At 39.5% G+C, this 72,089-nt stretch overlaps 1 protein-coding gene across 1 annotated transcript; it reads left to right on the forward strand.

Annotated features, from left to right (window-relative positions):
* Positions 1-6,587: 6,587 nt before the first annotated feature.
* Positions 6,588-46,309, forward strand: LOC131221213 (transmembrane E3 ubiquitin-protein ligase FLY2-like). Its single transcript, XM_058216396.1, is given in 14 exon segments — positions 6,588-7,127; positions 7,938-8,013; positions 14,254-14,381; positions 15,338-15,453; positions 19,465-19,525; positions 34,644-34,710; positions 34,796-34,882; positions 38,332-38,489; positions 38,584-38,643; positions 38,800-38,893; positions 43,073-43,240; positions 44,401-44,729; positions 45,558-45,674; positions 45,778-46,309. Coding segments are annotated over 14 exon segments (1,734 nt in total). The 5' UTR covers positions 6,588-6,956; the 3' UTR covers positions 45,880-46,309.
* The last annotated feature ends 25,780 nt before the right edge of the window (positions 46,310-72,089 follow it).

The raw sequence follows: 72,089 nt of genomic DNA on the forward strand, positions 1-72,089 counted from the left end.
ACCGTGAAGTGAAGGGAATTGACCGTGAAATGCATGGAAGTGAAGGGAATTGACCGTGAAATGTTTTAAATTGACCGTGAAGTGAAGGGGAATCGCCAGATTGACTGTGAAATGCATGGAATTGACCGTGAAATGAAGGGAGTTGACTGTGAAATACATAGAATTGACCGTGAAGTGAAGCGGAATCGCCAGAATTGACCGTGAAATGCATGAAAATGACCGTCAAGTGAAGGGAATTGATCGTGAAATGAAGGGAATTGACCGTGAAATATATAGAATTGACCGTGAAGTGAAAGGGAATCGCCGGAATTGACTGTAAAATGCATTGAAATGACCGTGAAGTGAAGCGAATTGACCATGAAATGAATGGAAATGACCGTGATGTGAAGGGGAATCGCCGGAATTGACCGTGAAATGCATGGAATTGACCGTGAAATTAAGGGAGTTGACCATGAAATATATAAAATTGACCATGAAGTGAAGCAGAATCGCCGAAATTGACCCTGAAATGCATGGAATTGACCGTGAAGTGAAGGGAATTGACCATGAAATGCATGGAATTGACCGTGAAGTGAAGGGAATTGACCGTGAAATACATGAAATTGATCGTGAAGTGAAGAGGAATCATTGGAATTGACCGTGAAATACATGGAATTGACTGTGAAATGAAGGGAGTTAACCGTGAAATACAAAGAATTAACCGTGAAGTGAAGCGAAATCGCCGAAATTGACTATAAAATGCATGGAAATGACTGTGAAGTGAAGGGAATTGACCATGAAATGAAGGGAATTGACCGTGAAATGCACAGAATTGACTGTGAAGTGAAGGGAATTGACCGTGAAATGCATGGAAATGACGTGAAGTGAAGGGAATTGACCGTGAAATGAATGGAAATGACTGTGAAGCGAAGTGGAATCACCAGAATTGACCATGAAATGCATGGAATTGACCGTGAAATGAAGGAAATTAACTGTGAAATGCACGGAATTGACCGTGAAGTGAAGGGAATTGACCATGAAATACATGAAATTGACCGTGAAGAAAAGGGGAATCGTCGGGATTGACCGTGAAATGCATGGAATTAACCGTGAAATGAAGGGAATTAACCATGAAGTGAAGAGAGTTGACCGTGAAATGCATTGAATTGACCGTGAAGTGAAAGGGAATCGCCGGGATTGACCGTGAAATGAATGGAAATGATCGTGAAGTGAAGGGAATCGACCATGAAATGCACGGAACTGACCGTGAAGTGAAGGGAATTGACCGTGAAATGCATTAAATTGACCGTGAAGTAAAGGGGAATCCCCGGAATTGACCATGAAATGCATGAAATTGAGTGTGAAATGAAGGTAATTGACCATGAAATGCACGGAATTGACTGTGAAATGCATTGAATTGACCGTGAAGTGAAAGGGAATCGTCGGGATTGACCATGAAATGAATGGAAATGACCGTGAAGTGAAGGGAATCGACCATGAAATGCATGGAATTGACCGTGAAGTGAAGGTAATTGATCGTGAAATGCATGGAATTGACTGTGAAGGGAATTCGCCGGGATTGAATCGTGAAATGAATGGAAATGACCATGAAGTGAAGGGGATTGACCGCGAAATGAATTGAATTGACCGTGAAGTGAAGGGGAATCGCCAAAATTGACCGTGAAATGCATGAAATTGACCGTGAAATGAAGGAAATTGACTGTGAAATGCACAGAATTGACCATGAAGTGAAGGGAATTGACCGTGAAATGAATTGAATTTACTGTGAAGTGAAGGGGAATCACCGAAATTGACCATGAAATGAAGGGAATTGACTGTGATATGCACAGAATTGACCATGAAGTGAAGGGAATTGATCGTGAAATGAATTGAATTTACTGTGAAGTGAAGGGGAATCGCCGTGAAGTGAAGGGAATTGACTGTGAAATGAATTGAATTGACGGTCATTCCCTTCACTTCACGGTTAATTCCGTGCATTTCACGGTTGATTCCCTTCACTTCACGGTCATTTCCATTCATTTCACGGTCAATCTCGGCAATTCCCTTTCACTTCACGATCAATTCAATGTATTTCACGGTCAATTCCCTTCACTTCACAGTCAATTCCCTTCATTTCACGGTTAATTCCATGCATTTCACGGTCAATCCCAACGATTCCCCTTCTCTTCACGGTCAATTCCATGCATTTCATGGTTAATTCCCTTCACTTCACGGTCAATTCCGTGCATTTCACGGTCAATTCCAGGCATTTCACGATCAATCCCGACGATTCCTTTTCTCTTCACGGTCAATTCCATGCATTTCACGGTCAATTCCCTTTACTTCACGGTCAATTCTGTGCATTTCACGGTCAATTCCCTTCATTTCACGGTCAATTCCTTTCATTTCATGGTCAATTCCATGCATTTCACGGTCAATCCCGGCGATTCCCCTTCACTTCACGGTCAATTCAATGCATTTCATGGTCAATTCCCTTCACTTTACAGTCAATTTCAAGTATTTTACGGTCAATTTCGGCGATTCCTCTTTACTTCATGGTCAATTCAATGCATTTCACGGTCAATTTCCTTCACTTCACGGTCAATTCTATGCATTTCACGGTCAATTCCCTTCATTTCACGGTCAATTTCATGCATTTCACGGTCAATTCCTTCGACTCCCCTTTACTTCACGGTCAATTCCCTTCACTTCACGGTCAATTCTGTGCATTTCACGGTCAATTCCCTTCATTTCACGGTCAATTTCATGCATTTCACGGTCAATTCCGGCGATTCCCCTTCACTTCACGGTCAATTCAATTCATTTCACGGTCAATCCCCTTCACGTCACTGTCAATTCCATTCATTTCACAGTCAATCCTAGTGATTCCCATTCACTTCACGATCAATTCAATTCATTTCATGATTAATCCCCTTCACTTCATGGCCATTTCCATTCATTTCACGGTCAATCTCGGCGCTTCCCTTTCACTTCATGGTCATTTCAATGCATTTCACGGTCGATTCCCTTCACTTCATGGTCAGTTTCGTGCATTTCACGGTCGATTCCCTTCACTTCATGGTCATTTCCATTCATTTCACGGTCAATCCTGGTGATTGCCTTTCACTTCACTGTCAATTCCATGCATTTCACTGTCAATCACCGAAAATTGACCGTGAAATGCATTGAATTGACCGTGAAATGCATGGAATTGACTGTGAAGTGAAGGGAAATAATCGTGAAATGCACGGAATTGACTGTGAAGTGAAGGGAATTGATCGTGAAATGCATGGAATTGACTGTGAAGTGAAGGGAATTGATCGTGAAATGCATGGAATTGACTGTGAAGTGAAGGGAATTGACCTTGAAATGCATGGAATTGACCGTGAAGTGAAAGGGAATTCACCAGAATTCATCCCGAAATGTATGGAATTGATCTCGAAGTTAATGAAATTTACTGCGAACTAATTGAAAATGAACATGAAGTGAATGAAATTGACCGTGAACTGACTGAAACTGACAGTGAAGTGAATGAAATGAATTTTCGACCATCAACCCAATGGAATCTTGGAAAATAACTATGTTGGTTGGCTAAATTAGTTTCTCCTACCCCAAAATCATATGTGGTACGTTAAGTAACTCATTCTAGTTTAGGAGATATGCTTGTTAAATAAATAGACAAAGAAATGAATTAAAAGATAGAAATACACACACACACACACATTTACATAATTATGTATTAGAGAAAAATGTAAGGGGAAAAAGTTCTCCTCTTGTTAAAAAAAAAAGAAAAAAAAATTCTGCAAGACTAGGGCGGCACTACCGCCGTACCGGCAGTCTAGCTTTTTTTTTTTTTTTTCCTTCTGTGGAATCTTCGTTGCTTTTGTGGGTCCCATCATGAGGTCTGTGTTATATCCAAACTGTCCATCTATTTGGCGAGCTCATATTAAGACTTGAGATGAAAAATAAGACAGATCTAACTATCAAGTGGACCACATTGTAAAAGGCAGTAGGGAATTGAACATCTACCATTGAAACCCTATTAGGGGTTACAAAAGTTTTGGATCATTATGAAATTTGGTTTTCCTCTTCAACCGGGTCCTTGTGACCTTATGAATAGATTGGATGGAAAATAAATGTTATGGTGGGTCCTACAAAATTTTTAACGGTGAAAATCAATTTTCCTGTTGCTGTTTGTGGTGTGGTCCAGTTGATTTTTGGATATGATTTTTTTTTTTTTTTTTGGATAATGCTCCGAAATGATCTCGAAATATGGATGAACGTTGTGGATATAATAAATACATAACTGTGGGGCCCATGTAACGTTGATTTCTTTTTAACCGTTCGTACAACTCAGAGTTTGAGGAGTGTTAGCGCTTGTCTTCGAGCACCAGCTGATCGGAAACGGATTGGCTACGCCCCCGGACACCAGCCAATGGTTGGTGGTTGGTGCTATGTGGGCCCCACCATGATGTATGTGTTTCATCCATGCCATCCATCTATTTTTACAGATCATTTTACGGTATCAGTCAAAAAATGAGGTATATCCAAATCTCAATTGGACCACATTACAGGAAACAGTGTCGAATGAGGGTCAACCATTAAAAACATTTTGGGGGTCATAAAAGTTTCGGATCAAGCTGATCTTTGTTTTTCTCTTCATTTGGGCCTGTATAACCTAATCAATAGATTGGATGTCAAATAAACAGTATAGTAGGCCTTAGGATGATTTTAATGGTTGATATTCAATCACTATTGTTTTCATGTAGTGTGGTCCACCTGATATTTATATCCCTACCGTAATTTGGGATCAATCCATAAAATGATATGTAAAAATGGATGAACGGAATGGATGAAACACATATATCATGGTGGGGCCCACATAGCATCGACCACCAGCCCTGGGGCTGGTGGCAAGGGGAGTAGCCAATCCGTTCCCCAGCCGATCCGCTTGAAGGTAAAAAGCAGGGTGCATTTTCTACCTTTGGCAAGTCGTCCGTACAGCTGGGCCTTATTCTTGTGAGGTAAAAAGGAGTGGGCGTAGTGGGTAAATGGGCCATGAATGGGTCGTAAAGTGGTAAATTTCTCTTGGGTTGTTGCACAATCACATATGTTTTATTTAGGCCGTTGGCCTATTTTTCTACATCATTTTGAAACACAGGGCAAAAAATAAAATAGATTCAAATCCCTGCTTAAAAAACAATAGTGATTGACCACGTAAGGCTATAAGTTTTGCACAAGTTGATAATTGTTTTTTTCGTTTCATCCAAGCCTGTCTAACCTAATCAACAGGCCCGATGGCAAATAATTTTACAGTGGGCCGTTTTCAATGGTGGGAGTTTAGATATCACTTTTTCCTATAGTGTGGTCCACCTGATATTTGGATCCCAGTTTTTGGATGATGCCCTGAAATGAGATGGAAAAATGTACGGATGACACGGATAAAAAAATACACCCTGTTGGCCTTATGAAGCACGACCGGCCGTAGGAGCACCATACCTTGAAGGTCCGTTTCCGCTGTGAGTAGGGCTGTTCACGGCGGACGCGGATTGCGTACTACCACCGCCCGACCCTAGTCCGAATGGGCAGGTCTGTGGGTGGGCCCACCGTGATGTATCTGTACATCCAAGCCGTCAATCCCTTTTCTCAGATTATTTTAAGTATCAAAACAAAAATGAGACAGATCCAACGATCAAGTAGACCACACCGAATAATAAGCTTGGTTGCATTAAAATGCACAAAGCATTAAATGTCAGTTGCATTAAATGCAAGAGTAATCTGTGGTGTGGTCCATTTGATCGATGGATCTGCCTCATTTGTTTTGATGCATGAAAATAATCTGAGAAAAGGGATAGACTGCTTGGATGTACAGATACATCACGGTGGGCCCGCCCACAGACCTGTCCGTTCGGAGCTAGGGACGGGCGGGGTAGTACGCAATCCGCGTCCGTCACGGCCGGGCCTGAGGCAGGTCTCAGCCAGGATTTTAAACTGTTTTGGGCGGAGTCGTCGGGCCGTCTCTATTCAAAATACTGTTTTTCAGGCCCGAGCCAGGCATATTGACACCCTGTGAGAGGCGAGCGGATTGCGTCTGACTAGAGGTATACCTGTGCCCGGGGCTTTCTGGGCTCCAAGGAGATATCTGTGACAAATCCACTCCGTCCATGTGTTTTGAAAGGCCACGATAGGATAGGAATTGAAAAATAAAAAATATTATAAACTCAGGTAGAACACACCAAATGAAACTGTAGGAACTGAAAAATCCATCGTTAAAACCTTCCAGGAGCTGACCATGATATTTACGTGCCATCCAAACCGTTCATAGGATTATTACCAATCATATAAACTGTAGGCACAAATACCACCCTGATACAAAATTTCTTTCACCCCAGGCATTCAATCCCCACTGTTTCTAGTGGTATGGCCCACATGAGTTTTGGACTTCTGTCATATTATGGTGTTGAAAAACAGATGGACGGAGTGTATTTGTCACGGACATCTCTGTGGGCCCCACGCGGCACTGGGCACAGGAATATCGCTGTGCCCGGGTCGCAGGTAATCAGCTTCCGTCCGAGCGGCGGAGCATTTCTCATATTTAATTTTAATTAATTGTTAGACGGAAGCGTGATTTTGGTGAGGAGTTGGTCGTGCCTATTCGTTCGTTAAGCTCTCCCTTTCTTCTTCCCCCATTTCCCCATCCCTTCTCTCTCTCTCTCTCTCTCTCTCTCTCACATCCATCCTCGTCGGTTGTTATTGCCATTGCTGTTGGTGCTGCTGCTGTTGTTGTTAGGTTGTTGACTCAAGTTGAAGCAACCGTTTTCTTCAATTTCCCTAACAACAACAACACCTTGATGGCTTCTTCATCTTATCTTTGCTTGAGATTTCTCCCTCGTAATCAGCTCAAACCTACATGCTTGCCTCCGCTCTGAATTTTTTGTTGTCGTCGTCTGGTGGACAACGGTTGTCGTGACCTCAACATGTCCAGGAATTCGGATTATCAGCTGCCTCTGCCGTCAAAGAGAAAGGGCCGGGGCCTCTTCCCACCAGATGCCCTTCTTCTTTTCATCTGTTTCATTTTCAGCGTATTCCGGTCTTCCATGGCTCTAAGGCCTCTCAAAGAAAGGTCTACTGCTTCGTGGGGCGATGAGGTCTGCTTCTCTGTTCTGCCCTAATTTGATGCTTTCTCAATTCTCAGTATTTCTTTTTCGTGGGTTTTTTTAATACTAATTTCTCGGTCCTCGGTGAGCATGCTCTGGTGATTGAGGGTGTGTTTGGATGCACTAACAGAATGAATTGCAATTCTTAGTCTAATGGAGTTTAGATGACCAAATTGCAATTCAAGTGAAACATAGCTGCAATTTGAAGGCTACTTCCTGTTTGTGAATACTTGGAAATCTTAATATTGATGGCCCTTCATTCCTTTCCAATTAAATGAATGCCCACAATTTTATGCAGTCATGCATGAAAATGCAGTCTCTGTTTTTCCTTATAAGTCATAACTGGCCTCATGTTATTTGTGAAGTGCTACCAGTTATTTTACCTGAATTGTGTGTTAAGTATGCTGTTTTATGTCAGTGGTTGCTTCCTTTTTTGAATTCAGCTATATCACACGTCCTAAACTTCCCCTGCGTATCAATTTCAAATTTCTGCCATTAGCTGCAGAGGAGGAAAATGAGGATCGATATGAATGTTTTAACATATATTATTTTTTCTTTTTTTTGATCAGTTTTTACGTCATATCCTCATAGAAGGATTCTCAGTTCACAGTCCTTAGCACTTAGGATCACATATATTAGCTACACACTTAGAACTGAATATGTTAAAAACTATGTTCAATGTAGCCATTAGAAAATCATTTTTGTGCCTGAAGTTTAAATGACAATATTACATAATAATGCCTAGAAATATTCACTCACGTGCATGTACCGGCTTCTGTTTATTGGTACTGGTTCTTGCAGCGGCTATTTATTCGAAGAGATGAAAGCGAGTTGGGTCCCTATTCTGCTTGGAACATAACGGGTACCTATAGATTTGGTGAAGGTGAAGAAGGTGGCCATTCCTTGACTCAAAACAATCTTCCATGATACATGGTTTTGCATTTGTATGTTTTTACTCCATTTTCAATTGAAAATTTAAATTGCAAACATATTAATTATTAAATAATATCCAAATATTATAGTATGTACTTTTATGGTATGTTCTTACGCTAAGTTATTAGAGAATCAGTCCCATCCTTGGACACCTGGATATCAGAATTGAGGCATTTGTTGATTTCAGTTATCTACTTCTTCACAGTTGATATGAATGATGAGGAATTTTCTTACTCGTAAACAAAAGCTCATTTTGATACAATGTCTCTTCCATGTAGTTGTCAATGTCAACGTTACTTAAACCCATGCATTCATATATAAATTACAATATCAATATAATTTGAGATTAGATTTAAATTTTGTAATCCAAGGTGAGAGCTTAGGATTAGACCTAAAATCATTTCAATAGTTCAGTATAAATGTATGTTCTCATTTTCCTGTACCATGTACAATACCGGATTGACTTGGCAATCTTCGATGATCAACGTCAAACATTGTTCATGCAGATCAGCACCGTATGTGTGTCACCATCCAAACATTGTCCATATTAATCAACGATTAAAAATCGTTGGTTAGTCACTGAGACATGACTTGTGGTCCATCTGAGACTTGGAATTTCATCATTTTTAGGCAAAGCATATATTTTAGCGGGCTTATCACAACCATAGTGTCAAAAATTATATATCTCACTAATTGGAGATATTAAAGTTGATTTAGTAATTAAATTCAAACCCCCGTAAATATACCATGTATAGGTATTTTTGAATTAAAGTTGATTCACACTCCAGGGTGCCAAACACAACGAGAGGATTGCCAATCCAGGGGGTTTCCAATCCAGGGGGTTGCGAATCCAGGGGGTTCCAAATCCACGCTCCCAAACAAGCCCTAAGTAATTGAAAAAAAAAGGTTTGGGTTAACTTTGGAGTCAATAGAACTCTTACCATTAAGGGACGAATCAAAGCCAAAATGACTGACAAATTTGGAAACATCGATGTATTTCTGCTCGTCTCTTTTTCGGCTTCTATCCCAGTACACTACATTTTAGGCATTTTGGCTGGGATGTAATGGTATTAACAGCTACGCTCTTGGACTCTTGGAGAGAATCTCGACTCGAAACGAAGACGGGCTAAAACTCAAGGTAACAAAAAATCCATAAAAAGTTCAATTTTCAAATGTTAGCATGGATTGTAATGGAAATCCATGTCTATGCATGATTCTCACGTATTGACATGGATATGTGGTGAAAGAATTAACATTTAAGTGAAAAATGGGGGAAACTGGTAAAAAAATTCCTAATTGTTTCATTTTTATACTGGAAAATGTGTTCATAACTGTTAATTGATGTGGAAATTTTGTATATTGATGAGTGTTGGAAAATATATTGATTGGCTACATATTTTGTATATTTATTTTATATTGATTTCTCTAACAACACATGATTAGGTCCCTATAAAATAGAAGCTTATTATGTATAGTCATTTTTTACTATATTTTTATTCTCACATGTGTAAACAATTGCCTTTTAAAGTCCTTAAGTTTCACTAAAAAAATTCCACCCTTTTCCCAACGTTTCTCCAATGTTTTCCTTTGACAGCAATATCTTTCTGGGTATCAACGATACTTAGACATGTTTCCATGTTTCCATATCCTAGGTCACATGTAACGATACTGATACTTTGAACACTGAGTGGGATGAATGTTATATGTTACAGGAATTTCGGCACTATTTGGGGGCATTTGAGTGGCCCTTAAATTGGCGACATTATTAATCCAAGGATGTGTGTTATAACTTGCATGAATTGTTAACCAGTTTGGGATTAATCTAAGCCTCTTAGGTTAATAAAATCATTGGACAAGCTGAGACAATATTTTTACCAAAGAGTGGACTGTTACACCATCATAAACATGATCAAAACCACAAAGAATACGTATTTGGAATCCTTTAAATATTTATGATTTTTTTTTCCCCAAAATTTGTTGAGATTTTTTTGAGGAAAAAGGAATTTTTGACCATTATGGGGGCATAATGGTAATGGTGGGGACCGTTGCACCCTCCGTTACCATTATGACACACCTTAGTGCATGTAAAGAAGCTAGTATGGGAGAATAGGATTCTTCCTTGCACATGAAATATAGGAACATTGACAAATAAGAGTATGGAGTTAACAAATACAATGAAATGAAGGAGAGCTAACATAGCGTGTGTTCAGGATACTAAGTGGAAACGAGCCAAAACTAGAAAAATTGGTGGATATAAACATTACTATACAAAAAAGGATGATAACAGAAATGGGGTATGTCACATATGCAGGGTTCGAAGATAGAATCGAGATATGAATTTCTGGGAGGATATGGATGGATTGATGCAAGGAATTCCAAATGGAGAGAGGATATTTGCACTAGGAGATTTAAATGGTCATGTAGGGAAAGAAAGTAGAGGATATAAGAGCATACGTGGACTTGGAGTACATGGTTTTGGGAGAAAAAAATGAGATGAGGGATGCTATCCTTGATGGATGGATTGAATTAGGGAATTCCAAATGGAGGGAGGATATGAAAGTGTACGTGGAGTACATGGTTTTGGGAGAAAATTGAGATGGAGGATGCTATCCTTGATTTCAAGATTGCATACAATCTGGCTCTAGCAAACACATTAAAAAGAGAGATGAACATTTAATAACTTTCAAAAGTGGTTCACATAAAAGCTAAATAGATGTCTTTCTACTTAGGAAAATAGAACGATCAATATGTGAGTATTGTTAGGTTATATCATGGGAGAGTTTGATTGCACAACATAGGTTAAGGGTCATGGATGTTTACATTAAGAGATGGAAGAAAGGGTGTGAAATTAATAGGTGTCCAAAAACTAGGTGGTGGAATTTAAAAGGAGAGAAATTTTTTATCCAGGAATAAATTGATAGAAGAGGGAAAGTGGAATATCGAGGAAGAAGTAAATGTTATGTGGAATGAGATGGCAAAGTGCATTAGGAAAGTGGCAAAAGATGTTTTAGGAGTATTTGGAGGGAAAAGCCACTCATATAGGGAACCTTGGTGGTGGAATGATGATGTGTGTTCAAGTCCCTTGATGTGTACATTGCTATGCCATCCTCTAATGGCTCGAGCTTTTAGAGCAAGTGGTTGTTTGACAATGTGCAAAAAGCTATTTTTGAGAAACATTTATGTTTCAAAGCCTAGGAGGAAGTAGAAATGTTGAAAATTTAGAACAATATAGAAATGCAAACAAGATTGCTAAGAAAGTAGTAAGTGAGAGGTTCAAGTTAAGGATTATGTTGATCTTTACGATAGATTGAGGACAAGAGAAGGTGAGAAAGATGTCTTTGAACTTGCCAAAATGAAAGAGAGGAAGGGTTGGGACCTGGGTCATGTTAGATGTATTCAGAGTGATATCTAGAGGGTATTAGTAAAGGTAATGAGATCAATGAAGGGTGGAGAAGCTATCTTCAGAACTTATTAAATGACAACCACTCTAAGAGCACAGGGATAGATCGAACCATTTGAAACTCAAATGATAATGGAGACCATCGATACTTTTATAGGATTAGGATATTTGAAATGAGAGATACTTTGAAATGATGGAAATGGGAAAGGCCCTTGGACCAGATGGTACACCGATAGAGGTTTGGAAGTGCGTGGGAGATACTATGTTATTTTGGTTGACAAAGTTGTTCAACAAGATTCTAAGATTGAAGCAAATGCTGGATGAATGGAAGACAAGTATCTTGGTACCTATTCATAAGAATTTAGGAGACAAATAGTTGCACTAATGATTGTGGGATTAAACTTATGAGTCATACTATGAATCTTTTGAGAGAGTGATTGAGCAAAGACTAAGGCATGGGACTAATGTATCAGAAAATCAGTTTGGTTTCATGCTTGGGAGGTCCACCAACTTAGAGAGTTAATTTGGTGAGTGTTGGGAAAGAAAGGAGTTTCAAGAGGGATATATTGACGTGATTAAGGATATGTTTAAGGGAGTAGTAACAAATTTGAGGACCACTAGTGGAGAGATAAGTGAGTTCCCAATTACTGTAGGGTTGCACTATGGGTTGGCATTGAGCATTATCTTTTTGCATTGGTTATGGATGAGTTGATGGGGCATTTATAGGAAGAGATCTCATGGTGTGTTGTTTGCAGATGACATAGTTTTGATTGACAAGATGAGGGAGGGCGTAAACACAGAGCTAGATGCATTGAGTGTGCTTTAGAATCTAAAAGATTTAAAATCATTTGGACTAAAATAACATATAGAGTGCAGTTTTAGTAACAATAAGAGTGAAAATGAGGAATTATTTTCGATTGCTAGCTAAGAAGTTTCCCAAATGATCACTTTTGATACATTGGGTGAATAATTCATGAGAGTGGAGAGACTATTGCCCGTGGAATTCAAGTTGGGTGGAAGAAATGGAGACCGGCCTCTGGAGTTTTATGTGATTGTCGTGTACCACTCAAACTGAAAGGGAAATTTTATAGCATATCTATAAGACCAGCCATGCTTTATGGGACATAATGTTGGGCACTTAAGGAACAACATATTCATAAGATGAGTATTGCTGAAATTATGATGTTGAGATGGACGAGTGGCAAGACAAGAAATGATAGAATTAGAAATGAATGCATTGGAAGGAACTTAGAAGTAGCACCAATAGATAATAAGATGAGGGGAATTAGACTTAGATGGTTTGGTCATATACAACGGAGACCAAGAATCACGTCGGTTAGTACAGGTTGAAGCCTCTAAAAGGGCAAGGGGAAGGCCCAAAAGGATGTGGATGGAGATGGTAAGAAAAGACTTGATGACCTATGGTCTAATCGAAGGTATGGTCCTTGAAAGAGTAGAATGGCGGAACATGATTTGTGTAGCTGACCCAATTAATTGGGATAAGGCTTAGATGATCATGATTTAATTACTAATCTAGAATATTGTAGAATTGGAAAAGAGGTTGTCTTAAATAATACTCTCTTAAGGGTCAGTTTGGGCGGTGGGATTAGAAGGGATTAGGTGGGATGGGATTCAAAAAACATAATTATTACCCATGGCAGGGATTGTCCCTTGTTGCCATGGGATAAGATTAATGCCTTGCTTTGTTGATAATACAGTGGTACATTGCATGGATATACCCACCATGATTTGAAATTATTGAGAATAACATACGTGTTATATCTAAACTGTTCATTTGTTTTGTAACCTCATTTTATGGCATGGGCCTAAAAATGAGGTAGATCCAAAACTTATGTGGCCCCAAAGAAGTTTTCAACGGTAAGTATTCAATCCCCATTGCTTTCTATGGTGGGGTCCACTTGAGCATTAGATTTACCTGATTTTTTGACCCATGCTCTAAAATAATCTCGATAAATGGGTGGACGGTGTGGATACAGCCCACACATCATGGTGGGACCTACAACAACTTGCTAACATTGAGTGAAATTGGCACGGGACCCAATGCAATTCTATTTAATGTAATTCCAAGCTTTTCCATTCTTCCCAAACATGGAGTGGAATTGGCACAGGACCAGGTGAATCCCATCCCACCTAATCCCTTCTATCCCACTGCCCAAACTGACCCTAAAAGAATAAAGGGTGGTCCTCTCTTTATGAGCTCATAAAATGTGATATCTAATAATTCATGAAATATTCTTTTTCACACCATACTCATATTCTGCTATGGTCTCATCGCTGGTGCCACTCCCATTTGCTTCTGATAAGAGTACAAAACCGGTGAAGTGGGCAATTCTTCTTTATTCCATATTCTGCGAACTTTCTAAACTGAATTGTGTCCTTGATGCCAAAGTTGGTCTCAGACTTGTGCTCGAATGAACTTTAGCTCATTTGGACTGTGTTATGATCAAATTTTCTTTTCGTGGCCCAATAGAAACATGCCACCACAGGTTTCTTTTATTTCTATAAGTACTGTAGCATTTTTGTTCTTGAGCATATATGCTTTAGAGATGGCAAATGTAATTTATCCTTGACATAATTGATCATGGTTGTACCTTACTGGAATGGGTGCTTTTCTTTGGTTGTTCTATCATAATTTTTGAAAATCTGTCTGAGGCCTTTTAGATGAAAAAGTAGGAACTTCCCAATGCTTTGACGTTTATTCTCTGGTCTAGAATTTGAATCCATGTTTTTTGGATTATACTTACGGAAAAATGGGAGGTGCAGGAACATGGAGCTTCCTGGGAACCACCAATAACTCTTCTAGGTTTCCTGATTTTGGAAAATCGACCGGTAATTCTATCTTGGAGTTAGTGACTAGTCCGACAAAGATAACTGGTGTACATTATGTACAGGTAGGTAAGGAGGTTGCTTTTTATTTTCTGTTATAAATTTAATGCAAATATCAGCCATTTTGTCTGTCTTCTTTTATTCCATCTAGTAAAGATTTATCATACAAGTAGAGCAAGTAGTCTATACTGCTTATGATGTTAATTGGGTTTAAAACTGAGTTCTTCTTGCCAACCAAGAGGGGCTTTACATGTGACTTTGTTGTGGATTAGTGCACTAAGGTTGAGAATTAGTGTTTTCTTATGGTGTCATTAGTCTCATATGCTGCAGCAATGAAAATTGGACATTTTGTATTCAAACTAGAAAAGTCTGTCCTGTTACAGTTTATCTTTGAGAATTGTTATCAGCCATGTTGTCAAAATCATTATCATATCGCAAATCATTATAGCGCTTGAATCATATTGAATCACACATTGTATAATAAATTGCAAGTTTTTTTTTTTTCCTTAAAATATTGAAAAAATCTGGAAAACTATAAATAAATCAGAAAAATTAGGAACTCATCAATCATCTGTTTCCATCAAGGCGCACGAAGAAAAGTAAGACATGTCATGATAGTTAGCAATTGAGAACTTATACAAGGCATGCATAACGAGATAATATTAAAGGATTCTCATCTTTCCTTCATGTTTTGTGTTCAAGAACTTTACCTTCAAAAAAATGTGAGTCCTTAAATAACTTTACCTTTTTGTGAGTGGAAAAGTGGCATTCGATTCTATTGATCAAAGAAGAAGATATTGTGATGTCTTTGTTTTGAGTTTTTGAATATCAAAATCTCCAAATCTCGTTTTTCTCTCAAATGACAAAAAAATGTCAGATAATTGTCCTTCTTCTCTTTTCCAGATTTTGTCGACGAGCATGCTTTCAGATTTGGTAGATGGATCTTTTTGTTCATCGTTCCTGGTTGCTGTTATTTTAAAAGATTAAGATCTTTGTTCCTTTTCCACACGGTGTAATACAGGGGGCAATCATTTTTCATGACGTGTTCGACAATGAGCATGATCTGGGGGTTACACAGATCAGAGTGGAAGGTGTATATATATGGCCTTTTAGACAGCTTCGAATGGTAGCCAATAGGTAAGCTACTTGTATGTTGCTGATGTGAACTATTCATTTTGTTGGTTAATGAGTGATCTGGATTCAACAATGAAGGGCCGTGTTTCTTCTGTATTATTAAGTTGCTATGAATCACTTTTCCTTTTTATTGGTTTCTTTTTCTTAGTATCATGGAAATGCTGTGGTTGTATGAAGCCATAATTTGCCTTACTTTATTTGAGGTGCGTTAGATGTACTTAAATCCCAAATGCCATTAGATGTACTTAAATCCCAAATGCCATAGGGAGTGATTCATTGAACTCCTTGAAAAATGCTGTTGACATTACTAATAGCATCGTGTTCGGGATGCAGTTAGTCCATATGAAAAGTTTTATGGTACATGGTTGGAAATAGTTTTTCTGAGTCAAATGCCTAGTTTTCTAATATTTATTGTAGTGATACAATGGTTGCGTCATCAGAGAGTACTTATGACACTCAAACTGCTAAAACAAAAGTAAACTAGAAGTAGGACAAAAAAATTGTGTAACAGGTCAAACTCAATCATGGTTTAATTGGAAGATGGAAATGTTGAAGTAACTGATTTCGATAGTCACTAGCTAGCTTTAAAATCGCTTTTACGGTCCGCCATTCACTACTCTCCACACATAATGATAAAAGAGAGTCCCGTTCCACCACACTAGGTCCTGAGCAAAACAAGAGAGCTCTCATTCATTGTAAGAGAGTCACATGCTACTTTAATGTCCAATTCCTTTTAGCTCCCAGAAAAACCTACGTAAATCATGTTGGACCATACCACCGACATGCACTTCTCAAATTTTGCTTCACTTCAAAATAAAATGCTCTAATAAACATGAAGACTGGTATACACTGCAATAAAGTCGGCAATGAAATATATTTCTCAAGGATAGACTTGGTGAGAACGGATGAAAAGAGGATGAAGAAGGACAGACTATGGTGAAAATCATAAGAAACCCAAAGGGCTGTGTAGTGTGTTTATAGGTAGTATTCCCTTCTCCCTTGATGAGGATGATCTGTTTGATGTTCTCGAAAATTTTGGAGTTGTTGCTGACATCTTCATTTTGAGAGAGAATGGGGAATGGGCAAGAGGTGTGGTTTTACTTTCATCCGGTTTCTCTACCAAGATGAAGCATGGCATGGCAGGCAAGTTGTGGACGGTAGTTTAATTGGGGGTAGAGTTGTAAACATCTGCAAAGCCAGATCTGTGGCTCAGAGGAGGAGCCTCATGTCCATGATGCCCATTTCAAGCCAAGCAAGGACTTATGTGAGAAGGGTGGGGTTTGGCTCAAGGCTGGACTGGGATGAAGAAGTTTGTACCCTTGTTTAATGGTCTATTTTCAGGTCTGCATGCGGAGTTTTAGCTTAAGGATCCTAAGCATAATTCTGATAGGAGGATGAGGGAGCTCTCATTGCGTGGTTTCTACAGATTACAACTGATAGGGTTTATCTATCTTCAAGGTTGTCAATGCTATTCTCTGCCTCCAAGATATTTGTGGTTCGTCTGTCCCTGAGATTTCTTCCCTTTGATTCTCATGAGAGATGGTTGTGTTCTTGAATGCAGAGGTCATCCTTTGTGTGCTCCTGGAGGAGGGTTGGTAGTTGGTGCTCGTCGGAGGTTGCTTCGAATATTGGTTCGTGGATTCATCTCCTTGGGGCTCCGGCCTAAGCTTGGAATGACTAGGTGTTGATGGAGCTGGGTTTCAGATACGACAAGGTGTTGGAAATCGACAGATTATTGTCAGAGTGGGCCTTCATGTTTGCTAGAATCTGGGTTCCAAAAACGACTGAGGCAGAGGAGCTGGGGGAAGTGGCTGATTTTGAGGTGGGTGGTTTTTCCAATTCCTTCTCTTGAGCAGCATACTCCAATCAGATCCGGCAATCCCAAGCAGCAGGCCTGTCTTGTTTGGTCCTTGTAGCCCTTTGATGACTATGTAGCCGTGCTAGGTTAATGGTGTTACTTTTTGTGGTTGGGGGTTCTTCCAGTTAGCGTGTGGAGTTTTAGCCATAGATGGGAGTGGGGATCGGCGGTGCTGGTGTGCCACTGTGGTGTGCCAATGTGGTAACTCAAGGTTGGGAATAGGCTGTCTATGAGTACAGGTGGACCAATGGCAACATTTGAAGTCTCAATGGCCCTTGTGTCAGGGAGTGGTGACATAGCCCCAAACTTAATCTTCCTTCAGGTCTGGATGTGCTGCCAAGTTGCTAGGGCAAACTGGTCTTGAATTGTGTTTCTTCATGGCATGGCTTTGGTTAGGAGGGGGTCTGTAGTGCTGTGATGTTGCCAGATTCAGTCGTGGAAAGTTGGAAGGAAGCTCTTAGCTTGGAAAAGTAAGCATCATCGTCGTTCGGCGGTTGTATTTATACTTATTAGAGTGGCACTAGCCTACGTGCCAGTGTACAAGATTTTTTTGTTCCATTGCCAACCAAGGATATAAAAGGTATGCTAAGAAACTTGGTAAGGCATGGGGGAGAAACATAAGTTCCGTCTAATGCAATCAGCTGAGGCGTGCATGCTTCAGATGTATGTAGGAGTGGGAAAGAAAAATGTTGAAATTATTAACGGACCTTTCTTGTTAAATGGCTATGGAGATTTGGGGGCAAAGAGGAAGGGCTGTGGAAACAAGTCATCTCATGTAAATGTGGGTTAAACAAGGGTGGATGGTTCACAAATGAATCATCTCTTTATAGTGCTCTGGGAATTCGGAAAGCATTATGTAAGGACAGTTTGCTTTTTCTTAAAGGGATTCTTTCAGAGTAGGAGCTTGTGTAAGATTTTGGGAAGGTCATTGGTGCAACGATAGGCCTCTAGGTCTTGAGTTTATATGGTTCTACTTTCTTATTCCTAGGAAGGAAGTCATGATCTCCCAATGCTTTAAGAAATCAAGAGGTATAAGTGTTTGGGAGCCCTTGTTTCATGGAAATTTGATGGATTATGAAACTGACAAATTCATCCATCTCGCTAATCTCTTATATGATCTCAGTGCACCTCTTCTCCAGATGGTTGGTACTGTGTATACTGTTCGACAGGTCAGGGAAATTCTTGATTAGGCCATTTTTATATTTCCCACCTTCAAGAAGTAGACGCCAGTGAGGAATCTCCTTAGGCCATAATTTGGTCATTTCAGGGTCCCCCTTGAGTTGTTGCCTTCAGTCAGTTGGTGGAAACAAAGTCTGATAACCAATCACCCTCGAAACGGGAAGATGCTGATCATTTATGAGTTCCCTATGCACTTGAGGGATGCGGAGACCGTTTTCCACATGCTTCTCCACTACTTTGCAATAGGCGTTTGAGAAGTGCGTTGAATTTGTTTGGTATTTGGTGGGTATTTCTGAGGTTGATAGAGGCTGTCATCCAAGCATGTGACTAGTGATGTAGAGGAAAAAAAGAGGCGTATATTATGCAGGTTGGCACTCCTGGCTGGCCTTAGGTCAATTTGGAAATAAAATAATAATAAAAATATTAAATAATAGGTCAGAAACCCCATGGCTATTTTTCTGGAAAGTCCTAGGATGGATTCTCTAAACAATTTCTAGCATTGAATGACCCTCTAATTGTAATTGTGTGCACTTGAGTGATCCTATTTTATTTAGTGTGGGGGGATGATTACTCATCATCTGCTCCATTAATCCTTTTGTACAATTTTGTTGTTTCTTAATAAAATTTCAGCTACCAGTTAACCAAAAAAAAAAAGAAGGAAGTAAATAAAATCATGTTCTTGAAAGCCTAGAAGTACATAGAGTTACTTTGACGTCTAGAGCGCTGTCTAGTAATGGACTTGAAAGCAGATAATTATAGGTTTGATTTGGAGTTGTTTTATCTCTTGAACCCATGATTCATTTGAATCTTTATTGCTTCTACTGCATTTTATGATATTTCTACAATGCGAGATGGTTACAAGTTATCTGAAGCTCTTGAATTGCATTAGTTATGTCGTGATTTTTGCTTGCAATTTTGTCTAGTTGACCAGCTTAGAGCCATAGTAGTTAAAATTATGATGTGCTTTTATTTTGTAGTGGAACAGATGGAGAGATGAGCCAAGAAGAGGATTACCTTTTGTCCAATCCATATCACTTGGTAAGTCAATATTTTCAATTCATTAGCTCCTTCTAGTAATGCATATTTTTATGCTAGTTCATCATACGAATGGCTTTTTAAGTTGCATATTATTTGTTGCATAGTTCAAACTCCTGAAAACTTGACCCGATGCTAACACTGACCAATGAGGCGTCATCCGAACCTTCCATTGTACTTCTTATCCCTATTTAAATGCCCAAAGGATGTGTTGAATAGACTGGAGAAACTTAGATGCAATTTCTTGTGGCGGGGTGCAAAGGAAAAAAAAGAAGCAAGTATGATCTTATGACATGAAAGGAGGTTTGCAAGTCAGGTAGGGAAGGCAGAACATGAATTAGGAAGATGGAGATTATGATATTGCACTTCTGGGCAAATGGCACTGGAGGTTTGGCATGATGGAGAAAAAGTCTTCGGAAGAAAGTAATAGTAAGGTAGTATGTTATCAATGGAGGGGGTGGTGGGCAAAAGAGTCCTCTTTGTACGGGGCTACAGGGATGCGGAAGACGATCTCTAGCTTGGGGTGAAGATTAGAGGGCGTGGGGTGGGAAAAAGGGTTAGGTTTTGGAAGGATGTATGGTTAGGCGAGATAAGCTTACATGGAGGCTACCTGAGGTTGGCTAGATTTTCGCTGAATTTAGATGGCACGATTGCTCTTTATTATTTGGCCTTTGGATATAGGGTGGCTTGCACTCCCTCGTATCGTAGTAAGAGCTCATTAGCTTATTGAAGCAGTTGTCGGGAATTATGCCTTCGTCAATGGCTTTGGATTCATTGGTTTGGCTCAAAGACCAATTTAGGCAATTTGCAGTCCGGTTGATGCGGACATCAGTGGTGCACCCTTTAAAGTGTACCAAAGGAAGAAGTGTTGCCAACAGAGTATCGGATAAGAGGAGTTGGTGTTGATGGGCGCTTGTTCCATCAGACTCATTTTTTGACGTGTTACGAATGCAGGAGTGGCATGACCGCACCATGATCGTAGGCCCATGGGGCGGATTTCACACCCTGTCATACGGGTGTTTTAGTTTTAGGCTTCTTTTTGTTCTTTTCCTTGTTTTCAAGGGTTTTAGTGCTTTTTTTTTTTTATATATAAAAAGTTTTAGGTGTTTTTTTTTTTTTTCCTTATTTTCAAGGGCTCTAGTACACTTTTTATTTTTTCGTGGCTTATATATACATTGTGAGAAACTCTAATTTATTATTGAATGAATGAGAATTCATATGCTTTCTTCTTCTTCTTACCAAAGAGATTAGGGTTTCAGGATTGGCCCTTGGGTGTTGAGGATTCCATTCCGATTTCAGGTTTCCTTCTTTTTAGATATTCAAGGTGTATGAAAAGGTAAGACTCAACTATCTTCTTTTCTTCGATGCCCTAGAATCCATACTTTCTTTCATCTCGAATCCATCTCTTTCGTTCCTCTCTAGATATTCCCTTTTGATTTGAATGGAAAAGAAGGATGGCTAGTCAAGAGAATCGGATCCAAACTTGACTGTGGACTGACTTATGCTAGATCTGGGATATCCTCATATCCTTAAGTTCTCTCTTTCTACTGTTTACATTATTTTATGCTAATGGGCATGATCCTAACGAAATGATTTTATCTTTGTGCTGAGATTTGCTTAATCGATGTGATTGATAATAGTTAGTTGATTAATTTTATTACTTAAATCTCTTCATCCTGATTATACATGCATCTATGGTTAGGCCATTACATGTCCCTGCATCACCGATCATTTTATAGATTGTTCATTGGATCTTCTTTGAGAAAGGAAGTCGCTCACACCTCCTTCCTATGGTCCTATGAGTCCCCTCCCAAGGTCACGGTGTTGGCTTGGTTGGTTGGATGGCACAAGGTGCTCACAATTGATAATCTTCAGAAGAGAAGAATGGCATTGACCAACATTTGCTCGCCTTGCATGGAGAGTGAGGAAATGGTCGACCACCTCTTCATTCATTGCATCTTTTCAACGGATATGATGGAAAAATTCGTGGGCATTTTTTTGGGTGGCTTGGTTGATGCCAAGGTCAGTTAAGAGATTCCTCTAGTCGTGGCGTGGGGGCGGGGTTGGTAAGAGAGGAAGGAGACGTTGGAGGTTGGCTTTATTGGTTGAATTGTGGGCATTATGGGGGGAAGAAACAACCGGTGCTTCAATAATCTATTTCTGGCTGCATCTGAGGTTTTAGATAAGCTAAGCTAGACATAATGGAATGAGCTTTGATCTCAATTATTCTTGGCGATTGTGATCTCTCTTGTAATTCTTGGGTTGTGATGTAATTCCTTTGGCCATTTTGGTCATTTTTATCAATAAAAATGTAACCTTTCAAAAAAAAATTCTAGCAGGGTTAGGTCTGTATTTGAAGAATCATCCAAGTCTTCACTTGACTTAGCTTGGTATTTAGTAACTGGACAAATTATTGAAATAGTTGTTAATAGTTCATCATCATCATCATCATCATCATCATCATCTAATCCTTAATCCAGCTAATTGGAGTCGGCTACATGAATCTTTCTCTTCAATTCCACTCTATCAAGTACCATTTCCTCATTTAAACCATGATTCATCAAGTATTTTCTTACCTCCCCCACTTTTGGGCCTCACACCCTTTTAAAGCCTTCAACTTGAACAAACTTACCCCTTCTAACTGTTGTAGTTCTTGGTCTCCGTTGCACGTGGCCAAACCATCTAAGTCTACTTTCCTTCATCTTATTACCAATCGGTGCTACTCCTAAGTTCTCCCATTGCATTTGTATCTAATTCTATCTTACCTCATCTGGCCGTCCATCCATCTCAACATCCTCATTTTCAGCTATGCTAATAGCTGTTAACGGTTAAAATATTACTCTTAAGCAAGGAGAAATTTCTGAAGGTATGTTGGTTATGATGTTCCGTTCCATATTGAGGTTGTAGGTTCGTGTTTCATCAGCCTTGTTTCTTTCTTTTTATCAATGAAACGATTGACCGAGGTTTATAACAAATCGAGAGACTTGGGGAGTCTCTAAGAATTGTGTCAAGTTGACACAGTTGGCAGTCTCATCGACTCTCAATGAAGCCAAACTTACGAGTGAGTTTAACATGCTGGAAATCTCGTTTAGTCATGAATAAGCTGAATTTTGAGTCGAGTCACTAGGTTTTAGACTACTCACATACTACTTGTATAGATCATTTTGGGCTACTTAATACTTCTTGAATGTCAGTGATATGTCTATGGATGTTAGGAGACCCAGGTCATACTTTTCTGTTGTTACCGCCTATAGTTTTAAAACTCAAAAAAACTAGACCACCCAACTCGACTCGACTTGTCTAGATTTCTCTAGGACTGAGAAAAACTCTATTTGGTCACAACTCGGTCAAAACTCTAGAAAATCAACTTGACCAAAAGTCAACAAAACTTGATAAGGTCTGACTCCACTCGGGACTCAACATTATTTATACTTTTTATATATTAAATAGTACTGAGAAAACCAAGAAAAACTCATGAGTTTTCTCAAAACTCCCAAGTTTGCGAGTCAACTTCATTCGGATTTGGTTTCCAGTCAAGTCAAATTTTTGTGTTTTTAAACCATGGTACTGCATATATAGTTCATGCAGAAGCTTAATTGAAAAGTTTTAGAACCTTGTTCAGCAACACTACCGAACTAGGAGTTATGGTTGATACTTTGAATATTTGTGCTAAGAAGCTGAAAATCATGTGATAGGCTCCCAGGTCAGGAAACATTGAAATCAAAATTTATTTTACTAGTCGTATGATATGTTTCAGGTCATTTTGTTTTCTTGTTGAATCATTCAGATGGCTACTTTGGGCTCTTATGCATCAAGCGATCCAGTCAGGCTGCCAGATCATCCAATTGAGGGTCAGATACGGCCTACTATTTGAACAGGTCCATTTAAGGCATCCAATTGCAAATCAGGTCCGTATTGCGAAATCAGGCCTGTCCAACTGTCCAGATTGAATATCTAGATTATCCGAACATCCAGATTGAATATCTGGGTCACGTCAAGGGTCAATTTGACCTGATTGACCATCTGGATCAGATCAAGGGTCTAATGACAGCCCTGGACGAATCAGGGTCCCATTGGATATGGGTCCAACTGGATTTCAGGACCCACAAATCCAATTGAACCCATCCAATGAACTGATTGACCTACGGAGCTCATGGTGGGGAGGGCTTTATATGCATACCATGTAGGGTTTTGTAGGTTTTGTACAAATTCTATGCCCTATTTACTCCATTGCTTTGAACACACCCCCATATAGTTGGTATGCAAAAAATTCTTGTTTATTATTATTATTATTTTTTTATCTTTCATTTTAGTTTTCTTATTTGTTTATTCTATTTTATTGCAAGTGAGACAATTTAGGAAAGCGTGACTTTTAGACTTCACTCCTTGGCTTCTTTCAACTTGTGTGGGATTTACCCTATCAATCCCTAAAAAAACTGGGAGCTTGTGAAAGGTTACGTATGAGACATACAATACATGATCCCCATGACTAAGAGAAGGATATAAACCCACTGTTTTCTTTCATAGAATGAGAAATGCAATGAGGCATATTATATTCAGGATTTCAAATGATGACTTTGTTATCCTATTTTCAATAGCTTTATGGACGGGGTAAATTTTGAGGCCCAGGTTAGATTTGTTCTTGCTAAAGAATTTACTTAGGAAGAGCCACAATGGTTCGAAAAGGTGCTTAATGAGTTAGAAGTCGGAGAGATTGTGTTTGACACGGAGAAGACAGAGATGGGACCCAATGTTTCCATAATGGCATTTATAATGCGAAGATGATATAAGGCGACCTCATGGAAATCGTATTGAAATTTCGTGATAGTATATGATTAGGTAATTGTGTAAATGGACCTTTTGTACCTCAATAAAATAAATTATTCTGCATCATAATTGGGTATGGTATGAGGGTGACCATGGGGAAAATAATACTGCTCCTTCCATAGAGCACGGGAGATAAATATCTCATAATTCTTTGCATGGCCTCCATATGCAGAACCTCTGGAGATTTCATGAATTCAGACCATGCCCAGAACATAAGCAAGATCATCTCATCTGTCTAGTTTAGGGATGCAGCTGTTGTAAAAGCACCAGAGAAGAAATTTGACAGTTAGGACTTCAACTGATGATAGGATTTTGGAAGATCTGGGAGATACAGGAAGAATATTATCCTATTTTGAAAAGCTTTATAGCCAGGAAGAATTTTTTAGGCTAATTTAGATTTGTGGCTTGTTAAAGAATTTCCTTAGAGCCATGTGGTTTGATTTGAGTAAGAAGTTGGAAGGATGGTGTTTGACATGGAGAGGACAACACCAGAATGACATTTTTAAGTGGACATGATCAATGGTGACCTCATGGAAATCATATTGAAATTTCGTGATGGCGCACGATTAGGTAAGTGTGTAAATGGACATTTTGTCCCTTAATAAAGTAGCCTATTCTACATCATATTTGGTATAATATTGAGTAAATAATACCGCTCATTCAGTGGAGGATTTGAGATATCTCAAAATTCTTTGCATGGCTACCATGTGCAAAATCTATGGAGATTTCATGAATTGAGTGACCATGCCAAGAAAATGAGCAAGATCATCTCATCTGTGTAGTGTAGGGATGCAGTTATTGCAAAAGCACCCGGGAGTGCTTGTGCATAGTTCCAAAAAACCCGTTTCGAGACTGTTGGCTAGATGTGACCATGTGCCTCCAAATAGAGTTTTGATTTTTTTTTTTCCTCACCTCTCCTTCGTTTCTCTAGATTAATATAGAAGAGAAAAGAAGCAGGAAAAAGGAAGAAAAAAGTGTTGTAGAGAAGAGATTGACAAGAGTAAAGAATAAAGTAAAGAACCAAAATTACCCAAAGTATTCCTGAGCATTAAGAAATTAGACAAGCACATAAATAAGATCAAATACTGAAGTTTCATTGAAAATTTTGACCAAATTTCCAATGTTTCCCCAAAAAAGCGATACATTAAATGTTACACCCAATATTTTCCCATATGATACTCGATATGTTTATGTATCTCAAGGGTGTGATACATCTGTCGATGCTGATACTAAAAACATTGGTGGGGGGTTCTCAAAGGGAAGGGAATGTCACTAAAAGTGATGATGGGAATGGGGTCGCCACTCCTTCGAAACTTGCAAGATGGGCGTAGAGGGAGACGAAGGGGAGGTGTAGGTGGTGATGGTGCAAGGTGATTGAGCATGCCTAGAAAGCTCTTCAATGGAGCCTTGTGGTGGTGTTAAAGGAGTGGCGGTTTATAACTGATTTGGGAGTGTGGCTCTCCTCTTGCTGCAATATGTCGAAAGACGACAGTAATATTTGGCTATTGAGCTCGTCGGAAGTATGGGTCTCATTGAAGCAGTATGTTTAGGGATGGGCTAGTGGTTTTGTTACGCATGTGGTCTAATGGCTCGTTGTTTGTCTCAGAGGAGGTCTAGATCCAACAATGGGAGCTTTCGCTCAAACTATGGTTTAGGGTAGTGTTTATGGAGCTAGGAGCTTTTATGGGAGAGATGACTGCTATAGATCTAGGAATGGAGTGTTGGGAGGAGCTAAGTGTGGCTTGTATCTTCATCAGGAAGAAGAGGTCAACCCCAATCCGAATTGGGATCTCTGTTGTGGTCGGGGAGCTCAAATATGCAGTGAAGGTGGTGGAACAAGTTGTTGGAAGAGAGGTGGGTAGGGAGGAGGTAGGTTGAAAACACAACGCCATGACAGATGGGGTGGATGGTTGTAGGCAGCCATGGGAGTTAGATGTAGGAGCATGGGGTCCATGCTTTGGTAGACCATTGGTTGGAGGCTCATCTATGTGGGCAACTGGGATTGGCTCTGGGGGTATTGGTGAAGGAGTATCGACCATGACCTCGACACACCCTTTGGTGTGGTTTAATGAGAGGGTGGTGGATGTCGTCTCTTGTAGGGTGGCAGACTATCGTGACACAAGAGAAGTTGTGGTGGTGACAAAGTGGCAATTTCGTCATCTACCTTGGAGATCAGCGACAGGAGGATCGAGGCATGTGTTGGCTCAGAGGCTAATTTGGGGGAAGACTTAGGAAATGGAGTGGGGAGTAGAGTGGAAGTACCCTATGGCAATAGGGAGGAGTGGAGCAGAGGTACATTGGAGGTTGGGATGGACAAGTGGATAGAAGGGCAAGGTTCGAGTTGGGACTTTGGTGCATTGGGGTAGGAGATGGTGGCACGCGTCCCCCGTTTAAATGGGGAAGATTTTTGCATGGAATCGCGCTGCAATGTGATTTTTTCAACAGCCTTCGCTTGTGTGCCCTTTAACTTATGTACTCCCACATGTGATCCTCTTTAAGTGGTCGTGTAAGGAGTCTTGAAGCAAATCCGGTTTCGTAAGCTTAGATGAACTATCTCGGTTCTCTCTTTCCCTCGTGCATTACTTGATCGATCTCAATGTAGAAGTTGTTTGAGGCATCCCATTTCTACATTAGGAGGGTACATCAGAAGTCAAGGAGAAGAGCATCGCAATCCTCTTATTAAATTGCCAGAAGCTTCCTTGTTCCCCATCGACGACGAAGATTATTGTCTCTCAGTTCTTCACTCAGAGGAGATCGGTTCCCTTGCTGAGTTAGAAGTTGTCGAATGTCCAAGTTGTGATGATATGGGCTTTGGCTCTCCAAGGAGAATGCTTGGGCTTTGGCTCTGTCGGAAGACTGCCCCTTTGGGGACGATCGTAGTTCTAGGGATGGAGGAAGCGAGTGTCAGCTAGGGGACTTTCTATTGAATGCTTTATATTTCTCCCTTGCAAGAGGTCAAAGGCTTTGAGGAGGTGGGTATGATTGTCAGTCCATCGACCAAGCAAGGTTTGTTAGTTGTTAAGAAGGGGACCTTGTGTCTTTAGTCAGAGCTAAGAAGTGAATCAAGGATACTTTGGATCATGTTAGAAGTTTGGTAAATGTGACATTAAGAGATTGCGATGAAGATTGCATTGTGCTATTCCAATTCGGAGGAAAGAGGTATAAAAATTCTTTATAGGTTAAGAAGCTTTTGAGATCCCCAAAGGGCAGGGGAGAACCAGAGAACATTCATTCCGCAATCAACTATGATGTCAGATCCTTGGATAGAGGTACGAGGAGGGGGAAAGGACTTGGGAGTGTTAAACCAATGAGAGTGCTTGGTTGGAATGTGAGAGGGTTGGGATGCAAGAGAAGAGAATCGAGCATGTTTGTTCAACAGTTCAAAGGCTCAGATTGTGGCTTTGTAGGACATTAAGTTTTTTTTTTTTTTTTTTCCTTTTTCATAAGTTGCATGCCATTGATTTACCTGGTGGGATGATTGTCATATGGAACCCTCGTCGTGGAGAAAGAAGATGGGTGGCGTGGGTCCTTTTCGGTGTCGATGTAGCTTTAAGGATAGGGTGACGGGATACAGAAGGTTTTTTTTTTTTTTTTTGTATTGTCTACGGTCATAGACGGATTTGGAAGAGTTTGAGGCTAGGAGTTTATCAACACAACAAGATCCATAGGTGGGATCATTGTCATATGGAACTCCTCGTTGTGGGAGAAAGAGGATAGGTGGTGTGGGTCCTCGGTCTTGGTGCAACGTAAGGACTGGGCGAAGTGATACGCATGGGTTTTTTCTACTGTCTACGGCCCAAATTTACCCTCATTACGCTTTTTATTATCGAAAGAGCTGGTGGCTATTTAGCAGAGATGGCAGCCACAAGTTTGCAATTTCAATGGTCAGATTTTCTTATGAGAAATCGAGAGGTGGCTACATTACATGTAGCATGCACGATTTTTCAGTGGGTGGATAAAAATGAGATGATGGACCTTCTAATGGGTAATGTTAAATTACGTGGACGAATGGGCAAGAAGATGCAACCATGTCTAAATTGGACTAGTCTATTGTGTCTTTCGAGTGGGTGGCAAAGCATCCTTTAGTGAGGCAAAAAGGTTTGTCAAGGTCGATCTCTGACCATTGTCCAATCTTATTGGAGGTGGACGAGGAGAATTGGGGCCCAAAGTTGTTCCGGTTTGAGTTGGCATGGCTTCAAGTGGAAGGCTTTGCAGAGTTAGTGAAGGAATGGTGGAACACCTTTGAGGTTGAGGCCTACACGGGGTTTGAACTATTCCATAAACTAAAACTTTTAAAAGGATAGATTAACGTATGGAAAAAGAGGTTTTGGAAGTGAGAAGTGGAGTTCGAAATTATTCTCTTATAACAAACTATCGACCTTAAAAATAAAAATAAAAAGCTATCGACTTAGAGGAGGGAGGAGAAGCAATGAAGGAAGAAAAGGCATTGCGGTTCAACGTTGTTGCCAAGTACAGGCAACCTCTCAAGGAAGAAGAGATAAAATGGAAGCGGAAATCTCGAGCAACTTGACTTGAAGAATGGGGCAAAAACACTAAGCTCTTACATGGGATCACTAGTGCCTTGGTCTAGGAACAATAAAATCAACAACATGTCAGTGAAATGGAAGAGGATTGACAATGGTGGCGAGATTTATGAAGAAATTGTGAGGTTCTATAGGGAGTTGCTTGAAGGTTGGTCACAACCGCGGTTGGATAACCTTCACTTTGATTGGCTCTTAACAAAGGAAGTTGTTGGCCTCGAAAAACAGTTCTCCTTAGAGGAGGTTAAAGCTGCGGTGGACTTTGTGTGGTGACAAGGCACTAAGACCAGATGGATTTCTGACAATGTTCTTTTAGATCTTTTAGGATTTGGTGTTGGGTGATTTGATTTGATTTTTCGCTAAGTTTTGGGAGATGGTAAATTGCTGGTTGAGTTGGGTGTGTCTTACATTCCCATCATTTCAAAAGTTGAAGGTGCCAAATGTTTACGGGGCTTTAGTCCTTTTAGCTTAATAGGAGGTTCTTATAAGATTCTCGCTAAGATTATGGCCAACCTTTAAGGGTGGAATTCAGTGTTGTCATGTGTGACCACCTATGCGCATATCCATATGCAGATAGCATATGCGAAATACGCAATCACACATGCGATGTATGCGATCGCAAACATCATATGTGAAATATGCGATCACGTATGCGATGTAGGCGATCGCATATTGGCCATGACACATTAAATTTTTTATTTTTGCAAAAAAAAAAACAACTTTTTACCTAATACCTATAAAAAGGCTTCCAAACCTCCTCCATTTGCAATATTCTCACCCAAAAACTTACTCTCTTCTTCTCTTACATTTCTTAATTCCAAGTGGTCTTAATCTCTCTCTCTCTCTCTCTCTCTCTCTCTCTCACATTTCCTACTTCTAAGTGATCTCAATCTCTCTCTCCTACATTCCCTCTCTCATGGAAGTTGGAAGATCAAGATTCAAACATGATCGCATATGTGATTCGACAATATTGGTGGTATTAGGAAAAGTAATCTTGGAACCTCAAGGCGCCGTTGTAGTGTGGATACAAATATTGGATACGACTCTTACCACTCATGAATGTGTGGACGTGCGCTATCAGGAGAAGAATGGAGTAATTTGTAAGCTGGACATTGAAAAAAGCCTATGATCACGTAATTGGGCCTTCCTAGGCTATATGCTGGGCAGATGGGGTACGGTTAGACATGAAGAAAGTGGATGCTGGAATGTGTGCAATCGACCGGGTTTTGGATGCTCATAAACGACTATTCTAAAGGCTTTTTCTAAGCATCAAGGGGATTTAAGGCAAGGGGATCCACTTTCTCCATTCTTATTTGTGATGGTGGCAGAGGCGTTGAGCAGGATGTTGGCAAAAGGGCAAGTGGCAAGGTTGATTAGGGCTTTAGGGTGGAAAATGATGGCCTTTAGATTTCTCATCTTTAGTTTGCCGAAGACACTATCCGTTTTTGTGATGCAAATGCTGCGAAGGTGGACAATCTTTGGAAGATCGTTGGATGTTTTGAAGTGGTCTCTTGATTAAAGGTTAACATCCTAAAGAGCGAATTATCAGGTATATGCACTTCGAAGGAAGAGGTGGAAAGCTTAGGAAAGGTATTTGGGTGTAGGGCAGGCTCTCTCCCCTCGACCTACCTGGGTCTTCTATTCATTATTAAGCCTGTCAAGCACTTGTGGGACAAATGTCCTCAAAAAGGTCAAGAGGAAGCTGTCTAGGTGGAAAAGTTGACATCTCTCTCTTGAGGGAAGGCTAACATTGATCAAAGTGCCTTTGACGAACATGCAAACGTACTTCATGCCCCTCTTCAAGTGTCTAGCGATGGTGAGGGAGAGATTGGACAGTTTGAGGCATGACTTCCTATTGCAAGGGTTGGAAGTGAAGAGTAATCTCATCTCTTGAGATGGGATGAGGTGTGTAGGCCTCATTAGGAGGAGGACGCTGGGATAAGGAAATTGGAATAGTTGAACCAGGCATTTAGGGAAATGGATATGGAGATTCGAAGTGGAGAAGAATCGGATGTGGAGAGAGGTAGTTGCAAGCAAATATGGGGTTCAGAGTGGTGGATGGTGGCTAAAGGACTCTTCCCTCTATAGAGCCTCTGGAATTTGGAAGGCAATCGACAAAATGACGAATAAGATAAGGAAATGGTTAGATTTTCCTGTAGTAATGACAAGTGAATAGGATTTTGGCAACACCTTTGGCTTGGCGAAGTTTCTCTTCAAGAGGAGTTTTCGGAGCTCGCTTCCCTTGCGCTGAGCTGGGGCATCCTTTTGTCAAATTGCTTCTCCATGTCGGGTGATGCTTTAGTATGGGCCCTTCCTTGCAGGCGGAACTTGTTAGACGAGGAGATGAAGGTCTTTATTTGCTTAACAGAGAAGACTTTGATGTGCCCAGACATCCTTGAGTGTGGAGGATGTGAAGGTATGGGTGAAGACGAAGACATCTCTTTATAGCTAGTTTATTGACAATTCCTCTAGGGTTTACCTCCCACGTGTGGTCTTATGGGGCTCCCATCAGGTGGCAGTTCAACTTTGGCTCATGGGAAGAAAAATGGTATTGACAATTGACAATTTGCAAAAGAGATCGACGGCGATCCTCAATTGTTGCATTATGTGTATGAAGAGTGCAGAGTTGGTGAATGACTTGTTCATCCACTGCAGTTTTCTCAGGTGTGGGAAAAGTTTTTGGCCTTCTTCAAGATCTCTTGGGTTTTGCCTAGGTCTATTGAAGGGTTTTCCGTGCATGGCATAGGGAGGAAGGCTGAAGTTAAGGGTGAGTGTCTTGTATACTAGCCTTAATGGAAATTATTTGGGGTGAATGGAACAACCGTTTTTTTTTTCCATGACATGAGTAGATTGGAGGTGGTTGTTTTCGAGGGGGCTTTGTTTGATGTAAATTCTTAGGTTGATTGTATGTTCTCGGCCATGGAGGCGGGTTGTAATGGTTGGGCTGTAGTTATTGTAATTTTGCTTTGTGGTTGTTTTAATAAAATTATTTCATAGAACAATACATAAGTTTTCATTTAATAGGAGCGTAAACAATGTGCTGTTGGAAAAAGCAATGCAATTACAACCAAAATGAATTCATATCATTCAAATACCATTCAATGCAAGTAATGAAACATAAGCAATGCATCCACAAACTAAAGAAAATGCAAACATATCTATTCCTCAAACCCACATGGAGTTACAAGGCAGCTCATTACATACACCATACCTATGCACCCATGCAGACATCCATGCATGCATGCATACATACATCATAAGTAATGCACGATACATTAATGAAAGAACTTAATTTTTTTTTCTAAGTAAACAATTTTTTTATCTTTCCAAATTTAAAATAACAAAAAATGTCTTTATTTCAGAAAAATAAAATTTTGCATCCACTAGATAGATCGACTATCATGCATATATAAGATTCCTGCATTAATTAACAATGAAAAACATACATTTTTCAATTAAACATTTTTCTTATATTTTTAAGTAATTAATTTTTTATTTCCAAAAGAGGAAAATTTATGGCAATTCAATAGATTGGCGCACATTGATGAGCATATCAAATTTACACAGATCCATTATCAATTAGGGGTAAAAATGGCGGAAACTGTTGTTTCTCCCATTTTTCACTCCAATGTTGATTTATTCACCACAAATCTATGTCAATGAATGAGATTCGTGCATCGACATGAATTTCGATGTCAATTCATCCTAGCATTTGAAAACAATAAACTTTTTGAGGATTTTTTGTCACCTTTGAGTTCCGGCTTGACATTGCTTCAAGCGAGATTTCTCTCCCAAATCCAAGCTTTGATTCGACAAACCTGAAAAGGAGTTGTCAAAATCATCAAAGAAACAAATTCCCTAAGAAAAGTCTCACAAAAACAAAACCGAAATATCAACAAAATTATTGCTAGATATCAATGATCTTATTAACAATATCAGCGATAGGTGGAAATTTTTGTTTTTTTTGGGTGGTTTCAGTATCTTTGACCAGATGATACCAATATTATCACCAATAATTGGAACACTGCCAACACCCGTTGGGCAGAATATTCCAGCAGAATTTCTCTGCTACTATTCCTAAGAATTCCCCCAATTCTGGCAGGCCCTGAGTTCCCAAGTGAGCACCTGTAAAAATTTAATTTGATGCTGTTGTCTTGGGGCTTCTGCAAGTGACCAGAAGACCTCAATGGACCTCAGCTCCTGCTGACAACATGCCCCCAGTTGGAATATATCCACTGGATAGAAATACCAAACAGTGCCTTATTTTGTCTACTCCAGATTTTCTTTGGATAGAAATACCAAACGGCGCCTTATTTTGTCTACTCCAGATTTTCTTTGGATAGAAATACCAAACAGCGCCTTATTTTATCTATTCCACTCAAACACTAAATGAAAAATTTTCTTTGAGAAAGCAGGTTCCAGTCTCCTCTTCCTCTTCATTAACACCTTTAACAACCACTGGCCCGAGAATTTTCCTGACCTGCCCCCCTGCAGCGGAACACCAACTTGCAACAGGTCAGCGACTGTGTTCAGGAGAACCCACATCATACTGAATTTCTGGAAAAATGAGCGTCCAGATTTGTCTGCTTAAAGAGCAATGAATAAACAAGTTGGAAACATCTTCCGCCACAACACATTAAACATCTTTTTGGGAAAGAAAATCCCCTTCTTTTACACGTCATAGAACTCACCACCGCTGAAGCTTTCATTGTAGGGTATCTTCTATAAATATTGGAAAGAGGAACAAAGAGGACTCTCACTACACCAGCTATTCTCCCCAAACCTTACCCTGTTGCTAGTGCCTACACTGTATCCGATGAATTTAGAGAAGCTGCTGTATGTTGCTGAGATTGCTAGCCAAATTACCGACCCACTTCACATACTGGCAAGATTGATGTCCCACCCATTTCCACTGCCCCATATTTGTCCATAAGGATCCTCTTCAAGATGGGGAAATCACCCTCCCTAATCCTCAACCACCATTTAGTGAGGAAGGCTTCATTTATTTGCTGAATGGGTCTGATGCTGAGGCCACTTGATTTCACAGGCTTGCAAATTTCTTTCCATGCAACCAGATGGAATTTTTGGGCAGCTTCCTGGTTATTCCACAGGAATTTTTTCTGCATACTTTCCAATTGATTTGTGACCTTTGCTGGGCATTTGAATCAGGAAAGAAGGTAAATCGGGAGGTTTATTAAGACAGCCTTAATCTGCATGATTCTCCATCCTGATGAGAGAAAGCTACTCTTCCACATATAAAGCTTCCTCTTGATCTATGATATGTCAGAGAACATGCTCATGTCCAATTCCAAACAAAAGTTTCTTTACTAGTTCACTCAGTAATATCATAAAATTGTATGCATTTCCTTTTATGATTGTCAACTTTTTTTTTTTTTTTAAAAGCAAAGGCCAATGGCAGAAAACACTTGTGGATTTCCATTGTCTGTATCTCTTCTATAATTCTTATCAATTGTTGTTTGAATGTATCCTGAGTACGTTGACATTACTTATCAATATCGTGCCGGCAAGATAAAACTTGTGTATGCAGTACCATTTGTGGTCTATGCATGTTTCAGGAAAGTATTTTGTATATTTTCAAACTGTAATTTGATTCTCAACTTATCTTACACCATTCTCCTATGGTTGTGTCCGACTTTTTTTTTTCTTCCATTTTATGCAGCTGTACAATTTTCCACTGTTGACTTTATGGGTATCTGCATTATGATTAATGATTGCTTCTCTTCTGCATACAGCTTGGAGTTTTCTCATCTCAGGTGTTTCAAGAGTCTCCCCAGGATAAAATCCGGAGAAGGAAAAATTGTAATGGTGTCTCTACACTCTACTTACATTCCCCTTTTGATTTCCTGCTGCTTACAGTTGTAATCTCCGCTCTCTCTTATTTCAGCATTTTCTTATGACATGGAGAAACACTGTAATTTAGAGATTGCAGCGTTACTTCCTTATATAGTTTAGAGTCATTTTTCATTGGGCAGTATTTGCTGTTTGCATGTGTATTTTATCCTGGTAATGCTGGTGACTCTATTATAGACTTTGTTTGGAAATGTAGCGTAAGCTACAACGTATATTTTTACTATTTTATTTATTATTTATTTTTTTTCACATTTTCTTTGTTTTTAATGTTGAGGAATGTGACACTTATATTATACTTGATACTTTTAACCTATGGGATTTTTATTTCTTTTCAATTAGACATTATAAATTAAAGTGGTTTGCTTAGAAAGTTGTTGATGTGATAATTATTTGATTTGGCTTATATATGTGGATTGGCTTTTGATAAATGATAACTAATAACTTTTTTGAACATGCTTAGAATTGATAAAATGAATCATCTTTCAGGCATTTTTATAATTTTTTTCTTTTTTTTTTTCACTATTTATTATATTTAACCTACTTTTAAATTAAAAAAATAGAAGTATTGTGTAGCTTACGCTACACGCTACGTATTTACGCTACACGCTATAGAGGGCTGAGCGCTACGCATCACGCTACCGCTATTTAAAACACTGATTTTATCTTGGTAATGCTGGTGACTCTATTATAGACTTTGTTTGGAAATATCAATTATCAAGTAAATGTTCTCACTGTTTTATAAAATATTAATTGGTTCTTGATCTTAGCAAGTTTCTTACCCTTGTTGTGTGTTTCAAAGTCACATTAGCATCAATGATGACTGTGCTGTTTTCTTTTTTCACATTAGACCGGTTGTTTAGTGCTTTGCTAAAACTTCTTGTTGGTGTTAGCAATCTGTCAGATCGCAATAGCTGGTAAACAAATCCAATTGGTCATACTGGCAGCGTCTTTGTGATGACATTTCAATTCATTTGCAACTTGGCTGACTTTGTGGGCAAAGGGGAAGGCGAGGAGCTGCAATCTGAAGAGATAGCATTTAGCTGGTTATGATTCATAGAATATTCTTGTCAATATTAAGAAAATCTACTGAAGTCTAGTGTTCGTTGATTTTGTTCCTTTTGACAAAACACTTACCAAGCTGTTACTAACTTACTAGCTCTCATGCACTTTGAGTCCTGGTATTTATCATTGTTCCTTGTATTAAAAATTACAAATTCATTCTATCACCTGGTGTCAAATTAAAGTAATATCTCAGGAGATCTGAACTTCTATTCTAATCTTCCCCCTGTAAAACTCATCTCTTATGATTAAGAAATGATATGTGAGATTGGGCCCTAGCTTGTTCTTATATTCATTTGATATATTTCACAGACGTCCTCACCATGTAGGCATGTATTATACACGTTGTGACATTCTAGGATATCTTATTTGCTGGATCACTATATTTTAAAGAGATGGACGAGGCATGAGAAATTGAGTTATTTGATAATAATAGTGGTGTGGAAAAAAAGGGAGCGAATGATGCAAAACTTTCACTCTGGTAGAGTGATTTGTCACATCCAGTCCACACTAATCCAAGAGAGGGCCAATTATTAGAGGATTAATATACTTAAATACGGGAGATTTCCATTGAACCATCAGCGTCACATGCATGAAATCCAACTCATCAGTGAACTACATGTTTGCCGACGAGTAGGTAATGTAATTCCTCCTATGCTAATGCATAATGGCATGGTTGGATTCCTATCAAAATGTTAGTAGGGCTTCCAATGCTGTCTGTTTGATTTGATTTTGATTTGTCCTGCATAGTATTTCATTGACTACTCACCCCTTTCATGTTCTATTTTCTTGCATTTCTTTGCTTCTTCTCAATAAGCTCTCGCCACTTATCAAAAGAAAATAAAAGGATAGGTGGATGGTACAGGTACCTGAGTTTTCCGTTGAACAGTTGGTGCTGTACTTGAATGATCAGCACCATGGCTAGAATTGTGGACATGATGAACTCCTCTTTGCAACTTACTATGCTCAGACCAAGAGATAATCACCATGTCACTAGAAGAGGAAAAGGAGTAGGTGTGGTAGTTATTCCATTGTCAGCAATAGTAGGAACCTGTGCATGAAAAGCAGCAAAATTACATAAGCAGAATGAGATATTTGTGATCGATACTGATGAGACAATAATATGTCTTTCTTGTATGCTTGTTCTTCCTGCAGTGTGTACATTTTAATGGTTCACAGCTCTTGCTATTTCCACTGCTTCCACAACCAAGCACCGCGGTCCCCATTTTGACAACCACCATGGCCTCGATTTCCATATCCATGCTCTTGAGATGTCCCACTCGTAATGAGTGCTGGATTTGGTATACTGGTTATCATCACCGCTTTTTTGCTTATCTAGTAGGTGCCGTAATAGTGCATTACTCTGCTGGCCCGCGCTAAATGAGTCGGGAAGAATTATTGATAGATAGATTAAGGACATGCAGAGCATTTTGAAGGGAAAATCATGGAAAAATCTTGAAGGGCCTTTTGCATTTGGATGTTGAACATAATTTGAACTAATCTGTTAGAGCACTCATCATCGTCGCCCATATCCAAATAACCCAACCCCCTAACACCACCACCACACAGGCACGCAAGCACGACTATCGTGGAGGGGAGCATATGTATAGATGCAAGAAGGAAGAGTGTCCTTAAAATATTTGCCCATGTGGATTAATAATCTTCATTCAGTTTGACTTTGAAGATCTGGTCTTGTCTACTCAAGGATATGAAGAAGTTATTGATCGAGGAGGTATTTCTGGTGGCCCAATAGATCAATAGGATGAATGAAAATGAAGAAGAAGAACAGATGGAATAGACAAAATACCATGTTAAACAAACTAAACAAAGAGAACACAAGGAATTTATATTAAGAGAAGGGTTGGGGCACTCTTACTAGGTTAGAGCTCTGAGATGCATAGGGTCCTACATTACTTGCACACTCTACCACATTAGATTATAAGACGTGGGCCCCTTTATATAGATAGGAGTAGTAACCCAGTTTCCCACAAGTATCTGGTGTGGGACTAAACTCACATGACAATAAACATAAGAATGACACAATAAAAGACTGAGTTTGTCTTTCTCAACAACTACAAAAGTTGAATGGAGAAGTTCAATATGAAAATTTTGTTGGTAGCTGATCACCTTGAAATGAACATAGCACTAATACTCGGATATTTTCAGATGTTTGGCTTGCCTGATTTTTCCACTATTTTCATTTCCTTTCAGATGATTACCCTTTTTATAATGCACCATCAGTTTTGTAAATTTATGAAACACAGTTAACAGGAATGATTTTATTCCATGTATATAACTAGTCTGAGCAGACTCCAAATATACATGGACGCGTAGATATTCATTTTCCCATGCAGTTGAATATATTATCAATAGTGCTGTGACTTTATCAGTAGTTATTTTTGGAATTATAAAGTTATTTCTTTATTTATAGTTTTATACTATTCTACTTTGACAATATATTCAACTTATTATCTAGCTTCAGTTGCTAATTCTCTTTCTATGAACCTCCAGATGGAGATCGTGATCATTACCATTTGGAAGGATTAATGGAGAGTCCTGCTGTGGATGATGATGGAGAATGCTTGTCCCCGATTGTTCTAAATGCAACTTCAGTCAATATTGAGGTCTACTACAACAAAGCGGTTAATTATACCTTGATGGTCACATTTGTATCCTCTGCAAAGCTTAACTTCTGTGATTATCTTCCCATTATTGTTATCATTTTGGTTTTTTTGCATTAGTCCTTAATACTGTAAACATTAGGTCTCTTTTCTTCAAGTTCTTCTGTTGATTCGACAAATGGAACACAGCAATACTCAATCTGTAAGATTTTTCTGCCGATCCTTGTTGAATATCATCGAAATATATGTAGGAGGCATGATGATAGTTAAATGTTTCATTGTGTCTATGCAATAATTTAATTGCAGAATATTTCAGAAGTATTTATCTGATTATATGATTATGAATTACTTCTTTCAGGGTGCTGCTAAAGTTTCTATTTTGATGATTGGACAGCAAGCCATCATGGATGCTTATCTCTGTCTTTTACATCTAACTGCTGGGATACTAGTTGGTGAGTGCAGTAAAATAGTGGGGGTTTTTTTTTTTTTTTTTTCTTAAATAAAGGGAATATATGAGCACATGTAAGTCCACTAGTTCCTGTATGCTCTGCTCTCTTTGCACAGAACTTGACATTTCTTATTTCAACTATTTCTTGAAGGAATACATTTCCGTAGGGTGCACTTTCCTTCCTTTTCTGGTGGGGAAAAACTATATATTTCGATCACTTGGATTTTCAATTGCTTGTGTCAAGCTTAGTTGGAGGAACCATCCAGCTCCCATTCCCACATCAGCATCTTGTCATGTCTTCCACTTCCTGGTTGTTCACACTTCCTAGCATTTGGTGAACTGCCAGTTTGCTGCTCCAGCACCCAGATTCTCCTCCACTCATCCTTGAGGGGTAATTGTTTCCTGTTATTTCTAAGAACTTTGCTATAGTGCTCTAACAGAGCAACCAACCTGCTTTAAGCCATTTCAGACCGACATCTGATTTCAGAATGTCACCCAGAATATCTCAATCTAAAAATCAATAAATGAAATTTAAATCTAACTATGCGGACTAAATGGCACTGTTCTGAAGTTAGTATTCACTGCATAATTGCTGATAGTGCTGGTCTTCAAGACTAGAGAGGGGGCCAACACTAAATTGGAGGTTTGGAGGAAGGAGTTGAGTATAGATGTTCTTAAAATTCACAGAAACAAGGTAATCTGTCGAATTTAGTAGGGATAGTCACAGGAGCAAGGTATAGATGAATTGATATCCAGGAGAGTCCTCAAAGTGTTCTATTTTTTATTTTTTATTTTTATTTTTTAAAAATTATTTTATTATTATTATTATTATTATTTTTTGGGTTTTTGTGGGGGGTTATCTTTGCCATATGATTTGAAAGGCTGATAAGACGGAGGAGGATGTTCCAATAAAATAGAGCTGGATGGATAAAGTAATGGTGTACCCTTGTAGTCTTGTTTGATTATTGCATATCAAAGAAGCTTGAGGTTTTGGCTACGCCATATTGGGTAGATTGTTGTGTAGAAGGTGGGCATTGCAAAGACGAGGATTTTGTGATGCACTTAAATTTGTAGCAGAAAAAAAATAATGTAAGAGAAACAAAAGAATCGAAAAGAAAGTTATTTATGTCCCTCCATGTCTTCTTAAGAGAACTAAAAGAATGGGAAAGAAAGTTGTTTATGCCCCTCAACATGTCTTGTTTATATTTTAACCCTAAATAAAGAAAAGAAATGGTAACACTAAGGGAGTAAGTACATGAAGCACTGGCTGAATCTTTCTAAGAAGAAGCCCAATCTAATATCGCCAACTTCGCTCTACAAAACACTTCGGAAACCGAACCACTTTTGTCCCTAAAACAACGGTTGTTCCTTTTCCCCCCAAATAGCCGAAGACCAGCCAGAAGAAAAGCCGCCAAAGAACCTTGCCGTCTTTTCTGATTCCACTTCCATGCCGAGCAAAGAACAAGCCATCTATTGTCTCCGACATTGCCCACCTCACCTTAAAGAGGTCGAAGAACTTATCCCACATCGATGTAGCGAACGGGTAGTGAATAAACAAGTGATTTACCATCCTGCATACACTTGGGGCACATGTTTGGAATTATCATTGACCACTTTTGAAGGTTTTCAATAGTAAAAACCCTGTTTCTTCCCATTATCCAAGCAAATGTTGCGACCTTCAGAGGAACTTTGTAGTTAAGGTATTTTGTAATAACAGTGGCCATAATGGCCACCACCGTTACCTTTATGGTACGGGTTGTAAGAGATGTTACGATCCTCCTAATGGTCGTTACGGTCTGTTTTTTATTATTATTAAAAAAAAAAAACCCCGAATAACATGTATCGAGCTTGTAATGGATCGCTACACGGCCGTTACGACCTTTATGCGCGCGTGTGTGTGTGTTTTTTTATTTTTTTTGGGGGGGGGGGGGGGGTGTAACGGGCCGTTATGAGGGCTGTAACGGTCTTTACGACCCCGTAACGTGTAACTATTGCCACCGTTACCTTTACGTAATGGCATACCATGTCCGTAGTGCCATAAAAAATCCACAAAGCCCAATCTCACTTCTGATGCCCAATTGGACCAATGCCCTATAAAAGGATTTCATGGAAAATCGAACTGATTTATCCCACCTCCAAGCCAAGGCGTCCGACTCATCGAAAAGAGTAGAAGACCATGAAGCCTTCCTGAAAGTTGAGCAGACTCATCTTACCTCTTCTTCTGTCAGGTTTCTTCTACATGGGGGAGACCACACCCCAACCCCACCTAGCATCGAGAAGCATCTAGCTACTGGGACATTGGCTTCCGTAGCAATCATTGCCAACCTTGGAAGCTCCTCTCGGAGCTGCATTTCCCCTAGACAAACATATTGCAAAAATGAACTCTCACCATTCCACACAGCAAAGCCAACACCTTCCTCGAACTTAATAGCCACACTTTCTACTACCTTCTGTAACCTTGAGGCCCCGTATAGCAATATGTCCCTAACCCACCAACTCGTTGACTTAATACTTTGTTGCTACCACATTCCTCCTTTCCAAACCTCCATAACCAATTTCCAACAAAGCTTGATTCACCATCTCCAACCTCTTAACGCCTGCACCTCCTTCTGGCCTACACACTTCGTACCAACTCACCAAATGAAATTTCTTCGAATTTGCCGCTCCCTACAATAGAAAGTCCCGTCTCAACTTTTCTATCTAATCCACCACCTATTGTAGTCCCGTCTCAACTTTTCTATCTAATCCACCACCTTGGGCACCTAAACATAGACATAAAGTAGAGAGGCATATTTGACAAGGTTGCTTTAATGATGGTGATATGCTTGCCCAAAGACAAGTGCCTGATCTTCCACCTGGATAACTTCCTCTCAATTTATTTGATGACCGTGTCCCAAAGATGTTTTGCAGGTTTCCCAGCACAGAGGAAGCACCAAATGCATTGTTAGAAAGGATACCACTTGACTACCAAACACCCCAACAAATCTCTCCACTTCTTCCTTGGATGCATGAATTCCCAACATCTCGCTCTTACAAATGTTGACTTTTATCCCCAAAACAACTTCGAAGCATCTCACAATCTTCCTCAAATTATCCACCATCCCCTTTGCTTCAAAGAATAGAATTGTGTCATCGCCGAATTAGTGGTGGATCTTTCCTTTCTTGTTCTTGTTCTTGTTCCGACTAGTTCTATCTTCCAAAATAGCATGTGTTTACCAAGTAAGAGTATAATTTTTTTTTCTAGGATAGAACATTGTGTTTACCAAACAGCAATTGACCCTAATAAGACTTTCCTAGGAATTGTTGTTTGTCCAGTTCTAGGACTGTTCCAGTATCCTACTAAATAGCTCTAATTTAGATAATTTGACCCTTAAGAAACCTCCGGTAATTATTGAGGTAATTGGTAAGTAAATCCGTCCATATAATCTAGATTCAACTTTGTATTTTTATCCCAAACAGCATTAAGATTCCGTAAAATAAGCCTTCATTCAACCTGTCTATTTTCAGAAGATGATTCATATAGCCAACCCCACTTTAATTTAGGATATGGCTTAGACGATGATGGTTATTCAATCTGCCTATTTTAAAACCACTATCAACTTCTAATCTAATAAAAGTCTTTAACACACCTTCATAAAACCTCAATTAAACAATTATAATCCCACAGACATGCAATTAGCTCTCAAGTGCCTGCTTACATCCCCCCATGTATTATTATCCTTGGTTGAAGAAGAACCGACTCTGGTGAGCATGTCCTCTAGTTTCATTGATATACTTACTCTTTAGGGGAACATGTAAAACTATTGGGCTTGTTTTGTTCCTTTCTGATGTTGTGAGTGATTTTGTGCTTTAGGTATTGCTTACACATGTTTCCAGCATTCTTTATTATTGGCTTTATTATTTTTTTCCTTGTATTTCATGTCTGGCAAAGGTTTTATTTAAAAAATGAAAAGAAAAGAAAAAAATGATCAGTTAAGTTATGATGCATGTGTATTAACTAAATTTGAATGATGTTTGCATATAGAACCCACATTTAATGCTTTTGTTGTAGCTGCCTTCTACAAGTCTTTTTCTTCTCCATTCTAGAGATGCAACGTCTTTAATAAAGATTCTATTCAAGAAAATAACATTTAACTTATGATACCTGTGTTTTAACTAAATTTTGAATTATGTTTGCATACAGAATCTCTGTTTAATGCTTTTGCCACAGCTGCCTTCTTCAAGTTTGTTGTCTTCTCCATTTTTGAGATGCGATATCTTCTTGCGATATGGAAGGCAAGTAGACCCATGGGTACAGGAGAAGGTTGGGAAGCAATGAGGCGTGAGTTGTCGGTTCTCTACAGCCGTTTCTGTAAGTAACCTTGCTGAATACACCCTGTTTCATGTCTGTAAGAGAATGGGTTGGTATGCAAAATGAGCTTTGTTACAAGTTTATTTTCGAGAGAGAAAATGTGTATATCTTGGTTTAATTTTATGCTGCTTCACTTTTAACCCACTGAATATGCCCTGTTTCATGTCTGTAAGCGAATGGATTGGTGTGCAAAACGAGCTTTATTACAAGTCTATTTTTGAGAATTAAATTGAGTATATCTTGGTTTTATTTTATGCTGCTCCACTTCTAACCCAATGAAAGTTGTCTGCAACACATGCAATGTTTCAAAAAGTGATTTAAATATCGGTATCAATATCATACCTATGGGACATGGAAACATATTGGTATCACCTGTTTCGGGGAATGTTTGTTGTTTGAGGGAAACATTTAGAAAATTATTGAATTTTTCATCTGAGCTTCGGGATATTTTGAAAGAGACATGATTAACTCTTAGAACTCAAAAGATCATTAAAAAACAAGTATGCATAATAAGTTTCCTTTGTATGGTCCTAAATTGTGTGTTTTTTGATAGAGGTGACGCAAATTATATACAAAATTAGTTCATATAATTCATAAATCATACAATACAAGTATGGAAACAGATTCTCCCAGACAAATTCAGGAGAAAATGGAATTTTGTGGGGTGCTTTTTGCAATTTATTTTTCGAATTTACCCAGGGGTAATTGTATCGTACTGTATTGCCAATACATACCTTAATGTATTGCAATGTATCGCATGCATCAGTGATTCAGGGGGCTTTTATAAACGGTTGTGGCAAAATATCTCAATGTATAGATATTTCAGCGATACATTGTGATATTTTGGGCGATACTAGGGAATTTGATAATTCCCCTGTATATCATAGCGCTCATGCAATATTGATAGTATTGGCCAATACTGTAATTAGTTAAATCTCTAGTTTCAAATCAATTCAATGAAAAACTCATTTATGAACTGAACTCCTAGATTGTTCTCCAAAAGATCACATTCAATGATCATGAGCAGACTTACAACCTGATGTTTTGTAATGATATATATTTAAAATAAATTCCCTTTAAATAAATGAAGTTTCAGGTTATCTAACGTGGACTTTTTTCTGGTTGATCATCATGGCTAACAATGTTCCTGATTTTTGCAGATGGCATTCTTTTGGGTGGCATTTTGATCATGTATGAGCTCCATAACTTCCTGCGGCCCATTCTCCTCATTATGTATTCCTTTTGGGTACCTCAAATAGTCACTAATGTCATCCGCGACACCAGAAAACCGTTACATCCTCATTACATACTAGGCATGACTGTAACACGATTAGCAATTCCATTGTATGTCTTTGGTTGCCCAAGCAACTTCGTGCGCATTGAGCAGGACAGGAATTGGTGTATATGTTTGGGGGTTTTCATGTGTCTCCAAGCATTAATTCTTCTTCTTCAACACTATCTCGGATCTCGGTGGTTCATTCCTCGTCAGGTTTGAATTTTCTCTAATCATTGGCTTCTTGTATTGCTTCTCGAAGTGTACTTGACAGATGCATCTATTTTGTGAAATTGGTTTACTTGCTTTTGTTGTCAACAACATATAATTCATATATAAAACATAACATGTTCTTATAGTGAATTGAACTTTAAGATCGCAGCCCACCGTGACATTGTATGGGCATGGAGGAAAATGATTCCATGGTATTTTCACCAAAAGATCGCAGCCCACTGTGATGTGTTGGCGACATCCGAATTGTCCATTGGATGCACCCTGGCTCGTAAAATTCAATCCAATCCAAAACTCTGGTGGGTCCCACTACGAGAAACAGCTCAGGGGAACCCCCACCACTGGTTCCATATAAGCCATGCATATGGTACATGGGTTGGATGGAACATGACAACATGGTGGGCCCCATTTTAAATAAAGAGTTGGTGTTCTACTTCAACTGTTTCCTAACATGTGGCCCACCTTAGTCATAGATTGACCTGATTTTTTGGTCCATGCCCAAACGAGGGAGGGTGCTTCTGACGGTCAGAGTGAGGTCCACAAAAAAACATTTGCACCTCCCCCCAATCACCATCACACACACATGCATCTGCAGATACACATCATTCTGCACTATCACACACCGTTCTACTCAAACAATTCTACACAATTTGCAGTTGCATGATTGAGTCCTCTTTCCATTGTAAGTTGTAGCTCCCCTAAAAAGCACTGTTGGCTGATTTTCGTGGGTGCTGAATTTTTAATTAAGCTACTGTTTCACCAAACAGTTGCTGCTTTTCCTTCAGAAGCTCACTTTCATATAATGATTGGCAGATCCTACCTGATAAATATAGCTACTATAGAAGGCTAGAGAATGGCACAAGTCATGCTACCGACTGTGTTATTTGCATGACTGCCATCGATCTGACACAGCGACCCAACGATTGCATGGTACGATCGAAATCTCACTGCTTTCCTCTTTAATTGTCCTTTCCCCTTTCTGTTGTTCTTGCTTCAGAGATTGCTGAGTAAAAAAATGCACATCCTCCTGCAGGTGACACCTTGTGATCATTTCTTCCATTCCGGCTGCTTACAAAGATGGATGGATATAAAGATGGAATGCCCGACTTGCCGGCGTCCCCTGCCTCCAGCCTAGGATTTATAATCCTCTGTATATTATTTTCAACAGATGTTTCTTGATGTGCATTCGACTTACAAAGGGATCTCGGGTACCGACGGAAGCATGGAACAATTCCTTCATTATCGTTTTGGGAATGCTTTAGGAAAGGTGGAGAATGATTGTTCGATGCTGTTGTTGTGCTCCTGAAGAGAACTAATTTTTGGGTTTCAGGTAGTAAATTGCAAGTGCGGGCACAAGTGTTTAAAATACGTTTTTAAAGGCAAAACTGGAAGCCCTCTTCTTTTTTTTTTTTCTTTTTCTTTTTCCTTTTCTTTCTTTTACTTCCACCAAAATCTCAACTCTAAACTGTCAATGTGGCGCACCAATTGTAGCTAGTGTATTATTTGTACAACGTATATAATATTGCTCACAGGATGATCTCAATACAAAATTGTTGTTTCCATAACCAGGGATTTGGGAGCTGCCTTCCCGCATATCTTAACAACTGTCCTAGGGAAAAAAATTTCGAGAATGCAATAGAATGGCTACTGTAAGTTGAATGGAATCGTTGCCTTCCTCTTCTTTTGGTATCATCTGTACTGCCACGTAATGAAGAGACCCATTTGGTTAGTCGGCCACAAGATGATGTTGGGCTGGTTGGATACCATAGACTCTGATATCATTGTGTAACAGCTGAAGAGTTGCATCATTTTTATGCGATATCTTTTATTGTTAGTGGTGTACCCTGTTTCCGAACATTACTGGGAAAGCCAATTAGGAAGGGATGTGTGTCAATGCAAAAGAAATACAACATATTTAATATCTTCGAATTATCTTCGAGCGCATGTTGCGGAAGTACATGCGGAAGTACACGTCATCTATAGATGAAGCGTGACTGAAAAACTCAAAAGCAAGACGTGGTCGAGAGAAAAACAGTGTTGAAGCGGTTAATAGGACCAGTGTCCAAGAAGAGTTTGGAAGGCTGGAGTGGTGCTAAAGCGGTTGCTATAACCGTCGGACGTGGGAAAAGGTATTTAGATTGCTATATCAAAGAAATCTATATAAATAGCAAAGGTGTTCATTGAAGCAAAATGTCTCATACCAATCCAATCAAACAAATCAAATCTATCAATTATCCTTTGTCCCTTAGCATAAAGTATCATTTACGTTCCTTAGCGTAACCAATAGTCTAATCTTACAATAGGAGTGATAATCCTTAGCTGTAATCCAAGTCTACGCTCATATATTGGCCAATTTCTACTATAATACAAGTTCTCTCGGAGATGTGCTTTGGGGTCAAAGTTGTTTGATTGGAATTAAGCCGCATTGCCAGTTCTAGCATGCCCACACGCATCACACGTGACTGAATCTGAAAGCAAGAGAACAATTTTTGACACGTCCGATGGGACACTTGATTTGGTAGATATACTGGTGTGATTCCATTTCAATCAATTAATTCAACTTGAGAAATTTCAATCAATTAATTCAACTTGAGAAATTTCAACCGAAAGGTTACTTGAAACTCTTCTACGGCAAATGAACCTACAACACCCTCTACATTGCTTCCACCATGAAGAAATGCAAGTGCAGCAACACCTAAATGCTTGAGATCGCCATCAAATCCAATGCCTAATCCTCTAAACCAGGATTGGGCATCATCACCTCAAAGCGATCCTCTCGAGGTGATATCAGTTGGGCTGTACGATATGCAGATGGGAATCCAGCATATTGCAGAGCAAGTGCGAGTTCAAACAGAGCAGGCGCAGGTAGACCCCTTCAATAGGTGGATGGCTAGCTAGACCGAGAACTTGAACCAGATGGTGGCTATCCTTGTTGAGAGGGCGTCTATTGCACCTCAACAAAATATTGAGGTCAGTGAAGTTGGAAACTTGGCGCCATTACTACCAAATCCTCCACAATGGAATACATATCCTACTCCAATACAAGGTGTGTGGAATGCGCCTTCGCCTGTCGAGTTCAGGCGACTTGAGCAGGAGGCTAGAAACTTCATTCCTGAAGTTAGAAATCAAGGAATGCCGGGGGGGTGGGTGGGTCGTCAGTAGGTCTATATCCACTACTAATGGTTGAACCAAACCTTAATATTTGGATCGTGACCAGGTTATGCAATTAGTCCAAGAAGTGGCAGGTCAAGTTCTCGGTCGCATTACTACCTCAGTATATCACAAACCTTATCCTGAATGGATCAATTGATAGTATTAATTGTTCAGGAATTATTGACTAGACTTCGCGTTTTTCACCAGTGACACTGGTCAATCAACCATAAATCACATAGGTCGATTTACCATGCAATGTGGTGAATTGGCTAATGATAATTATCATAAGTTATAACAGTTCAACCATTCCTTAACCACATTGGCCTTCACTTAGTATTATAATTTGTTGTCAAACTCTATCTAAATATGGCAAGAGATGGATGAGAAATTTCACGCCCAGTTTTTCCACAAAGATAGGGAATGTCTATGGCCGACCTTATGCATTTTCGACAATTACTTAGTGAGTCGGTTGAAAACTATAAATCCCAGTTCAAGATAATGAAAAGCCAATGCAAAGTAGTTACGATCGAGACTGAGTTCATGTAACTCACCCAGGATGGTTTGGAATATAAAGTCTGTAAAAAGTTCATGGGGATGAAGTTTGTATATTTATATTATTTGACAAGAAAATATCCCGATATAAAACCCTTCTTAAGGAAGGAGCAATGCAAAAGTACTTGTTAGCTGGGACATATTAATATAATCCTAACAATGAGGTGGTTTCAGTTGAGGTAGTCATTAAGAAGCCATTTGTGTGTTCAACATTGGTTAGAACGGAAGCAACTGCATTGACCATACAGAAAACTCATAAAGTATATACGTCTGATATTACTCGGGCTGATGAAATCTTTGATATCATGTTGGCCGAGAAATTCGTTAAAATTCCCATTAACCATAAAATACCCATGGTCAAATAATTAAAAAAGACCAAGTATTGCAAGTGCCATAGAGCCCGTTCCCACTCTACTAACAATTGCGTGGTTTTCAAGAATATCATTCATGACAACATCGACTGAGGATTACTGAAATTTCCTAAGAAGGAAAAGGAAATAATTCTAATTGACTCTGATCCGTTTCCACTTAACTTGGAGATCAACATGGCTACGGTTAATCTTGAGAAGCTGCTTCGACTGCGACAAAAGGTTGACCTTGGTCCCTATGATCACCAGGTTTTGGCACGACAACTCGGTAAGAGATGCTATATGTCTTTGCAAGTGGCCACAAGTGTAAAAACACGGCCGAGAACAGCGCCACACATTGATCGTGATCCACACCTGTTAGTCGATGCATGAGGGCGTTCCAATTGACCAAGCTATTACCTGGTTCGACCAGTTAGATCGAACCTTGGTTTTCATAGAAGATCGAACTTCTATTTGAAATTGCGTGTGGTGAGCCCACGAGATTTGCATGCGGAAGCTTTGTGGAGCTTAGAATGAATAGCTTAGTCCTAAGGGGGGTGATTAGGACCAAATAAGTTTTATGACAATTAAAACATAAATTGCCTAACTAGATTGATTTACCAATTCAAACTAGTTGAGGTAATTTAACACTAAGGCTTCCAAGCCAATAGTAGGTCTAATCACTTAGACTACAAAGGATATGTTAGCTAAACAACTAATTTATAAACGATAGTGAGCTTGTGTGTCAATTACAAGTTAGGTGCCTATCATACAATTCAATTCAAGCATTTATATGATTTAACTAATCAAACACATAAGTTTAAATAAGAATGTATGATTCACAATTGCAAACACAAGTATGGATAGTGGTTTGGTTTTCCTACTCTACTCCCAGTGGACACACTCTCCTTGGGTGTACCAGTATTCACTATCGGAGGTTTTTAACATGTTCATATCTAACCTTTACAGCCCACACAAGGACTTATGTCCTAGACAAGAACCTAACATACACCGGAGGCACCCTCAGAGACTTAGTTGGTTTTTAATATGCTAGCCAACAACCTCGGTCCTAGTCCAATAACCTACGTTTACTCCCATTGGAGGCTTCCATAGAGATTGTCATATACACACTCGTGTCCGATGAATTCAACCCTGCAAAAGAGCTTAGTCCTACAAAAGAGCTTATCGAGTTTGGGTTACAAACTCGTACCCTCAATCCTACACAAGGAAAGAGAGTATGAACTCATACATGACACGTTGTGCTTGAGTTGCGTCTTCAAAGCTCTCCTGTGCTTGAATATGCTCCACAATTGCTCCCTCGAACATTAATGTTGATGCTTTAGCTCCTACGGTCCTTTGCCTTTCATATGATGTGTCAATGAGGTGACCAAGGTTAGAGAGGTTGGTAGAATCTCCTACAACTAATGAGATAGTTGAAATCATAGGGGATTCACCTAAAAGGGTCTTTTAGAGGATTTAGACTGAGGACATGCCAATAAGATTAGGTCTAATCTCTATAAAATTATGGAGTTCAAGTTCACCTTTTCAGTAGAGGTTGGAATCCTCATTAGAGTGTTAAAGCTCGTAAAGATGATTTGAAACTCATAACATTAGAGGTATAGGATGTGGGATATCAATGTGGAATCACCTAGCCTTCTATTGCACCAAAAAATCCTCCAAATGCCCAAGAACCGAATGCCCTTTATAGAAAGTTCGAGATCCAACGGGTAGAAAACAGCTTGTTAATGGCATTGAGCTAGTCCTCGATGGCATCGAGAAACTCATATTTCCTACTGAAATATTGCTGGACCGTTTACACACATCTATCCGATACCATCGAGTGGTCTCCAATGCCATTAAGGGGACCCTTCGATGCTATCGAATGGGACCTCGACGCCATCGATAAGCTCAAATAAAATGATCATAACTTGTTGGATATATCTAAGATAACTACTCGATGCCATCAAGTGGTCTTCGATGGCATTGAAGAACCCTCAAGGACTGTTCGATGAGATCAAGAATCGCCCGAAAGCTGTTGTCTTTAAACAGTTTGGTTTACAATAGCTTTGCACCTCTTTTAGCGTAACTTATCATGTTCCAATTGGGCTCTTAAGGCTAAGGGATGATCAACAAAGGTTAGGATAATCTAGAGGTTTGGGGTTGTTTTGGGTCAAGATTAGGGTTATTGAGGTACCTTATATACTTGTTCTTCCCTCCTTGTTCCAGTCTTCATGTGTCTTCGGTCTTCAACTTCCAATGGTATAACCAACTCCCTGACAAACTGATGCACGTGATTGACAAAGAAGGTGCACTAACACTATTAGCGGCAGAGAATGTACCAACTTCATTTGACTAGGCTTGGTCAGCTACATCACCGAGATGAAGAATGGTCAAACCTTACCCTACCAGGAGGAGGTTTGGAAGAGGGTAAGTCACCCCAAAAGTTTCAATAGTGCCTAAAGTAATGACTCTCACTTAAAAGCGATGTTGGCAAAGACAACAAGTTAAGCAAAGAGAATTGACCTATGTAAAAAGTGAGCCTCAACAAATGGCCACGCGACCACACTAGATGCCGAGGATTTCCTAGCTAGAGGATGAGCAGCCGGATGTGAACACAATCGACTTGGTTGTGAAACCTTCCCCATATGATCTAGCTATGGAGAGTCAGTAAATCAATTTGGAACACAACAAAGATATCGAAAATCTCGAGGGCTCGACCGAATATCTCAGCGATGAGTGTTTATTAGACGAGGACCTGTTGATTGAAGAATTTTTTGCTAAAATAAAGTTATTGGAAGAAACCCCACCTAGTCCTGGAAGGTAGGGTGGCTCCAATGGTGAATTGCTCAAGTATTGTAACTGCTGTCAAGAGCACTGAATAGCAATAGAATTTGGAAACACCTTGGGGACAATTTTCAAATTTTGAAATAAGGTTTGGATCACTACCTCTAGTCGTGGTAGGTTGCAACATAGTACTAATGCTTCCATTTAGTTTTCAAGCCAAGTCATCTCAGCCTAACGAGATGGTAAGGGATGTGGAGGAGTTGAGTCCTCCGGTGATAATACAACATGGTTCCTTCTACTCAGAGGAGGAGACCAAAATGTATTGATTGTCAATGTTGAGCCAAGTGTATCCTCTGAGAAAGTGATTATAGAAAGACCTGCCATTACCATGACCTAACACCTAAAGCCATTGTATATATCCGTCCATTTAGAGGGGTGTCTAGTCACAAGAGTCCTGGTTGACAATGACACAGTTGTGAACATTCTTCTCACCAGAATGATGGTGAAATTGGGGAAGACTGAGGCCAACCTAATTGCAACTGAAGTCACAATCAGTAATTTTGTTGGGAGGATAACGAAAACACATGACATTTACTTATCGAGTTGATGGTTGGAACCAAGAAAGCGTTGGCTGCTTTCTTTGTACTCAACACTTCTTCTAATTACAATGCATTGTAGGGGGAGACTGGATACACTCATTGTCATGCATCCCATCATTTTTTCACCAATTCATAATTTTTTTGAAACCAAGACAAGGTTGAATTGGTGTTGGCTAATAATAAGCTATTTTGCCTACATCTAACATGGCCAAGGCCTATTTCTATGGAGATGAAGTTGAGTTGATACATTTCATTGGGAGGAATAAACATGGGCGTCCAACTGGAATATCTACTGCAATGCATCCGGACATCATAGTGCAGGATATTGCTACCATGATACGCCTAGATGATAAACTATCGAAGGCTATAGTACCATGCCGAGTAGTTCTGTACTATGCTATAGAAGAAATCCTATGATAAGTGCACCATCAGTCAATTTCACAACCAGAATAAAGAAGCTCAAGGAGAGCTTGAGAGAATATTGCGATTGCTATTTTGTTAATCTAGACGAAACTGTAATACCAGCCGATGAGGTGGCCAAAGATGGAATAGATCTGAAGGATCTGAAGAAAGCTCTAACAAAGCTAGAGGATTCTCAAGCCCAAGTTTAGGATCCCTTATTTGAAGTAAGTTTGGGAACAATGCAAAATCTTAAACCAACTTTCATTAGCGATTTGTTGGAACGACAAGTCTAGGCCGAGCTCACTAACTTGCTCAAAGAGTTTGCTGATTGTTTCGCATAGGACTATTACGAGATGCTTGGTTTAGACTAAAACCTGGTCAAGCATAGGTTGCCAATAAAGGAGGGGTATTGATAGCATAAACAACTGCCCAGACAGATGAAAGCGGATCTTACCCAGAAAATAAAAGAGGAGATCGAGCGGTTGTTGAAGGTAGGATTCATTAGGCTTATTAAATATGCTGAGTGGATTTCCAATGTGGTTCCAATTATTAAAAAAATGGTAAGCTTCAAGTATGTATCAATTTTAGAAATTTAAATCAAGCCACACCTAAAGATGAGTATCTAATGCCAATGGTCAATCAATTGATCGATAGAGTCGCTAGGTATCAGATTGTTCCCTTTATGGACAACCATTTGGGATATAACCAAATAAAACACAACATCTGATGATGTGTCGAAAATGGCATTCAAATGCCCTAAAATATTTGAGAATTTTTTGTTTGGTGGTTATGCTATTTGGGCTCAAAATTCTAGGGGCTACTTATCAAAAGACGATTTATGCTATCTTCCATGATATGATTGGCCACTTCATGGAAGTATACATTGATAATGTGGTGGTCAAGTCTGACCGATATTGGAGAATATTTTGCCCATTTGCATAAATCATTTGAGTGAATAAGGGTCCACAGGCTGATAATGAACCCCATTAAGTGTACTTTTGGGGTTTCGGCCAGCAATTTTCTAGGATTCCTTGTGCGTTAGTGAGGGATTGAGATAGATTAAAACAAGGAACGAGCAACTATAGATGCTTAGCCGTCGAGAAAAAATAGAGTTGCAATGTTTTATCGGTTAAGTTAACTTTATGCGTAGATTCATTTCTAGTTGTGGAGGAAAAACTAATGTGTTTTCTCCATTGGTGAAGTTGAAACAAGGAAATGAGTTTAGATGGGAAGTAAAACAGTAATTAGAAAATCAATGAGTACTGGATGAAGCCATCAGTGTTGATTCCACTAGTCAAAGGTTGACTGTTTAAGTTATATATCACGGCTTTTGTAAAGTCATATGGAGCCATGTTGGCAAAAGATGATGATGATTGAAAAGAGCGTGCAGTCTACTACCACAATCGGATGCTGCTTGTAACTGAAAGACAACATTCTACGATAGACATTATTTATTGACCGAGTTATTCAATGTAATTGTAGTTACTAAGTTAGTAAAATACATTTTGAATCGGTCAATTTCAACTGATTGAATTGGAAAATGAGTTTTAACTTTGTCCGAATTTGATCTTAAATATGTGCCCCAAAGAGCAGTAAAAGGACATGCCATAACAAATGTTCTGGGCGAGCATCTATTCGACATAGAAAGTCTACTTCCTCTTGAAGTGTTAGACTTGTATCAGGTATATTTGACATTATGGAAATTAATTTTTGACGGTTCAAGAACCGACAGATCATCAGGAGATGAGATTATTTTAATTGCCCTAGATGGAAAGGGGCAGCAATTTGCATTCCAATTAGAATTTTGAGTGTACCAATTATCAGGCGAAATATGAAGTCTTGGTGATCTGCATGGAAATGATGATGGAATTGGGTGCATGGAACATATTCGTAACTGGCGATTCACAGTTAGTAATAAACCAAATTAATGGTTTGTTTAAGTATACTAGTGCTACACTACTGCCATATATGCTTTGACAACTCAGCTGATGAATAATTTTGATGAGGTCGAATTGAGGCATGTAACCTGAGAGTATAATGTTGTTGTCAATGAGATGGCGTAAGTAGTAGTTGGACTCTAAATCGCCTAAGGTTCTAGTGAGAGAATGATTGTTATGCAAAAGAGGTCTCTGTCATCTGTTTTTCAGAGGAACCAACCCTGAAAATCTATCAGGCTGAGATAAGGGAAAATGATTGGGGAACTCAGATCATGAGTTATCTTTAATGTCCCCAAGCAAAAACCAGCAGGGATATTAGAAGAGCAACTCATAATTATGTCATGGTTAACAATGAGCTGTATAGAAAGGGAGTCGATGGTGTGTTATTACGGTGCTTAAGCAAAAAAGAAGCCATGTTGGCCATAATTGAGGTACAGGATGGAGTATGTGGGGTTCATTAAGTTGGATGAAAAATGAGGCTCACACTTAGATGTTACAGGCATTTCTAACAAAAAATGATGGCAGATTGTATTCAATATGCTAAGGGATGTGAGGCATGTCAGAAACATGAGTGGATACAACATGTGCTTGCGGTTGAGTTGCATGCTATCGTTAAGACTTGGACTTTTCGAAGGTGGCCTATTGATTTTATAAGTCAAATCCATCCACCTTCATCAAAATTGGACAATTTTATCATAATGGCTACTAATTACTTTACCAAATGGGTAGAGGCAATACCCATGAAGGGAGTCAGCCACAGGAAAATTATCGAGTTTATCAAGACTCATATTATTCGCAGGTTTGGAATTCCTAAGTCCATTACCATGGATAGGTGTAGCATTCTAATCCAAATAAGTTAAAGCCTTAGACGAACAATATAAAATCAAAATACTGCATTCGACGCCTTATTATGCTCAAGCTAATGGCCAAGCTGATGTTAGCAATAAGTCATAAAAAAATATTTCGAGGAAGATGATCGAAGATAATCTGTGTGAGTGGAATACTAAACTATTTAAAGCCTCGTAGCTTATCAGCATTCACCTCGAACTATTACAGGGGTAAGTCTTTTCGCACTCACTTAAGGCAATAATTCTTTGGCAGTTTGTAAGAATCATTCTGCCATTTGACTGATATAATATTCTGTCATAAGAATGATATAAGGTGGCTATCGCCTTGTTGTTAATAATCGTCGCTCGCTTGCGACTTTGATAGAGCTTCAGGCGATAGTATACTTATTGCAGCTATTGTATAACTGTTGGCTGAACTGCCCCCTTTTGATTAGATGGGATTTTCTTTGAGAATCTTTACAATCAAAATTTCTTTATCTTCCAAGAACAATAATTTTGATAGGATGAATACCTATCATGCCCCAACTCAGAAATCGGGCTCATAAAATTTTTGATCGCCGAATCCGGCACTGACAGCCTTCGTAGTACCCCATTCTCGGCTCTTGACACCTATATACCAGGTTCCGATCCTGCGATCCTACAAGGAGGATTTTCAATATAAATTCATTTCATAAAGAGCATAACCACAAGCATAAACCACGACCAATAATAAGAACATCATCACAAAATCCACTATGATAAAAAACTTCAGATACAATACGCATAAAAGGGAAATACAATGATAGCAAAATGACTCTGGAAGCTTAGCTGCACACTCCTGCTCTTAATCAGCAATAACTGTGTCCTGGCATCACCTGCACGCATCTATCGTGCATAAGCTTATAGAAAGCTTAGAGGGTAGTGAAAGTGTGTGCACAAGATAGAAATGCAAGAATGTAATATCAGAGTAATGCGGAAGCATGCTAGTAAGTTTATGAATACTAACAGTCGTACCAAGGCTATGCGATACAAGGCATGAATGCTATCGGCCATACCAGGGCCATGCGATGCAAGGCATGAATGCTATCAGCCATATTAAGACCATGTGATGCAAGGCCTACACAACTAATGTCATATGCAAGATGCAGCTCAAGCATACCAATCCACATATCAATCCAACTTATCCTTGGAGCATTATATATCAGTACAGTTCTCTCTGGATAATCACCGAAGTCTAGTACACTATACACCAGATTGCCGCCCCACATTGGACCTACAACCATGCAAGCAGAAGAGACCTCACTACCCGCTTGACCTGCAGTCTGCCAATATCTACCCAACACGTTGGTAGCGGACCCATTTACGAGCTGGTCATACTTAACTTAGCAATTGCCCCTAACCTCGGGTGGGTAAGGCCACACCCCCTTTCAACCGACCACGACACAGTAGGAGACGCGACCTCCTGGTATTCAGCCCTCATGCGCTCATACATCTACTCGGTCTAGGCATTGGAGCATCCTCCATGGTACTATAAGGGTTTGGGGACTTTCACCTTGGGACATCTATCGTGCCCCCGTGCTTAACAATTATTTTCAGTATCCAATCCTACCATCCTGCTATATCTGTGAAGGCTACAGTCCTAATGTCACTAGGGCATACAGTAATCATAATCACACAATGCAAGATGCATAAGTCACGTAGTCTAATCATGCATCAATCTTGCACATACCATGCACTCATGTGGGACAACTCCGCCTATCAAGGAGTCCCATAAACAACTTGCCTAATGACATATGCAATGGACAACCACATCTCATAACAAGCATGTAGATGATGCGTATGGGCATGTATCATGATGCTATGCTATCACATACTCGTAATCGGCATCGATAATCGGCCTATATACAAGGCGGGGTCCATAGATAGACAACAGACCCATAACATGAAGGTCGGTCCTCAACTGTGGATATAGCAAATCTGGTAGCACGGATTCCTCCGTTTACGGCAATGATGAACTCTCCTCATATCAAGGTTGGGCCTAGGTGGCCTACTTATAATCCTAAGGATCCGGCACGGGCCTCCTTCACCATACTATCATATAGCCCGCTAGATGCCCTAGGGGGCACAAATAAGTCCTAGATGGACTCCAAGATTAAAATAATCCTATTAACAACCAATGGAGGCCCAACACATTTGGGTTAGTCCAATCTGAGTAGATGGATCATGCAAATATCAATGGGGACGAATCATTTGGGTCAACCCACTTAGAAAAGGATGAGAATGGGCCTAACAAAGGCCTATGGCAAGGTCACAATGTGGACATTTAACCATCATTGCCCAACATTTAACAAACATTACTCCCAAGGAGTGGCCCATATAGAGCCTAACATATAGTGGGCCCATGACTTCACATAAGGGCCTCATATACAACATAATGGGCCTCACATAAGGGCCAAATATACTTCACAATGGGCCTCACACAAGGGCCAAATGAAACAGCCCATGACCCTCATAATGGTTGGAAAATAAATGGGCTTCAACCATATTGTCTCACACATCAACATTGGGCCTCTTGGGTCAGTCAGCCCATAGCCCACATACATCAAGATGGGCCACATGGGGCACCCCAAATCCAAAGCATAGAAAAATGCTAAGGTAGGCTATGTCTAACATATCCAACATAGTGGACCTCTTTGGGCAGACCATACACTCCAAAAATATAGTTGGGCCAAGTGTACAACATACCCAATATAGTGGTTTACAAATCAGCCCATACAGTCCACCATAATGGATGGATAACACCTTACCATGGGAATTTCTAAGGCTGGATATTCAACCCATCTGGCCCATTAAACATCCAGAGAATCTGGGTAATCTGGCCCTTATACAATCAAGTGAAAGGTGGGCCTAACAAGGCATCAAAGGACCCAAATTCTGCTCAATAAGGTGGTGGATATCATACAAGGAGATGGGCCTGTTGCTGGACTTCTGGGCCAGCAACAGTCCAGTCAATTTGGAGGTCCAAGGGCTGGATGGCTGAGATTAAAATACACATCAAATGGGTCATACATCCAGGGGAATGGACGACATAGATACAACACATCAAGGTGGGCCCGTTGCACCACAAAATGGGCCTCATGAGGCAGCCCATGGTCTAACCAAAATAGATGGGCAGCAATGTAAATACATCAAAGTGGCTTTGCATAATGGGCCTTAACTGGATGGCCTGGATTCACAATACACATCATGGTGGACCCCACGTCCCATGGACGGTGTGGATATAAATCAAGGTAGGGTCCACGTCCAACTGGACTAGATGACGTAGATGAAATACGTACAACATGGTGGGCCCACGTCCAGCTCTTTTGGATGGATGATGTTGATATACAACACATACTACGAGATGGGCCCCACCTGTCTAACAAACGGATGGTGTGGGTAAGACCCATACATCACGGCCGACCCCACACAACACCATCCAGAGATGGACGATGCGGATACAGAATACATACTTCAAGGTGGGCCCCACCCGCCCACATGTGTGGGGTGGACCCCATACGCTGCCAAATGGACGTATGGACAGTATGGATATACACATACCTCATGGTCAGACCACAGAACTTGTTGACGTCAAATACAGTAGCTATATAGCTCTGTGGGACCCACCATCCCTGTTGGACGGATGGTGCAGATATAAGGCACATGCATCACACGTGGGTCCCACACACACGTGGCCCACCTGGTGAGGATCAAACTGATATTGGTGTTTTCCTTCCATACAGTCTAGCAGTTGTTGCTGCTGGACGTCCCATGGTTAGATGGTCTGGATGTAGTTCATCCATCAAGTGGGGCCCACGTACATGTGGCCCACTAACCACATACATCATCATCATCATCACAATAAGAAGAAGAGAGAGAGAGAGAGAAGGAGAGAAAGAGAGAGAACGACCAATAGAGGAGGGACTCCACCACTATGAGTCCCTCATATGATCTACACCATACATCACATATGGGTCCCATGCATGCATGGGCCCAACATATCATATAAAAATCTGAGGTGGGGATACCATCCCCACCATGCAAATGAGGGGTCTAGATGACCCTTAGAAGCTATGAATTATAGTAAAGACCATCATGGTGGGGTCCATGGAGAATGGACCCTCCATGGCTCATGCATGCAAGAAGATGGGACAAGGGCCACATCAAGGGGATCATGGAAGATCTCCACCATGGATTGGTGGGCCCTTCAAGTCCCCATGCAATGAAAAGAAAGAGATCAAGGGTAGAGAGGAAGATCTAACTCTAGAGTGCACCCACCTTCAAATCTCAAGCTTCTTCTTCTACCAATGGAGTCCTAGTGGGCCAAGGATAATGTTTCAATGGTTGGGATTGATTTTGGATGGTTGGATTGAGGGGGATAAGCTTGGAAGAGGTTGGAATTTTTTTGGAGATGGGTCTCTCTCTTGCTAACAATGGAGGAAATGAGAATGAAAGAGGGAAAGAGAGAGATGAAGGAGAGAGAGAGGGGTAGGGTGGTAGGCTCTTTAATAGGTAGGTATGATTAGGTGTAAGAGAAGCATGGCTAAGGAGGCATGCTTGTAATGATTGCCTAGCAAGCATAATGCTATGGAGGGTAGGGTAGTAGGGTGGATATAGCTAGGGTGATGTCACCTATATGAATGACTAGGGAAGTGGGCATGACACCATGGGTCCCACAATGAATGATCAATGGTTGAAATAATGCGATGGCCGGATGTCACTATCTAAATGTTGGATTTACGGACAAGATGCGATGTTGGAACCACGGCGATGATGCGGTCGCAATGGCATAGGTCTCAGGTTGAGGCGACTCGGGTTTATAAGATGTGACTTAGGGTCAGCGCAAATGCAATCTACGGGTCGCGGGTTGCCGGAATTCGATCAAGAGGATAGCGGGATCCTACGGAATGGAACAGTCATTAGAACATGGGCCTGACAATACCCAAAGGCATTTCGATGCTTTATTTATTATGATTCATGGCTTGATAAATCCTTCAATAGGCTGCAGTATATTGCCTTTCTTAAAGAATATATATATATATTAAATCTTTCTGTGTCTTGATTTGCATCATAAGCCTGATAATTACAGATAGTCTGGATATAATTGTCACTCAATAAATCTTGCAGATAATCAACCAAAGCTCAGAAATAGTTTTGCGGTGGTCTTTCTTTTTTAGAATATATATAATTTTAGAGCCACTTTTATCGGCTACACTAATAATCCAATCGCAATAATAATCCTGGGCTTAAATGTTAACATGTAATAATTTAGCAGTGGTAATGATTCTGGCCCCAATGTTGATCTGAAAAAATTGATATTGACAATTATCATCTAAGGAAATCAACAATTACCTTTTTCGGGATCAAATGATCAAGATTTTCGCACAGCTATTCGGAAGGATATGTTAAAAAGAATATTTAGAAATTGTATCTTTATCTAATTTCTCTATTCATTGATCATTCTTCACTCACTTCACCAGAGAATGAAGGTTCATGAAGACATATGACTGCAATATTGCTTGTCTTATTACATTATTAAATAGTCATTCTGCTTTCCTTCTTGCGCATAAGCATGATGAACTGTGCCATTACTAGAATCACGCCTTATTTCTTGAAGGGTTGCCAATGCCATGATTCAAATGGAAATTATATTGACTCTCCATTCTTCTCTTTCTATCATATTCTTCCATAACAACCTCACCATTATTGATCATGCTTTGGAATATATCTTTAATGACATAGCAATCTTCAATTTGATGCCTGAACATACGATGATAATGACAATATCCTTTTCCTCTCTTCTTCTCCATTTCTTTACGGTACTTTGATTGAGGTAGCTTAATTTCCCTTCTAGCTAACAGTTGATTCATCACAGGAAGTATATATTCTTTTGCGAATGCCCATTTCTTACAAGTTTTATATTGTCTGCATTTTTCATATATCATCTCAATTGTATAACCTTTCGAATTTTCTTCACCACTATTTCTTTCTTCATTCTGATAAGCTTCTTTGTTTTCTTTTTTGCTAGCGGCGTTGGCTGATATTTCATGAAAATTCTAGTATAGTAACTTTATGTAAAAAGTGGATACTTTTTCAACCATCTTTTCAAGAGTAAAGCCTTGGTAGCAAGATCACAAAAGGTCTATATATCTGTACTAGTAAGGTTTTATGCCACTTTTGGTCTTATACCTCCTAAACATAGCTTAACCTATTTTGATTCTTGTGAAAGATCATATCGACATGATGGCCCCAAGTCTTTCCATCGACTGATGAATTCTTTGACTGGTTCATTTTCCTCGTGGCTGATGGAGGCCAATTCGGTCAAACTAACTTTTCTATCGAAAGAGAAAAAGTTTGACATAAAAGCGTCTTGCATATGTTCCCAAGTATGAATAGACCCTGGATCTAAAGATAAATACCATCTGAAGGCTTTCCCTGTCAGAGATGTCAGAGATGACTCGAATAATCGTAAAAAATATTGAGAAACTTTAAAGAAATTTCCCATCATTGTTATAAAGTGCATCATATGTTCTTCCGGTGACCCGTCCCCATTAAATTTCTAAGATTCTGGATGTTTAAAATCAATGAAAAATGACACTTATTCCACTACAGGGGGATATGGTGTCTGGTATCGGAACCTTTTATTCTGATTTCGTTCCTTTTCTAGATGAACGGTTTCAATGACCATCTGTCGAATTTCTTCTCGCATTATGATTTGAGAAATATTAGGTGCAGATTCCTGAAATCTAACAACTTGTTGTTGTGGCCTTTTTACTTGTGGTTCAACGTTGCCCATGACAGTCACTGTTAGAAGATTATGGATTGTTTTAGCAAAATGCTCATCTGGTGAAGGTTGTTTAGGCTGATTAATGTCTGCCAACAAGACTTCTATTTCTTTATTCTTCTGAATTCGTAATGATTCTGCGGAAGATGTCTTTACGGTTATAGTTGGCAGTACTGAAAGGCCTTTTGGAGTGATGGGTTTTTCAGTCATTCTCGAATGAAATGATTGTGTGACTGAGGCGAGATTGTGTCTCGCGACATTTCGCACAATCGACCTTCTAACCGTACTTGGCAGGATAATACTTCTTGTGGGGGCAGATCGAACCCTTCGTCTTTTGAATGTTACTATCATCCATCCTTCATCATCATGCTGCGCTGCTAGTGAAGCAGAGACCATTCCGGACATCACATGACATCGCATATTCCTGATTGTAGCTGATTTTACTTTCTTTGGTATTTTCTGTGGTAGTGATCGTGTATTATCGATGTAATCCACAACGAATCCATTAGGTGTGAAGTAAACAACTACGCCAGTTGAGAGAAAATCCACTGCGGTTGTGTAAAGACGGAATACCTGCTATTCAAAATAGAGCATTAATTACTTTGATTAAATCAAATTGTACTTTGTTATAGAGATAAAGGGGAGGATGTTCCTATTGAGAGTCACCATTTTTACGCTATTACGGCATCGATTGATGATAATTGTTCTCCAAATAATTTTTAAGTTAGTATTGAATGAGTTATTTTCCTCAGTGGAGTCGCTATTTTGTTTTGACATAGAAATGAATGTGTTTTGATAGGGGAAATCTCATTTAATAATTAATAAAGAAAATAGAAGCACATTCTTCTTCGAATATATTTTATTGATTTTGAGTTCATTTATATCCTCTTATTTCCCTTGATTCTGAAATAAAGTATAATGAATTAGCACAATGACATGAAAAAGAAGTAATCCAATTTCGATAGCATTTCGGCATGTTTTGCATCCATTGGAGTGACAGAGGGGTCGTGTGGGTCCAAGATCCTTGCTTCAAGCTGACATTCGGTGTGTGTGTGTGTGTGTGTGTGTGTGTGTGTGTGTGTGTGTATGTATGTGTGTGTGTGTATTGGAGGTCAGACCGTGAAAGAATCCACAAAACTGCAAAGAAGAGAGTCGTGGAGACACTTGTTGTGCCCATATATAGTGTACCCTATTACGCGGTTAGACCGCTGCTATTGAAGTGTGAATATATGACCAAGGCCCTAGAGAGGGGTGAATAGGACTTTTAAAATCTCTAATCTTACTAAGCTATAAAATCTACCAATTTAAGACTAGTTGAGCAAGATTATCAAGAAATCATTCACGTTCATATTCTAAAATAGTGAGAGATCTAAGTGATGTATATTATGAAACATATATTGTACATAAGTGAGCATTTCAACAATCAACCCATGTAAGCAAGAATCATCACAAACACAATGATATATAGTGGTTCGACTACGTGCCTACTCCACTCCCGGCTGACCTATAAAAAAGGTCTTAGCAAGTTTGTGAGATAAACCCTAAATCTCAATCCTACCCAAAGAAGGGCCTTTTAATTCTATGGACTCTAATGACTTACTCGTAAGTAAGTGAGCCCTGTTTCTAGCATATAATGAAGATAATCTCCCTTTTTGACGAAGGATCTTCAGCTCCCTTATCTGCAACAACTGCAGATGCTCCCAATGCAAGTCGTCGGAGTTAGGTCAGGTTATTTTGAGGAATCTACTCTAATGAATGTTGGTCTTTAAGTGACAAAGAGATTCCACACATTCAAGGGATTCTAGCTCAATGATTTGCCATTAAATATGTTACTGGACGATCCTTGAATGGTGAAGCTCATTCTTCAATCCAATTAATTGATTCTTCAATGATGGCATTTAAGAAGGGGTTGAAGGATGAACTTCCATGAGAAAAAGGATTTATGATGGTAGGTAACAATAACTCTCTCAGATCTCACTCTTTTTCTCAATCCAAACTCAGAAATCAAGTCTCCAAATATAAAGGCAAAAATTTCAACGGTAAAAAAACTGGCAGATTCTGTCTATGTTCGATGTCATCGAAGGTCACCTTCGATGTCATGGAGTGACGGTTCGATGACACTGGGATTTTTGCAAAAACTATTTGGAGCTTGCTAGACAATCTCATATCATTGTTCGATGTCATCGAAATTTAAATTTCGATGTCATCGAATGTAGTTCGATGAAATCGAGAAGTTTAGTTCTTTTTTTGTAAAACATTCTGAACAAGTATGGTCCATATTCGATGTAATAGATCATACCTTTGAATTTCGATGTCATCGAAGAGTTCATGATTTTTCCAATAGAACTCTCTGGACAAGTCAGGTCCATATTCGATGTTATCGACCATACATTTGATGTCATCGAATCTTGACTTTCGATGTCATCAAACGTAGTTCGAGTCATCGAAGATTTTAAGTGATTTTTTGACCTGAGCTTACTAGACATGAGTCTTTTATTTTCAATGTCATCGAGATAGGTTCGATGACATCAAACATGCATTTTTGCTGTCATCGAGGCCTGTTCGATGACTTGAGATTTGTTCTAGATTGGTTTCTGGACATTTGAGAGCTCTTATTCAATGTCATCGAGATATGTTCGATGTCATCGAACATGTATGTTCGATGACTCGAGATTTTGGTTCCAGAATCTATTTGGTTGCTGGACATTTGAGAGCTCTTATTCGATGTCATCGAGATGGGTTTGATGTCATCGAACATGTATATTCAATGTCATCGAGACTTGTTTGATGACTCGAAAGTTTGTAGAAAACTTGTGATTTTTTCATATGTTCTTCCAACTTAGTTTTCCATTTTCTTATCTACCAAAGATATTTTTCTAGTTGTTTTTGGGACAGATTAGAATGTTTTCATGGGGGTTATTACCTGAGGTTTTTTGGTCATGGGATGTGAGGTTTAATTTACCTTTAAAGATCTTCATATACATCCACTTTGTTGAGTTTGCAGCTTGTAGTTCTTTCATGTGGGGCTCACTGGACTGAACGAGTCATCCGTCACATTAATTGACAAGCAAGGGCACTTTTAATCTCCCCCTTTATCAATTATGTGACAAAACACCTAGAACAATAAACTAAATTTTGTGTACAACAACACTACATAATGTTACAATATTACATTCTACAAGTAAAAGGACACAACTTTATTGCTTGAGTTGCTACTCCCCCTATCATCCTGCATCACCATTAGCTTTAAACATACAAACATAGGAACACAATGGTGGGATTGTTCTCCCCCCTTTTGTCAGTCATTGGAAAAGGGTTAGTCACTAGAAAGTAAGGTTACTCTACATAGTTGAAGTTGGAGAATTGTAGCATATTGAAAGCTATATGTTGAAGTATATAAATTCAGAAGAACTAATATAGGAAAAGCACAATTCCAATGCCATAATCAAACATATATCATCAAGGATGCCCAAGAATGGCATAAAAAAATCATCTAAAAAGTAAGTGGCCCAACTGTGGGCAATAACAACCAAAAAGTAAATGTCCCAACCGGGGACAATAACATCTAAAAGAAATGTAACATAACTCCAAGACATCTATCACCGCATACGCACACAAGCTAGGGCATTCAAAAAGATACATATGCTCTGGCTAATATATCGACACAAGTATACGATGAATGCGAGAATCACTGTGCAGGTGCATCATCACAATGAACCGAGTCATCGCAGCGACAAGTCATCAACTCGAGAATGTGTTGCGCTGTGCACTGCAAGGCCGTAACCATCTGCTTAATGCCGGAGAGTCTCTCCTCAGTTCTCGTCAAGCGTTGGTCGTGCCAATCAATGAGCTCCTCAATTCGAGTCTGTCCTCGAAGAATGGATCCAATCCGATCCTTATTACGCTCTGGGTGTTCATAGAATTAAGGGTGGTCGGAAGGATTGGCGGAGGGCGAACCTCATCATCCATGGGAGCCTCTGTCTCCCCAATCTCCGTTTCCGCTTAAGTATCATTTCCATCGTGATTGCCAGCTGCCGATGAGGGTACGAGGTGCATCTTTAGATCCATGCGCTTAATATTTAACTTAGTGAAAATTTGCATGGGATGATCTGAGTCATTAGTGGCTAGCAAGCTAAACTCTTGACTCAACATATAAATAAGATGTGGGAAAGGAAGGTGAGTCGGCCTAGTGTTGTGAACAATGACTGCAATTTGATATAGGATCAAGGAAGGAAGCACAACCTAATGCTCGTTACAATGCTATATAGTATCACTAGCATGAAGGGGGTAAGATCCACATGATTAGTACCATGGGGGTACATATTTGTGGAGAAAATACCATGGAGGACACGATACTTTAGTAGCATGTATTTGGTCTTGAGAGCATTCCCTTGATGCTAGGGAACATCTCGTCCACCACACATATACTTGGTGAGCAAGGTGCGAATAGTGGGGTCATTTGTATATAGGTCAGAGAGTCCTACCAGAGATGTAGTGAGGCCAAGAAGACGGGCAACCACTTTAGCAGTGACGACCATGGTAGACTGACCAACAGTAACAAACACAGAAGGTGGATCGAGAATGGGAATGTGACAGTAAGCTAGAAATCGATATACTTCCTCATCACGAGTGTAACATCCAAAATTTTCACGATCAAAGTTTATACTTGTGCCCAAGAAAACCGGGTGTTAATAATAGAATGAATTGGATGCTTTTAAAAATTGCACCTTATTTTATTTTATTTTATTTCATTTAGATCATATCCAGATACATTCATGAAGGTAACATTCACAAGAATAAAATCGACTGTATTGATTATTTCATCAGAGTAAAAGAATTCAGTAAATAATCAAATGCCCTATCAATGGGAGCTTAATTACATTATCGAGTTCACAACGGAAGTATAAAACTAAATCATAAAACTATCTTCTTATTCTTTCAGTATAATCTTCCATAGGGAGATGACCCTTTAGGTCTTCAATCTGTACATCACCTACATCATCTGTACGGTTGGAGAGGGTCAACGCCCTACTCATAGTGATGGTTATCCTTTAAGATTAACAATAATTCAAGAGATTCATAGAAGTAATATAAGGGTTCTTATACATCTCGTACTCCACAACTACGAGAGGTATCGATATGCGCAAGCAACCTACATGAGATGTATGCTTAACAAAGTATATGCGGTTCATCATACTTAACGATCACACGATGTGAAAAATGATTTAGAATTATTCGGCTCGCCCCACATCCTATTCTACGGAGATTCACTGGCCTGTCCCACATTTAATATGGATTTACGCAGTTATCCCAAGATGACGCAACACATGATTGGATGAATTATGTGACACGATTTGTTCATGGAGTGACTATTTACGACATTCAATCCCGGAGGTGATGTAACACATATTGCGAATTACTTATATCGATTTGTGCACCACTACCCATAATACATGGAATTACGTGTCGCCCCAGGGGCCGCTACCGAAAACGCATTACATCCACGATATTTATTTGATTGCTAGAAGGGGGAATCCCAACATAGTACTTGCACCAAAGAGAGAAATCCAATAAATTATGAGAGCTTTGGAATTCCAAGACACATGCCCAAGCCATAAAGGTAAATAACATATGACTAACATAATAAAGGAGATGGGTAGTAATGGTTAACTCAATAAAGAGCAGAGTGGCAATAGCCAACTCAACAAAGAGGAGAGTAGCAACGGCCAACTCAACAAAGAGGAAAGTAGCAATGGCTAACTAAACAAAGAGGAGAGTGGCAATGGCCAACTCAATAAAAAGAGAGTAGAAAGGGTTACCTCAACAAAATTGGTAAAGGTAAGGGTAAGGCTTGTATCGATCGCCCCACATAAAAATAATGAAGATCACTCGTAAACATTATACCATAATCCCAAAGGGTAAATAATTGCAAATGGTAAATTAAATGATTGCAGAGATAGAATCATAGTAACATGAGAATAGGTAAATGGTAAGATAATTCATATCAACTTAAATTAAAGTAAGCTTAAAAGAAAAACCCTCACCTCGGGTGGTGGTGTAGTCTCTTATTAAGTTAAATGATCAGAGGTGTACGATCAGGTTCTACTATAATCCGCCTAGTTTGAATTGATTTAGATGTTAGATTAGAGTTGAGGAAAACTCTACCTAAACCATTCCTTAGACAGGTTTACATATTGCCTAACCTGATAAGTTTTCAACTTATCGTGTTTAGGCCCTTCTTAACATTGACTTGAAAACGGAATTCCATTGTTGAGGGATAGATTAAATTTGGAAAGGGAAGAGGAGGATAGAAAGAAAAGAAGGCTAGGAGTTGAACCAGGCCTTGGTGATAGCTGTGTGTGCAACTATCCTGGCCTTCACGTTTTCTTCTTCTTCTTCTTCTTCTCTCTCTCTCTCTCTCTCTCTCTCTCTTCCTTTTCTTTTCTTTCTCTTTCTTTTTCCTTTCTTTTCTTTTCTTTTCTTTCTCTTTCTTTTTCTTTTCTATTTTCTTTTCTCTTTTCTTTCTCTTTTCTTTCTCTTTCTCTTTCTCTTTCCTTTTCTTTCTCTCTCTCTCCCTGGTTTGTTGTGTACGTTCTTCATCTACAGAGGGTGGAGATTTATACTTTTTAAGTCTTTTAGGTTGTTCATGCATAGCTCGTACGCTGGTTGTATCGTATGGAAGCGAACGGTGCAAGTGCCGTTTGTGACTTCCACTACTTTCGGTCCTCATAGGATTCTCCATTCCCGTTTTTTGAAGTTGGGTCGGTTTCGAATGGGCCACCGTTTGGTCAGATCATATTGTTACATACTACAACAACCTGTAAATGGAATCAATGGTTTGAAGGGGGAGGATGGCCCTTGTTTTAATGGTGGATCATCCTCCATTCTGTTTTTCTTTACGTTGTTTCTTTTTAATGGTCCAGGTCAATATAAGGGAGCTTGGGAGGGCCTCAGATTGAAGGTCTAGATTGATCTCCTTGGTGGGTTCAACGAATACTCACCGTGGTTTGTTTTCTGCACGTCGTTATGATGAGTCCACAGAAATTGGTAATCCCGAGCTTTGTAGAATTCTCCCAGTTCATCTAGACTCCTAAGTTGGTTTTGAAAACATCCCCGGTGAGGAATGGTCTGTTTCGATTTGATAGAAGAATCGAATTTGAAAGTTTTAGTGGGAGGACATCTAGTGAGCGCAAGTATTTTGGATGGTTACAACGTGCGGAGCTTCTAACTCCTAGTTCGGTTGTATGGAGCAGGTGGGGTCCACTGTAGTGGGTTCTTAAGAAATCCACTCCCTTCATTAGTTTTGTAGGGTGATGTTAGGTAGGGGCCAAAATATGGGGGGGATCCGAGTTTTGGGTAGGCCATACGTTGCAACAACATATGGGTGTAATTTTCGTAAGAAGCTACTTACGACGACAAAATCCTCGTGCATTGGCATGTGGAAGTTACACCTTTGATTCACTTGTATGGAATCAGTGGGCCCACTATGATGAATTTTTGGGAAATCCATTTCACTCATTAGTCTAGTCAGGTCATGTTGGCCCATTAGCCCAAATATGAAGTAGATCCGAGCCCTATGTAAGCTTATCTTGAAATTCTCATAGCGGCGTTGAAATGAATTTAATTTCAATTAGCGGTCCATGCTTAATGATCAGGGACCAATTTTGAAGGAAATGTGTAGCCAAAATAGGTAGACAATTGGACAAATTTTGGTGGTTGATCGATGGTGGGAAAGGCCTAGATTTGAAATTTCACCTTTTGCGTCAAAAGGAAGGAATTGACTTCCGTGTTCAATGATGTATGATCATGGATTAGGGCCTAAAATTTTTATGATATCGTATTCATATGAGACCAAGGTGTGGTCCAAATTTGAGTTGTGATGGACGAAAGGAAGTGGTTAAATCTGAAGATCTAGGTTTATACAAAGTTGGTAAGGCCTAAAAGGTAACTTGGCGGCTAAGTAAAAGCCTACCAGTCTTCATATATATATATATTTCACACTTGGTCCATATTATGGGCAATTCAGTTCATTCATATGAAGGGAAATATCCTACTATGACTACCCACGAGGTTTCTTCACTCGATGGACACCAAAATCAATGGTTACGGGCTGATTTGTCAATTGGGCCACTTTTACATTGACCTAAGGGCTGAAATTTGACGTGTATGGTTAATTTATGATACATAGGCATGGTATACAATTTCACATAAAATAGATCATGAGAACCATGTGATTTGGAATTTAGGGTATAAGTTAATGACATTTTCATAATTATTTCTGATCTAAGAGTTTTGTGGAATTTAATAGCTATACGCATATCTCTAAATAAATCTTAAAAAAGAACTTACTTATAAATCATTATGGATAAAGAGTTATCCACCAATTTAATTTAGGGAAGGTATGTATATCAAACCACATGATTAACGGTCGGATGGCGTGGTCATCTTTAACGGTCAGATTCATGTTGGAGAATAGATGTAAGGTTAGGATAGCTAGATTGGCATCGTATGCATGTACATAATAAATTAAATTTTATAGTAACACTCGAGAACTTTTAATACTCAGGTATTGAAAAGTTCAGGGTGTTACAATTTACCCCCCTTAAACAAAATATCTTCCTCGAAATTTATTTCTTTGTTCCATTTACATTAATCCATTATGTTTAATATTTCACTATATTCCCCATGAGGTAGATGTATATATCTAGGTGTGCGTGTAATTGGCTACCAAAAATCGGGACGCTATAACGAGTAACCCCACCAAACTTTAAGAGTGGTGCCCATTCAATGGCTGAGAGGAGTGGTTCAATCCCGAAGGGTTGAATGCATTCCAAGTTAACCCGTCGCTCATGAACAAGTTGCCTCCCCATGTATTTGTCTAGCAAGGGTGCACTAGGGGGAGCAATAGGTGGAGTAATGGGAGGATCGGCATTGCCACTTTGGGGAGCACATTGGGTTGGTGTACCTTGTCGTGAGGCAGGGGAGGTCATACCCGAAGATGCCGAAGGGGCCTTGGCCCTTTCTTGTGGGGTCCACATCTTTTGTCTCATTGGGCGAGATGTCTCCCCTTGTGTAGGGCCCTTTCCTTTCTTCGGAGGCATTTTTCAAGAGAGAACCCAAAGATTTCCAAGAAGATTTGCAAATAACGAGGAAAAAACCCCCAAATTGAAATCCTAAGGTAAGGAAGATGGAAATGGAGATGAAAAAAAGGAAGGATTTACCAAGATATTTAAAGGATGGGAGTGAGTTAAACCCGAATCATGCACTAAGATTCCATCGGATAGCAAGAAGAGACCAAGGAGGCGACCGAGCCAAGAAAATCGTAAAAATAAGGGTTTCCGCACGTGCCCTTTCTTTATAAAGTTGGGATTCTTTGATGTCATCAAAGTTGTTCGATGACATCAAACATGATTGTTTTGATGACATCAAACATCGTTCGACGTTTCAGTTATTGTGACAACTTCGATGTCATCAAAGTTCATTTGATGACATCGAAGGGTGATTCGATGTCATCGAAGGTGTCATCGAAGCACTAAATTTCAGTGTTGTTTTCTGCATGCTTTGACTAGATCAATGAGATGTACATAAGTATATACCTACTTTTCAAGTTTTGTACACTTAACAAAATTTATACAAAAAGTGAAAAAAAAAACATATCCTATGTTTATGTTAAAAAAGAATTAGGAGGCTTAAAGTCCTCAAATATATCATTAGATACTCATGGACCACAAAATATGTCATATCGCACATATTCTAATAGAATTTTGGAGATCTCCAAATCTATTGGCATCCAGGGGTTTTGTTAATATATCGGCAAGTTGTCGCTCAGTAGGCACATAATCCAATACAATAATTTTATCTTCGACAAGTTGACGTATAAAATGATGTCGGATGTCAATGTGCTTTGTTCTTGAATGTTGG

This window comes from Magnolia sinica, chromosome 12, assembly GCF_029962835.1.
Source record: "Magnolia sinica isolate HGM2019 chromosome 12, MsV1, whole genome shotgun sequence".
Lineage (NCBI taxonomy): Eukaryota > Viridiplantae > Streptophyta > Magnoliopsida > Magnoliales > Magnoliaceae > Magnolia > Magnolia sinica.